The 72,089-nt window shown below is 48.2% G+C and overlaps 1 protein-coding gene across 2 annotated transcripts; it reads right to left on the bottom strand.

The window, feature by feature from the left end:
- Positions 1–14,664: 14,664 nt before the first annotated feature.
- LOC123069952 (uncharacterized) lies at positions 14,665–48,102 on the bottom strand. Of its 2 annotated transcripts, XM_044492938.1 has the most exons (9): positions 47,601–48,102; positions 47,427–47,489; positions 46,197–46,808; positions 45,331–45,465; positions 21,339–21,422; positions 20,694–20,750; positions 20,492–20,578; positions 19,563–19,627; positions 14,665–15,020 (listed from the first exon to the last, which is right to left on the bottom strand). In XM_044492938.1, exons 1-9 carry the CDS (start codon positions 47,994–47,996, stop codon positions 14,966–14,968), a joined length of 1,554 nt encoding a protein of 517 aa, XP_044348873.1. In that variant the 5' UTR covers positions 47,997–48,102; the 3' UTR covers positions 14,665–14,965. The 2 variants fall into 2 exon arrangements, with proteins under 2 accessions (XP_044348873.1, XP_044348874.1); XM_044492939.1 differs by lacking the exon at positions 19,563–19,627 and having other exon boundaries at positions 47,601–48,101.
- Positions 48,103–72,089: the final 23,987 nt, after the last annotated feature.

Raw genomic sequence — 72,089 nt, 5'->3', positions numbered from 1 at the left:
GACGACCGCGACCTCTCTTGGGAGGCGGAGCGGCAGGCCCCTCCTTGGAAGCCTTCCCCTTCTCGGCCGCTGAAAACCTCCTCAGTGACGCCATGGGAGCAAGATGGAGAAGAGGAGAAGCATGTGGGAGCAAGACGAAGGAGAGATGGGCGAGGGGTTCTGCCCCTCCCTCACATTTATAGCCAAGGGACGCCAACCGCCGGCATCCACGACCTCGCGCCATCATGATCTTCTGCATGTCGCATCGTCCCGTCAAGTCGAACAGTTGCCGAGGCCGCATGGGGAAGCGGAGTCGCCCACGTCCTATCAATCGCCATGCGTCATCAAGGCCGCAGGCGGTTAAGGCCCACGGCGCTCCGCACTTGCCCTTTGGCTTCTCCTGGAAGCCAAGTCCGAGTGTGCCTTGGGCCCGGGGGCTACTTTCGATATTCTGGATATTGGGGTATCCAGCCCTGCCTGCCCGCAGCCCACCGAATGGCTCCATCGATGGCCTGGTACGACCCAGCTTCAACATCAATAGCTCAAGACCCTCGCGAGGGGCCAAGCCTCGCGAGGCGGAGGACACCAAGACCCCCGATGGGGATCGGCCTCCTCAGGCTGGCTCCCAAGGGGCAGAGAGTTCTATGCAAGGTATACCTCCTGAGGCTCAGCTGACGTGAGCCATGACCACCAAGGCCAGACGGGCGTAGAGCGCAGGTTTCCTCTTCGGTGCAAAGGAGGCAAGCCACAGGCGCGGAGTCCCGAGGAATCAGCCAAAGGTTTCCATTCCGGTGCAACGAGACCAAGACCGCCAGGACGGTAGGACAGAGGTCATCGATGAGCCCACCGCAGCGTCACGACCAGAGGCTTTTCGCAGGCGAAGACTATTTTTGTCAGGATAAGTTGTACTACTTGTCCCCTTTCAAATCCGGCCGTTGTGGGATCCCTTCCCGCCAACATTTGGGAAGAGGACCAAGGCCACTATAAATAGGACTTAGCCACCACCATAGAGGGCAATTGAGTCGGATCTGGTTCACACCCCCTCAGCTTTATCGAGCTCAAGAACACCTCACATCATGAGGCTAGTTCATCCACTGTACTAGTTCATCCCCAGCCCTCCGAGGCAATCCACCAAAACGCTGGAGTAGGGTATTACACTGCAAGGTGGCCCGAACCAGGATAAACTTTTGTGTCTCTTTGTCTCTTCGAGCTTGACGCGCTAGGCTTAGGAGGATCACAACTAGGCAGGCTGGGTAGGTTGAGATCTCAGCACGCACCCTAGAGTTCGAAGCTCTCAAGGGTTTGCGAAAACCGTAATCCGACAGTCATCAATCACCAAAAGGGGGAGATTGTAAGTGCATCTAGTGCCACCCCTAGTTGGTTTTGGAGTATTGACGACAAACGTGGTTGAGGGACTAATGTGTTTGTGATAATTGCAGGATAACATAGGTAGTGTCCTGATACGTCTCCAACGTATCTATAATTTATGAAGTATTCATGCCATGTTTACAATAGTTTTATATGATTTTGGTATGATTTGATTAGAACTAACCCGGACTGACGTTGTTTTCAGCAGAACTACTGTTGTTGTTTTTGTGCAGAAATAGAAGTTCTCGGAATGTGCTGAAAATCAACAAAGATTTTTTTTGGAAAATATAAAAAATACTGGAACAAAAATCTACCAGAGGGGAGTCCCGTGGGCCCCACGAGGGTGGAGGCGCGCCCACCCCCCTAGGGTGCGCCCCTATTCCTCGTGGACTTCCCGTGGGGCCCCCTGACTTGTTCTTGATGCCAACCTCTCCTATAAATGCCCAAACCTCTAGAAAATAACCTAGATCGGGAGTTTCGCCGCCGCAAGCCTCTGCAGCCACGAGAAATCAATCTAGGCCCTCTCTGGCACCCTGTTGGAGGGGGCCATCATCACCGGAGGCCATGGGGAAGGATCTCGAAGGAGCCATCATCGCCATGAAGGCCAAGGACCAGAGGGGAAACCTCTCCCCAACCAGGGGGAAGGCCATGAAGTAAGAAGCACAAGGGGGAGAACCTCTCCTCCTCTCTCTCGGTGGCGCGGAAGTGCCATTGGGAGGGGAATCATCGCTGCGGTGATCGTCTTCATCAACATCACCATCATCATCACCATCCTCATCTCTTTTACGCGGTCCACTCTCCCGCACCCCGCTGTAATCCCTACTTGAACATGGTGCTTTATGCCACATATTATGATCCAATGATGTGTTGCCATCCTATGATGTTTTGAGTAGATATCCTTTGTCTTTGGGTTGATTGATGATATAGATTGGTATGAGTTGTATGTTTTATTTTGGTGCTGTCCTATTGTGCCCTCCGTGTCGCGCAAGCGTGAGGGATTCCTGTTGTAGGGTGTTGCAATATGTCCATGTTTACTTATTATCTGCGTTGCTTGAGTGACAGAAGCATAAACACGGATAAGTGGGTCATGGCGTATGGGAATAAAGGGGACTTGATACATTAATGCTATAGTTGGGTTTTACCTTAATGATCTTTAGTAGTTGTGGATGCTTGATAGAGTTCCAATCATAAGTGCATATGATCCAAGAAGAGAAAGTATGTAGCTTATGCCTCTCCCTCATATGAAATTGCAATAGTGATTACCGGTCTTGTTAACGATTGCCTAGGATAATTCCGCACACCGACCCATCATTATTCCACACTCGCTATTTATAATATTTAGTAATATATTCTAACTTTATGATAACAACACCTACTTTTATGTTTTAGCTCTCCGATATCATGCAAAGTTATCCTCTTCATACCCACAATGTAGTTTTATTTCTCGTTTCTAGTTTGAAGCAAACGTTCGGTGTACATAGAGTCGTATCAGTGGCAGATAGGACTTGAGAGAATATTGATCTTACCTTTAGCTCCTTGTGGGTCGACAGTCCATACTTATCACTTCCACCTTTGGGAATTGCTATGATGATTCCGTGCACTTGGGGATTATCAAGCTCTTTTCTGGCGTCGTTGCCGGGGAGCAATAGCGTGGGGTTGATATTCTCGTGTGTGCTTGTTTGCTTTCTTAACTAAGTAGATTTTTTTCCTTATTGTTCCTGTTTAGTTGTGGGCGAAACATACAAAAAAATAAAAGAATGAAAATACAAAAAAAAGTACTTGCCTCTCATGCCTAAAAAGTTTTTCAATAAGAGAAGTGATTGGAAGGTTATGCATTGAAGAAGTGAGGGTCGACCTTGAGCACTTGTGTTCATGCTCATGGAAACAATGTAAACATTTTCATGGAAGATTCTCTGAAAATAATTATCCCTTTGTGTATATCCATTGTATTATAAAAATAATGTGCCAAGCTTTGGTTTTAGGATGATTAGATCGCTTGTTTGCTATTTGCAGTACAAAAACAGAAACTTTGGCTCTAGCGCATGATTTTACTTTTTTTACTGGAAAGTAAAATGGGTCTGAAACTTTTTGCACATTACTTCTATACAAATTGTTTAAATTTTAATATGTTTTTTAGAATTTTTTGGAGTTACAGAAGTTTACTAAATTTCCAGATTACTACAGACTGTCCTGTTTTTGACAGATTCTGTTTTCTATGTGGTGATCCCTTATTTTGATGAATCTATGGGTAGTATCGGGGGGTATGAACCATGGTGAAGTTGGAATACGGTAGATAAAGTGCTAATATGAAATTGGAATGAGTTTGCAACAAAACCTAAAGGTAATGATTTTGTTTATTATACTAACGGATCTCACAAAGTTTTTGTTAAGTTTTTGTGTGGATGAAGCATTCGAAGAACGAGGAGTTACCGATGTGAGAAGAACAAAGAGAGGCAAGAGTTCAAGCTTGGGGATGCCAAGGCACCCCAAGTAAATATTTCAAGGATACTCAAGCATCTAAGCTTGGGGATGCCCCAGTTGGCATCCCATCTTTCTTCTTCAACAATTATCGGTATACCTCGGTTCTTGTTTTGTTCACATGATTTGTGTCCTTTTTGTTTTTCTTTTTCTTTAAGAACCATGCTAGTATGAGATATCACTTCATTGATTTATAGAATGATTCATGTGCTTCACTTATATCTTTTGAGTATGACCTTATATAGAATGCTCTTTGTGCTTCACTTAAATCTTTTGAGTATGGTTTTATAGAATGCTTTGTGTGCTTCACTTATATATTTTGAGCTTGGATATTGGTTAGACTATATTAATTGTAGAATGCTCCATGAACTTCACTTATATCTTTTGGAGTATGAATAATACTATCATCTAAAGTGGGTTTGGAAGAGTGTCAACTTTAGGAATTAGTGATCCCACTATTTTGGAGGGTGTTGAATCTTAGTGTGATATTTATGAAAGTGGATTTGGAAGAGTGTCAACTTTAGTTAGTAATGATTCCACTATTTTGGAAGAGGTTTCAATTGATTATGAGAACAAAGTTGCTATCTATGATGATTATTGTGGTGACATGTATGCTAATGTTAACCATGAAACTTGTCATCATGATTTTAATTCTCAATTGGATTATGCCTCACATGACAGTTATTTTGTTGAGTTTGCCCCCACTATTCTGAATGAGAAGAATTTTGCTTATGTGGAGAGTAGTAAAATTTCTATGCTTGTAGATCATGAAAAGAATGCTTTATGTGATGGTTATATTGTTAAACTCATTCATGATGCTACTGAAAATTATTATGAGAGAAGAATTCATGTTTGTAGGAGTTGCAATAATATCAAGTTTCCTCTCTATTTGCTTGAAGTTTTGAAGTTATACTTGTTTTACCTTCCTATGCTAGTTGATTCTTGTTCCCATAAATTGTGTGCTCACAAAATCCCTAGGCATAAGAAGTGAGTTAGATTTAAATGTGCTAGTCATATTCTTCATGATGCTCTCTTTATGTTTCAATTCTTATCTTTTATGTGAGCATCATTGAAATCATCATGCCTAGCTAAAAGGCATTAAAGAAAAGCGCTTGTTGGGAGACAACCCAATATTTACCCTTGCTGTTTTTGTGTGTTTACATGATTAAGCTACTGTATTAATCATGTTTTATAGCTTTTGTTTCAATAAAGTGCCAAGTAAGACCTTTGGAAGACTTGGGTGAAAGTTAATGTGATCTTGCTGTAAAAAACAGATACTTTACGCTCACGAGATTAGCTGTCATTTTTTACAGAAGAGTGATTTTGAGTCGATTCTTTTTGCAGAAGATTAATATAAACATTCCTCACGTCCACCCATTTATTTCATAATTTTTGGAGTAACAGAAGTATGGTTTCTGTTCAGATCATTACAGACTGTTCTGTTTCTGACAGATTCTGTTTTCATTGCATAGTTTGCTTGTTTTCTAATTTCTATGGCTTATGTTTCTCAATATAAATTGTAGAAATGATATGGTACAGTAGGCATTGTGTGAGAACAATTATGAACCTTGTATTTTACATTACCAAAGTGAATGGTTTACTCTTTATCATACTAACCTATCTCACGAAGTTCCGTTAAGTTTTGTGTGATTGAAGTTTTCAAGCTTTGGCTGAGATATCGATATAAGGAGACTAAGGAGTGGAAAGACCCTAAGCTTTGGGATTCCCAAGGCACCCCAAGGTAATATTCAAGGAAGAATCAAACGCCTAAGCTTGGGGATGCCCCGGAAGGCATCCCCTCTTTCGTCTTCAAAACTATCGGTATACCTTACTCGGAGCTATATTTTTATTCGTCACATGATATGTGTTTTGCTTGGAGCGTATTTTTAATTTTACTTGCTGTTTGAATAAAATCATTGGATCTAAAATTTTGAATGAAAAAGAATCCTCCCATGGCTAGTTAATTATTTGGCTGCTCAGTATTCTTCACTTATATCTTTTTGGAGTAGTTTGTCATTTACTCACGTGCTTCATGTTTATCCTATGAGTAAATGGTATATATATATATATATATATATATATATATATATATTTCATATGCTTATAACATGGGGAGTAATGACTTCACACATAATAAGTATAGGTAGTAAACTTATTGAAAGTTAGCAAACGCAGTATTGGTCACTTGAACAATTCATGAAAGAATATTGAAGGAAGAGAGATTTCACATATAAATATACTATATTGGACATCTTTTGTAATTGTGAGCACTCATTTAAATATGACATGCTAAAAGGTTGATGTTGGACAAGGAAGACAACTTAATGGGTTATGTTTTCCTATATCTGAAATGTTATATTGTCTTGGATCATCCAACATGTTGAGCTTGCCTTTCCCTCTCATGCTAGCCAAATTCTTTGCACCAAGTAGAGATACTACTTGTGCTTCCAAACATTCCTTAACCCAGTTTTGCCGAGAGTCCACCATACCTACCTATGGATTGAGTAAGATCTTTCAAGTAAGTTGTCATCGTGCATGCAATAAAAATTGCTCCTTAAATATGTATGATCTATTAGTGCGAAGAAAATAAGCTTTATACGAACTTGTGATAGGGAAGAAATAAAAGCAATAGACTGCATAATAAAGGTCTTTATCACAAGCGGCAATACAGAGTGACGTTTTTTTGCATTAAGACTTTGTGCATCCAACCATAAAAGCGCATGACATCTCAACTTCCCTCTGCGAAGGGCCTATCTTTTACTTTTATCTTCTACCCTTATACAAGAGTCATGGTGATCATCGCCTTTCCTTTTTACACTTTTTCCTTTGGCAAGCACTTTGTGTTGGAACGATCTGGATATATATATATATATATATATATATATATATATATATATATATATATATATATATACACTTGGATGTAGGTTTTCATAAATTATTATTGTTGACATTACCCTTGAGGTAAAAGGTTGGGAGGCGAAACTATAAGCCCCTATCTTTCTCTGTGTCCAATTAAAACTTTGAACCAATAAATATCACATGAGTGTTAGCAATTGTGAAAGATTAAATGATAGTTGAGTATGTGGAGTTTGCTGAATCAAAGCTCTTACATAGACCTTCCCGAAAATAAGATGAATTGCAATTGTTTGATGACTAAGAGCACGGTTTGTTAGTTTTCAAGAAAGTTTATGATCTATACTTTAACGTGAGAATAGTTTGTTACTTGATCATGAGAAGTTTTATCAGTTGAGCTACAAATATATAATGATGCTAGAAGAAGTGATTGGAACTATCATTGATCAAACTTAAGCACTTGCTAGCATTCACACTTCATAAATTATTTCTTTTATCATTTACCTACTCGAGGACGAGCAGGAATTAAGCTTGGGGATGCTGATACGTCTCCAATGTATCTATAATTTATGAAGTATTCATGCCATGTTTACAATAGTTTTATATGATTTTGGTATGATTTGATTAGAACTAACCCTGACTGACGATGTTTTCAGCAGAACTACCGTGGTGTTGTTTTTGTGCAGAAATAAAAGTTCTCAGAATGAGCTGAAAATCAAAGGAGATTTTTTTGGAAAATATAAAAAATACTGGAACAAAATTCTACCGGAGGGGAGTCTCGTGGGCCCCATGAGAGTGGGGGCGCGCCCACCCCCGTAGGGCGCGCCCCTGTGCCTCGTGGACTTCTCGTGGGGCCCCCTGACTTGTTCTTGACGCCAACCTCTCCTATGAATGCCCAAACCTCCAAAAAATAACCTAGATCGGGAGTCCCGCCGCCGCAAGCCTCTATAGCCACGAGAAATCAATCTAGGCCCTCTCTGGCACCCTGCCGGAGGGGGCCATCATCACCGGAGGCCATGGGGAAGGATCTCGGAGGGGCCACCATCGCCATGAAGGCCAAGGACCAGAGGGGGAAGCTCTCCCCAACCGGGGGGAAGGCCATGAGGGAAGAAGCACAAGGGGGAGAACCTCTCCTCCTCTCTCTCGGTGGCGCCGGAGTGCCATCGGGAGGGGAATCATCGCCACGGTGATCGTCTTCATCATCACCATCATCATCACCATCCTCATCTCTTTTACGCGGTCCACTCTCCCGCACCCCGTTGTAACCCCTACTTGAACATAGTGCTTTATGCCACATATTATGATCCAATGATGTGTTGCCATCCTATTATGTTTCGAGTAGATATCCTTTGTCTTTGGGTTGATTGATGATATAGATTGGTATGAGTTGTATGTTTTATTTTGGTGTTGTCCTATTGTGCCCTTCGTGTCGCGCAAGCGTGAGGGATTCCCGCTGTAGGGTGTTGCAATATGTCCATGGTTTACTTATTGTCTGCGTTGCTTGAGTGACAGAAGCATAAACACGGATAAGTGGGTCACGGCGTATGGGAATAAAGGGGACTTGATACGTTAATGCTATGGTTGGGTTTTACCTTAATGATCTTTAGTAGTTGCGGATGCTTGCTAGAGTTCCAATCATAAGTGCATATGATCCAAGAAGAGAAAGTATGTTAGCTTATGTCTCTCCCTCATATGAAAATGTAATAGTGATTACCGGTCTTGTTAATGATTGCCTAGGATAATTCCGCACACCGACCCATCATTATTCCACACTCGCTATTTATAATATTTAGTAATATATTCTAACTTTATGATAACAGCACCTACTTTTATGTTTTAGCTCTCCGATATCATGCAAAGTTATCCTCTTCATACCCACAACGTAGTTTTATTTCTCGTTTCTAGTTTGAAGCAAACGTTCGGTGTACGTAGAGTTGTATTAGTTGCAGATAGGACTTGAGAGAATATTGATCTTACCTTTAGCTCCTTGTGGGTTCGACACTCCATACTTATCACTCCACCTTTGGGAATTGCTACGATGATTCCCTGCACTTGGGGATTATCATGTCTCTCATTGATTCGGTTTACCTACCAGAGATGACCCCTAAAAATGTGTGAAGACATTGAAGACAATGGTGGTTCGTGAAGACATTCACGACGAAGATCATGACTCGTGAAGCTATTCACTTGAAGACTTTGGAGTACGAAGATATGGTTGTTTCGTAGTTTCCTTTCTTCTTTATTGAGTCATAGGAACCACCGTACTGTTAAGTGGGGTCCAAGTGAACAAAGTCAGAGTGATTGAAGTGATGCTCAACCAAATCCTATGTCTTTGAGCGAAGACAATGAGAGCAAATCTTATCTAGAGCTGATGAGTCAGCTTTGCTTGTAGCCCAAGACAAGCTGTCGCGTGTGTTTGAAATCTGACTGTTGGACACGTGTCAATTCCTTAGTGACCCAGGGTCATTTCAGACATATCAGGTCAGGTTGCCTCCTGGCTATAAATAGCACACCCCCTACACCATAAATTGGTGGCTGCTCAGAGTTAGTGCACGGCTTTTGTCGTTTGAGAGCAACCCACCTCTGAAGCATTTGAGAGAGAGAGAGAGAGATCCTTGGGAGGACAAAGCCCAAAACACCCAGAGCCAAAGAGTGTTAGGCATCACTGAAGTCTTTCTGTCCGCGTGATCTAAAGACTTGTTACACTTGAGGACTGTGAATCCTCCAGCCGGTTAGGCGTCGCGTTCTAAGCATCCAAGAGTCATTGTGGATTGCCAGTGAACGAAGTATGTGAAGGTTTGGAAGTCTACCTCAAAGACTTACCAGAGTGATTGGGCGAGGACTGGGTGTCCTTAGCTCAAGGGGAATAAGGTGAAGACACAGTCTTCTGAGTTCAATCTCAGCCTCCCTAACCAGACATATAGTTGTCACAGCAACTGGAACTGGTCTACCAAATCCTTGTCTTTGCCAAGCAACTGGTTCTATCCTTTACTCTACTTACTTTATAGTTTGTCTTCATGAACTCATTGCTTGCCTGCCTGATTCATTTGACTTCATCGTGTGAAGACTTATATCTGTTTAGCTTCGTACTATCTTCCATTTTGATCCTGTCTACCTAGTTGCAGTTAGTCTTCGTGCTTTCACTGTATTGTATGCTTGACTAATGCGTGCCTAGTGTAGTCTTCATTCCGTTGCTTACTATATAGGCTCAGTTTACCTATTTGCCTTCAAAGCCACTGTGTTTTGAAGACTTTCATAAAAATCGCCTATTCCCCCCCCCCTCTAGTCGATAACTAGCACTTTCAGCGGCCAACTTCAAGTGGGAGGTGACTGTCGTCTATGGACCGGTGAACCATCGACGATCATTGGCCTTTCTTGAGGAGCTACGTAGTAAGATTGGGTCCACCTCCCTCCCGGTCATCGTGCGTGGGGACTTCAACCTGCTTCGCTCGGCATCTTACAAAAATAATACCCGAGTTGACTTCTCGGGTATGCAACATTTTAATGATTGGATCGCAGATCTTGGCCTCCGCGAATTAGACCAGGTGGGGGCTAGATATACCTGGATAAATAGACAAGTGGCCCCCACCTAGAGTGTCCTTGGCCGGGTATTTATGTCCCCATAGTGGGAACTTCGTTTTCCCTTAGCCACGCTTCAGGCGATCAGTCGGATCAGCTCCGATCACGTCCCCCTCTTGCTGTCATGGCAAGATGAGCGTCCTCGCCCCCCACCTCACTTGAGGTTTGAAATCTTCTGTCCCCGCCAGTTGGGTTTCATCTCTGCGATTAAGGAGCATTGGGTGGCGGCCAGGGCCAAACCGCACAAAGCCATGTCTGTGTTGGATGAATGGCACCATCTCGCCAAACGCTCTAGACAATTCATGAAGGGCTGGGGTGCCAACGTGGAGCATGATCTTAGGGTCCAGAAGAGTATACTACTTGCTGAGATCCAGGCCCTAGACTTGTGTGCTGATGGCCTCGGCCTATCCTCGACGACTGGGCTCTACGATACAATCTTGAGGATACTCTGATGGACATTTACTCTAAGGATCAAGAATATTGGCGTCAACGGGGCTCCATGAACTGGACTCTATTTGGCCGCCATAGACGGTGCACCACCTCCCTTTTGTGGGATGGTGCACGGATGATCCAGGATCCGAACGAACTCAGGAGTCATGCGGACGGCTTTTGTAAGGCATTGTTCGTCGAACGTCCTAGGGGAGGCATCGCGCTAGCGGACTCTATTTGGGCGGAGGATCAGCATGTGTCTATCGATGAGAACAACGCCCTGCTCGCTCCCTTTGAGAAGGTGGAGGTGGAGACCTTCATTAAATCTATGAACCCGGACTCGGCTCCAGGCCCTGATGGGATACTAGTTCCCTTCTTCCAAGTGTTCTGGCACACCATCAAGGGAGATATCCTCGCCCTGTTCCTCGATTTTTCCCGAGGAACGTTAGATGTCTCACGCCTAAACTATGGGATCATTTCGCTTATCCCGAAGGTTCAGGGGGGCGCAGACATTAGACAGTTTCGTCCAATCGCGGTAATCAATGTGACCTTTCGGATTTTGGCCAAGGGGTACGCCACTAGGGCGGCCCTGATAGCCCCTCAGATACACCATCCTAATCAGACGGCATTCATCAAGGGGCGGTATATTCTAGATGGAATCCTCGTCCTCCATGAGGTGCTCCATGAAGTTAAAAGGAGACACCTCCAAGTGGTGCTCTTCGAAATCGACTTCCATAAGGCATGTGATACGGTCCACTGGTCCTTCCTTCGGGAAGTTATGTCGAAGCGAGGCTTCTACCCCCCCCCCATTGGATTGCTCATGTCATGCAGCTCGTATCGAGTGGACGCATGAGAATCAACATCAATGGGGAGGTAGGCCCATACTTTCCAATGGTACAAGGGGTTCGATAGGGAGACCCGCTCTCCCCCTTCCTCTCCAACCTCGTGGTCTATGCTCTAGCGGCGAGCTTGAACCTTGCCAAAAGGGCCGGTCATGTTAGGGGTATTTGTCCTCACCTCATTGCCAGGGGGTTAACCCATCTGCAATATGTCGACGACACGATCCTGATGGTAGAAGGCTCGGACTAGGACACCACACATCTAAAGTTCCTCCTCCTATGTTTTCAAGAGATGTCGGGACTGACCATAAACTTCGCAAAGAGTGAAGTAATGGTGTTGGGGTATTCTGTTGAGGAGTCTCACCGCATAGCTTATCGACTTAATTGTCGACTTGGGTCCTTCCCGACAACCTACCCCGGCATGCCAATTAGTGATCCCCGGATCCAGGTTCAGCATAGGGTTAAGCCATTGCAAGGACGGTGGCTTTCGAAGGCATCGAGGGTTGTACTTATCAACTCCTCCATGATTAGCCTACTGATGTACCTGATGGGATTATATAGTTTGCACGAATCCCTCCATCAGGATATTGCTAAGTACCAATCCCGGTTCTTCTGGGCGGGGAAGGGTAATAAGCAGAAGTACCACATGGTTAAGTCGTCTGAGATCTGCAAACCCAAAGACCAGGGGGAATCGGGGTCATTCGTCCAAACAAATGAACATCACCCTCCTGTCCAAGTGGCTTTGGCATATCGAGACCGGAGATGGGGGACTATGGCTCAAGATTATCTGCTCTAAATATTTGTGTGGTCAGCTACTCGCCTTTGCCCCTAGAGCGGGCAGTTCCCAGTTCTGGCAATCAATCCCCAGCTGTTGCCGGTTCTTCAGATAGGATCTTCAGTTAATGTTGGTTCGGGCACGAGCACCTTATTCTGGTTGGACCGATGGTCTGGCAATATGCCTTTTGCTGAACGATTCTACTCGCTCTATAGTATATGTACCCACCATCAACTCACGGTTAGGGCAGCCTGGCGGACCTTGGATGTGTCACGTTCATACGTACCTTCGGTCCTCAGGAGCAGGTCTGGTGGGAGGAGTTGTTGGAGTGTATCGCCCTGCACTCGCCCTCCCTAGAGCCTAATGTCATATCTTGGCATCTCGAGCCAAGTGGCTTGCTTTCCACTAAGTCTCTCTATAAGGCATTGTTGGCCACTCCAGGACCGCAGGAGCTTAATCTCTTGGGAGATTAAACTGCCAATGAAGATTCAGACCTTCCTTTGGCAATGGGTGTGCGGCCGTCAACCCTCGGGTATGGAGGTGCTTAAACGCAATGGCGCTAGTGATGGGCAATGCCCTCTTTGCGACATGCCAGAGGATACCAACCACATCTTCTTCCATTGTCCAGCCGCAATCTTCCTTTGAGTTGCTTCCGGGAAGTGGTAGGCGGGAATTGGTGCCGCGATAACCTCCCACATTTATTTCGTGAGGCCCTTAGTTCTCCTTGTGAGATCCGCCCATCCATGTGGGTTGCCATAGGCGCACTAGCATGGACATTATGGAATGTGCATAATAAACTTGTGATCAAGCATGTGATTCCGCAGCGTGCGACTGATGCTATATACAAATTGTGTGGCTTCCTGCAGCTCTGTCGACCGCTTAGCAAGCGGCGACATAGCGACTACATTGAGTGATCATTGTCGACCTTCATTCCTCCGTAGGATCCCTTGCACCTTCGACTCCTGCACCGCCGCATAAGCTGGATTAGCTAGTCATTTGTTTCTAAGGGTTTGTTGTGTTGTGCCCCTAGTCAGATTTGTTTTGTTTTTATGGCACTTGCTTCTTTTCTTTGTCCTTGAACTTAGACGTTCTTGGATGCTTGGTGCGGTTGCTTTATAATATAAAGCGGTGGAAACCCTTTTTCGTCATGAATATGTTGTTGGAAGAGTTTGACACATCAAAAGATGCGCCCTAGATTTTCCGAAACATCCTAGGCGTTGTTCGCACACGAACACGCCACCGTGTACCCTCGACGCCAGGGGTGATGCACTGCGGCTCACGTCGAATGAGACCCAGCCAGAAGCGCGGTACGCAAGCAATATGGTGGGTGCTTTTGTAGACCCGAAACCCCACACGCCCGGGAAGGACCCCGTCAGGGCGCGCGGCGGGTATGGGATGCCCTAGGTCGACCTGATTGCCCCTAGGCCCTCGAGGTTCGCCGCCCTGCAACAAGAAGAACGAACAAAGAACGAGTAAAAGAAGAACAAGGGAAAAGGTAAAAGTAAAGGTAAAAGATTAATAGATTGATATGTCGATTGTATGTTGTTGTTGGCCGTCACCTCTTATCTATATAACAGGCAGGTGGACTTCCCGTATAAAAAAAGAACTTGCCTTGCCTTCCAAATCAACAAAATCTAACCAAATTCGGACTTCTCACGACCTTCGGCCCGGATGTCCAGCTCTAGGCCCGGATGATCCGACCAAGCCCAGATTTCTGACAGCAACCCACTAATCGGGTTGTAACTTTTTCATACGAACTCAGATTAAGATGATTTTTATATCAAAATCAACCGTTTCGACGAGACGCACAACTTTGATGTTCAACACTTTCTGATTTGAAGTCATCTTGAGGGTGTTTCAGGCAGTTTTATGAAGTCTGCAGCAGAAAAAGTTGTCCAGACGTCCGATCTTTGTCCGAATCGTCCGGCCTCTACCCGGATCATCCGGGACTACACCCAGATCATCATCAGTCAGATGATCTGGACCCCTGTCCGGATAATCCGACCATGCAATGCTGCAGTGCACAATTTTGTTCTTTGGATCGTTCGTTCAGCCCTCGGTCGGATGATCTGGACCCGGCTCGGATGATCTGACCATGCCATGCTGCAGCACACAGTTTTGGCTGTAGAACTCATACGACCTCGGATTGGAACGATTTTTATATCAAAATCATCCGTTTCGAGGAGACGAAGAACTTTACAATTTTAACTTTTTCTATCGAAGGCCATCTTAATTAGATTTCATGCCATTCTTTAATCTGATGTCAATACGAGCATCCCTAAGATTGTCATAACTTTTGCATCCGAGCTCCGTTTTGGACCATCTCTATATCTATTTTGACCGGCTTGAAGAGTCATCCAATGGTGACATGAAATCATGAATTTGACCTTATCTTGCTACAACCTCAAGTAACTTTTTGCGATCATGCCATTTTCAAGCATCAACAGGCGCCTAACACTGATGTCATCCTACATATCTTTTTTTTTGTGAATGGTCATTCTACATATCACGACCCATGATTAGTTGCAGGCGCAGGGAGGGTTCATCCCGCTTCGCATGTTAGACTATGGTCTGCCTCTCCATGTAAGCCTCCGTGTTCTCATTGCGAGCATCAGTAGCAGGCTTCTTGTCTGGCTGATCGCCTGATCTCGCTAGCCATTTCTTAAGATGTCATCTCTGGACGCAAATGATGTGTATCCGCAGGAAATACATTCGACCTGAAATATTGGGCAAAGTCCGTGAGACAGCTACAGCAGAAATGTGACAATTTCAAGCTTTATCAAACCCCTAAGCCTAAAAGCTGCTGCACTTTTTAAAATGCTGTGAACTAAACCATCTGCAGGTCGGCTCTAAACTTTAGAATGTTCAAAGAAATCTTTCAAGTAAATATAATAAAAAAAGTTATTATAAAAGATATTTGATATTTTACTGAATCCCAATAGGTTAACCAAATTACTAGCCAGCCCATACACTTGCATGGGCTTTCAAAGAGAGAAAGTTCTGAAAAAACTGTAGTGTTACAAGGAAAATTTGTATGAATTAGATACATAGAAAATACTTGCAAATACGCTTTTTGATGACTATAACTACAAAGCACCTAGAAAGCAATTAGATTCTTTTGATTAATGACTGATTAAGGTATTGCAGGGTAGCTCAATGGTGGGCATACATGGTTGTTACATCTAGTACCTGAGTTCTAATTTCATCATCCACTTTAAGAATATGTTCCCTTTCCTGTTGGTCTATGTCTAATTACTGATTAGAAGGTTTACATGTATGTGCACTCTTCCAATTCTGTTAGATACTTGCGACTATATGTATTACAATTACGTGATAGCATGATGACCTGATAGTTGTAAGAATGGTTGCAGCAAAAACTTCAGGCTTTATCATATTGCTATCTGGGGTTAGTTCGGAGACCATATCCCAATTGTTATTGCTTAACTGGAATGCACTCTGTCCAGCATAAATTTACAGAAAAACTTAAATTAAACCTGCACACATGTATCTTATCTGCAGCCATTTTTTATGGAAGTTTGTCCCACACACAATGATAGATTTAATTGAAATTGATGCACACTGTTCAACATAACATGTATCTCTATATAGGACCTAATACATCCACAATCCTTCATATGAGATCCAAAACACACATAATGCGGATAGATAATTTTCTAGATACATCTTTTTTGATTAACACGCAAATTTGTAACTATTTTCTCATATAAGATATACTCCCTCCGTTCCTAAATATTTGTCTTTCTAGACATTTCAAATGGACTACCACATAAGGATGTATGTAGACATATTTTAGAGTGTAGATTCACTCATTTTGCTTCGTATGTAGTCACTGTTAAAATATCTAGAAAGACAAATATTTAGGAACGGAGGGAGTATAAGATAGTAGCTTTACGAGAGACCCAATTGTTAGATGGACAACACTAGTTAGCAGCACCACACGGTGGTCTTCCCATGCGGTGGTTTCCTCCCACTCTCTTACATGCAACTATGACACATAAGCATGAGATCAGCGAAAGATTCTTTATCCAAATTTTTAAAAAGTTTTATCTAACAAAACCGTTAACCCGGTTGATGATCCGCTTTCGTCATTAGCTTCCCCGCGGCGAGCTCTTCAAAATGGATCCCATGTCGGCATATTTCTGTAACTTTTTTTTCGTCTATACTTGTCAGATTACTATCACTTACTTGCATATTATTACCTACTTAGTTGTCAGATTGAATTAACTTTGTTGCCAGATTGTAGAACGCCGAAAAGATATCGACTAAAAGGTGCAGCACGAGGGTCCGGCGGCACAGATCTGCCACCGGGAGGTTGCGCGGTGAGGAGCTGCTGCTAGGGCGGCATGGTGGAGCGACTTCGCTGTGAGGATGCAGGAGCGCGCCGGAGGCCGCTCGATCTTCTCCGTTCTCCGGCGGGCGAGCGTGATGCTTGTGCGTGTGGGGGCTTGGTCACGCCTAGGAACCGAGGTGGTTCATGGCCTCGGGCGGCATTTCCCTAGTCCCTGTTGGCATGGTGCTTGACAAGGATTGGTGGTTCATGTTGCGTCCGCTGATCCAGCTTTCGCGGCGGTTGGCAGATCCAGCGGCAGGTGCTGGTCGGTGGCCTCCGCAAGGTGCGGTTGGCTACTTCAACGATGGGTTTCTTCGACTGCGAGCTGGCTCAATGGTGGTGCTAGGTGGGCACCGCCATGAGATGATGTGCGGATGAGGTGGTGTTGGGTGCTTGGGTGAAAACCCTGTCTCGGTCGTGGCCGTGACTAGCGGTGGGGGCGGTCGTGGCCGTCGCTTACATTCTTGTAGGCATCACTGTTTTGCTGCCATACCCCTCCCGTGTGGATCACTGCTCCGGGGACAACCGTTGATCTTGTTTGATCACGAGGATGTCGCCTTGGTGTTGTATTCCCCCATGGGGGCTTCGTCTTTGGAGCTGGGTACTGGCATGCAGGACCATTGGAAGACGGCAGTTTTGGTGTCGAGGCTTCTGTGGCAACGATGATGAGGGAGCAATGTTGGAGACATGGCTATGGTTGAGGTAGTCGGCTCTTTTCCGGCGTGTTCGCACGATTGCCTCCGCCGGTTTGTTGTTGCGAAGTCGAAGCTGCGGTAGCGGGTCCCGGTGGCCTACGATAACAGGCAGCGGGTGGTTCGTTCGATGATCTTCTACAACGCCAGTCATGCCTAGTTCTTCGTGGTTCTCCTTCAGAGTCGGAGCTGCGTTGTCTGGTCGCAGGTGGCCGAGTTCTGGCGCGGATCTTCATGCATCTTCACACAACTTCTACAATGTGGGTTGGGTCGAAGATCACCTAAGGCGAAGTTGGAGTCTTCTGCTCAGGGTTTATGGATGGCGATGACGCTTCTAGGGGAGGGATGATGACGATGACGCCTACATGCTGTCTCAGTGAGGCCCCGTTGGAGTGGTGTGCGTGGGGTATCTTATGCGTGTCGCTCAGCGGTGGTGATGGTTTTTGCCCGGTTCTCCATAATTAACTGGGCAATCTGGTTCACTCGGTTTTCCCGAATTAACCGAACAACTCTTTTCTTCCTAATGAATGCTGCCATTTCGAAAGAAAAAAAGAACCTACCCAAAGCTTTCGACCCCACCAGTGTGTAGTGACTTTGGGCCCATGGCCAATGTATCTTCCCTGCCCACTTACCCCTTCATGGGTGGACCTATATATACCTTTCCCCCTCCTCCAATTTAGGGCTAGCAAAGTAGAACTAGACATTAGAGCCTTGTGGGATTCCTCCATTGTGGAGATAACTCCTCTCATGGAGAAGAAGGCCTTCTCTTGAGGGGAAGACTCCATAGGAGTATCAAGACCTCCACTTGTGGAGAAGTCCGTTGAAGCGTCAAGTTCTCCTTGTCCTCGGACTTGGGCAAGCACCCTAGCTTGTTCCATCTCTCTCTATTGGATGATTTGAATCAAGTATTTATCCTAATGTATCTTGTGTTGCAACATGTGTGTTGATTTGTGCTTCTTTCCCTTGTGATTCCTCTCGTTTTCCCTTGTGTTCTTCGCATCCTTCCTCAAATCCACCTCCAATTCATGAAGATCGAGCAACCCTAAGGTCTGCCCTACATTATTTGGTATCATGAGCAAGGTTGCCACGATTTGGAGCAACCCCCCCCCCCCCCCGACACATACTATTCTAGCCTATTTTTGTTTCGTTCTTGCCTAATTAGAAAAATCCCACCCAAAAATAGCCATACCCAATTTCTTGTGATTTGCTTGGTTTTTATCCATGGATCTCTTGCAAAACTTGCTGATCGGCCTTCCATTGCATTCCTATGGCCCATTTTTTTTTCCTTTACCCTATCAATTTTGAACTGGAAATCGAGTTTTCCCGCCCCCGTGCTTCGATCTGGAATTTTCAGGTCAAACCCACACCTTCTCTGCGAAGACCGGAACTTCCGGACAATCTGGAACTTCCACCCCCTACCCCGAAACTTTTGGAATTTCCAGAGAGCACGCTAGAAATTTCAGCATCTTCACCGTTTTGGTCATAACTTTCACTACGGACTCCTATTTGAGTGTTCTTGGTCTTGTTTGGCCGAGAAAATTTTGGAGGAACTTCATCGACACCGTACACCTCCACCAACCATCATGATCGAGTCATCGCTTCATCACTCATGCATCACCAGAGTGACCATTTCGAACCATCTACATCAATAACCACCAAGTACATCATCGCCAACAACCAGTTCATCCTTTGACACCTTCAACCGGAAGCAAAGCTGGTCATCCCCGACTTCATGAAAGGTTAAAGCCCCGTTCAGTAGCTCTCTGGCTTCCCAAACTAGCCAGCTTCTTGGCCAGCAAGCCAGCCGCTAACCAGGTTCACACGGGAGCTGTGAAGCGTTCGGCAGCAGCACCACGCCGTCGGCATGGGCCAGAGAGGAAAGGCGCGGGCTGGTCTGACTATGGGGTCGCGCGGTCGCTGGTTCGCTCGAGAGGGCTTCTTCAGATCGAAATTGTACCCAGGCCACTCTGGAATGGCATTCTCCTGTAAATTCAACCAACTCCGGCTTCGTCATTTGGAGAAGCTACGCTTCCACGGCTCCACAAAATTGCCTGCAAGGAGGGATGGCATCGCGAAGGGACTTCTTGGAGCTGCGGCATTCAGGCCAGCTCCGCGCGTGGAGCCGGTGAAGTTGGGAGCCGGCAAGCTTCTGAATGGGGCCTAAGTGTGACGAAGGTATCCATTCCGTCACAAACTTTGCCTTCCCTTGACATTACCTTTGTGAGCAATACCCTTTGAAATATCCTTTGCAACAATTGAGCTTTAGGGAAGTCTCTAATTCCTAAATATAAGGAAACAAAATTATATGTTTGCAACAAAGAACATGAAACAATTCAATTAGCAACGACTATAACAACAAACAGGTGGGTGCAACTCAGCACATGCAAATGGAGAGATCAATCAAGCAAGCATTCAAAAGGAGGATAGACTCCTGATAGCTAGGAATCATAACCTCAAGCCTCAACTGGAGTGGTTGTGGCACGAGTTGCGCATCAGTTTGTCTATTCAGTGAAAATATGTTACACATGTACTCCCTCCGTTCGGAATTACTCGTCCAAGAAATGAATGTATCTAGATGTATTTTGGTTGTAGATACATCCATTCTTGTGACAAGTAATTCCGAACGGAGGGAGTATGAATCTTGGGGATTCTTTTGAGGTGCATAACAGCACATTATCTCTACTACTTAAAAAGAACGTAAGGTTCCCATTTCACCTTTCTTCCCACCACCCCTTCGTCCAACCTTCCATGTACATGATAATCAATCACCTTAATTTACTTACCTTCTGAACCAATTCCACTTTAATTTACTTACCAAACTTCTAATCAAAATATAAGGTAATTCACGGGCAGAATTTGATGAAGATTTATTTACACAATCGCATATTATTGACAGGTAAATCACAAGCTAATGTACTAGAATATTTATATCCCGTTGCAACGCACGGGCATTGTTCTAGTGATTTTTAAAACCCTTTGAACCCACCTTACAACAAGAACATTAATCTTCCCTAAAAGCAAATAGTATTTGATTTAAATTAAAACGACCAGATGGCACAAGTAATGTGGAAAGCACCACAGCATACAACCAGGAATAAAAAGAGAGTAAGCGCTTCATAAATGTGGAAAAAGAACACGGAAATACCTGATAGCGATCTCCACGGCTGGCATGAATGATATCAAGTATGCCTACTTTCTTTTCTGTGCATCTTCTACACCGGGCCTCAGTCATCTAGTTAAAACAAACAGAAACACAAATTAAACTTTGGCTGAAAACTCGGTTACTGTACTGGCTTCATTATCTGGCCCTGGCAGATTGTGAACTTGATGCATATGATGTATAATACCTGCAGCTGCCTTGATTCTTCTGATTCAGACGCTATCTCTGCTGGTGTCAACCCAGCCTGAAATGATTAGGAAGCAAGTAATTCTAGAATTTAGAGAAAATACGCACTCAAAAGGGAGTAATCAAACTGAATCAAGAGAAAGTTATAATAACAGAAAGAATTTATCGAAGTGGTCTCCTGGCTCAACAGGTGGTTTTAGAAAAGAGGGGACATATCTAGTCTGAAATCTGAAACACTCGCTAGGTGCAATTCTGGACAATTGTGCAAGTGCAACTGACTAGTATCCTTCAAAACTCAATTAGTAAGGGGAAACAAAGAAAATAAATTCCCAGAAATAGTAACGTCTGAAGCTCTTCAATTTTTCTAAACATTGCTCGAATAAATTTTAGACTAACTTCTGAAATATTAAGGACTTCTGATATTTACTAATGCAGGTGCTTGAACCAAATCAGTCCAGTACATGCCCCTGTTCAGATTTAATAGTTAAATGCTTTCAACAAACAGAACCATTTCGGTCTCAGCAACCATGTCATATCGACTAGATTATAAGAGTACTAACGCACCACAAAAACTAATCTAATCACTAATGTGAAGAGATGGAAAGTGGTCACTGTGAAGACCAAAATGAAAATAAGATGATTAGACCTTTAGTTCGTCAGGGGTCATCGTTAACAGAACCGGAGGATCAAGCGCCTTGTCCATTAGTCGCTTGCACAGTACAGAGCTTTTCTGCATATCCAGAGAATCAATGGTCTGTCAATTTCTAATAAGAATATACAAGTGTAGAACATGTGACATAAAAATGGCTAAGGACGCATCATAAACTGCTGAATAGTACATATGACATTGTCATTATGGAACGGCAGTACTGTAATTATAACAACAATATAATAACAATAAAAGGCGCCATAGAATTACATTATACAGTTTCAAACTACTAAAATCTACCAGGTTTGTAGCCTGAAGAACTACGGTTAGCACTAAAAACTTAGTTCGAGAAAAAAATGCCTAGTCTCACACAAATAAAAAAGGTAGTTATAGAAAAGCCTAATATTGATGTAAGATCATTATATCTTGGAAGGGTGAACAGGCAAAACAAAGACTCCTGCCATGAACTGTGCCTTGCCACACTTCCTTAGCATTGTTATAGTAGCAACTAGCAAGAGCACAGCTAATTCTGATTTCGGACTCCTGTTTCTGGGCTGTTATGGATGCAGCTGGCTAGGCTTCACCTCTTATTTATAGCTGAAAGAAACTAGGTCAGAAGCACCTCAGTAGCTTTCTTACATCCTAAGATATCTTGACTTGACCCACTGACATGTAGCCTAAGACACGGACTTGACTCACTAGCTTACGACTGACTGCTGCAAGTTCTTCCACTAACCCTTGCAAATCAGACATGAATTGATTTGGACAATCCCAATCCTAGCACGCAGCTCATGGAATTTCACCCGCCCTAATGCTTTCGTTTTGGCGTTGGCACTCCCATCCACCAAGCAATCCCGGATGAAATGGTACCGTATGTCGATATGTCTGCTGCATTAGTGGAAGGCTGAGTTCTTGGACAGCGTTAAGGCGGACGGCACGTCCACCATAGCTCGACTGCCTCAGCTTCTCCCCCATGGAGTTAACCAAGGAGCCGAGCCAACCAAAGTCCTTGTGTTGTGGCTGCTACCTCACAGGAGGACAGAGCCACTACTCGCTGCTTGAGCGACTCCAACTCACCAAACTACTACCAAGGAAGAACACCGTGCCACTCGTGCTCTTCCTGGTGCCAATATCACCGTCAAGGTCACTGTCTCTATAGCCAGTCTTCCACGTGTGGCGTAGACCGTAGTGGTTGGTGCCAGCAACACAGCGAAGGACGAGCTTCACTGCCATCATGTGCTCCTATGCAGGTTGCTCCATGAAGTGACTCACGAATGTGATGGCAAACGCCAGGTCCGGCCGTGTGTGGAGAAGGTAGCAGAGGCTGCTAACAAACCTCCTATATTCTGCGGCATCCACCTTTTCCGCCGTGCTCTCACACCTCAGTTTGAGTCACTCCTCCATCGGAGTGTGAGCTGGGTTGCAGCCTTCCATTCCTCCAAGCTGAAGTATGTGTGAGGCATAGTGTGCCTGACATACGCTGATGCCATCGCCATCTTGCTGGACTTCGATTCCGAGATAGAATGGCAACAGTCCAAAGTCACTCATCTGGAATTTTGCTTTCATCTCGTCATTAAAGCTCTCCACTGGCCCCCCTTGGATGAACCAGTCATGATCAAATCATCTAACTCCAATGAGCAGGATTTCGTCGCCAGTGATGCACCGGTAGATCACGTGCTCATGCTCGCTCTTTTTTTTGAGAAAACACAAAAGACTTGCGTTTCTTTGTATTGAAAAGATAGAGTTTGTTACAGCCTCCTAGGAGGAGCGATTACAGATAACGATCTAGATCAGTGTACGTCCCATGTTTGAGGCAGGATGGCACGCAGTCCACGGGCTCCCGCTCTTGCCCAGAGCGTAGCTTTGTCCTTGATCTGCGCGATCAGCAAGTTGGTCGAAGGGGTCGCGCCGTTGAACACGCAGTCGTTGCGATGCTTCCAGGTCATCCAAGGGATCAGCAGAGTAGCGGTGGTAAGGCCCTTTTTCATTGGTTTGGGCGTGTTCCGGCGCGCCGATCGCCACCAGTCGGACAGGGATTCCTCGTTGGAGGGCGCGTTGCATGGCAGGCGTAACCAGGACAGGCTCTCGTGCCACACTTGTCTGGAGAAGGAGCAGTTCAGGAGAAGATGCTGGATCGATTCGGGCTCCTGATCACAGAGCGGGCAGCGAGGGGGTGTGACAGCCCGCGGCGAGCCAGGCGATCAGCCGTCCAGCAACGCCCCAGGTGGGCGAGCCAATGAAAGAACTTGACACGCGGAGGCGCCCAGCCGTTCCAGTTCAGTTTCCATGCAGGGCAGGCTGCCGAGCCTTGGAAAGTGGCGATGTAGGCGGATTGCGCCGTGTAGATGCCTGCCGCATTCCACTTCCAATGTAAGCGATCCGGCTCGGCGTTGAGTGTTATGTGCTCGAGCGCGTTCCAGGTGGTCAGGTACTGGCCGATCTCTCTGATGCCGAGGGTGCCCTGGATGTCAGATGCCCATTGGTGCGCTTGCAGGCCATCCGCCACGGTCCTGTTCTTGCGGCGATTCCTTGGGATGAGGGCATGGAGTTGTGGCGCTAGTTCCGAGATGGAGCAGCCGTTAAGCCATCGGTCCTCCCAGAACAGCGCGCTCTGGCCGTTGCCGAGGATCATGGTGGTGGACGCGAAGAAGAAGGCACGCTCCGTGGCACTGAATTGGAGGTCAAGGCCAGACCATGCCCGGGTGTCGTCAGTGCGGGCGAACCAAAGCCATCTGGTGCGCAGGGCCAGGCCCGTGCGCTCCAGGTCGTGAACTCCAAGTCCACCAAGGCAAGTTGGGCGGCAGACGCGTTGCCAGTTGACGTGACAATGGCCACCGTGCGCCTCTGTGCGGCCCGCCCATAGGAATCCTCGTTGGATCTTCTCCAGGAGCTTGAGGATCTTCTTTGGCGGCGCGAGCACAAGGAGCTGATGGATGGGGATCGCACTTAGTACCGATTTGACGAAGGCCAGGCGTCCAGCTTTGTTCATGAGATGCGCCTTCCAGGTGGGGAGCTTTCCAGCAGTTTTGTCGACAAGGGGTTGGAGTTGTGCAGCGGTTGGGCGTCCAAGGGTGAGCGGGATTCCCAGGTAGGTGACAGGCATTGCCGCGGTTGGGCAGCCCAGGTTGGCGATGGCCGGGGCAGCCATGTCGCCGTCGCATCTGATCAGCGTGGCTGTGCTCTTCTGGAAGTTCACCCTTAGGCCGGACGCTCGGCCAAATAGCTGCAGGATATCCCGGACAGCGAGTGTGTCGCTCGTCGAGGGGTGGCAGAAGAGTATGACATCGTCCGCGTACAGCGAGAGGACGGGGAGCGCACGGCGGGGGTGCAGTTCTTGTAGCACGTTGAGCTCGGCAGCGCGGCGAAAAAGGCGTCCTAGTGTGTCGACAGCAAGCACGAAGAGCTGTGGCGATACTGGATCGCCTTGACGAAGCCCACAGCGGTGCCAGATCGCAGGTCCCGGCGCACCATTGAGAATGACCTTGGTGCTCGCCGACGATAGGAGAATGGCGATCCAGCCAAGGAAACGGGCACTGAAGCCATACCGACGCAAAACCTCAAAGAGGAATGGGCAGGATACGGAGTCAAATGCCCACGCGAGGTCGAGCTTCAGGAGAATGCGCGGGGCGCCCAGCTAGTGGAGAAGACGGGCCGATTGTCGGACGAGCACGAAATTGTCGTGTAGGCTTCGTCCCGGGATGAAAGCGTTCTGAATGGGGCTGACCAGCTCGTTCAGTTTGGGCGCAAGGCGGAGGGACAGCACCTTCGCGAAAATCTTGGCGAGGAGGTGGATTAGGCTGATGGGCCTATAGTCGCCCAGCCCGGCTGCATCGGAGCGCTTTGGGATCAGCGTGAGGAATGCTTGGTTCAGGCAACTGAAACCCCGCCCGGGGAGCGCGTAGAGCTACTGGAAAACATGGACGAAGTCCTGTTTGACGATCGGCCAGCATGAGCGCAGGAATTCTGCGGTGAAGCCGTCCGGGCCGGGCGCTTTGCGCGCCGGCAATAGCTTGACAGCCTGCCAAATCTCCTCTTCGCCAAAGGGGGCGTCCAGGTCATCCAGATTGGAGGGCGCGATGAGGTCGTCGAGGTTGAGGGCGCACTCGCGAGGGTGATCCGTTCCAAGCAGGGAGTCAAAGTGCGCAAACGCCGCGGCGGCCAAGTCGGCAGGATCGGTGAGAATGGCTCCCTCAACCGTGAGGGTGTGGATCCTATTCTTCTGCTTGCGGTACGTGCATTGACGATGGAAGAAGGAAGTGTTTGCATCTCCATCCTTGAGCGAAGTAATACGGGCGCGTTGGCGCGCGAGGGTGCGCTCGAGCGAGGCGAGGCCGAGGTAGGAGAGCTTGATCTGTCTTCGAAGCCAATCCTCGTGTGGCGTCAATTGGCGATTCTCTTGGGCCGTGTCAAACCGCAGCAGCAGCTCGCGTGAGATCGCGAGCTGGTCGCGGATATTGCCCACGGTGCACGCGCTCCAGCTCGTGAGCTTGCGAGCGGTGGCCTGCATGCGTCTCATGATGCGGCGAAACGGGTCCGCGTCGTCCACAGAGTGCCATGCGTCTGCGACCACGTCATGAAATCCCTCGACTCGTGTCCAGTAGTCCTCGAAGTGGAATCTCCGGCGTGCTGGGGGTAGGGGCGAGCAGTCTAGGAGGAGGGTCATGCTCGCTCTGTTTGAAGCAAATTTCATTGAGCGTGCAGTCCAGTTTTGCATTCCATGCTCGTGGTGCCTACCTAAGGCCATAGAGGGCCTTACGCAGCCGCGGACTTTTCCTTCTTCTCCGGCGATGATGAAACCAGGGGGCTGCCTCATGTAGACCACCTCCTTCAATTCTCCATTAAATATGGCGGACGGGCCATCCCTCATGGGCAGCCAAAGCAAGCAGCAGGCGAAATCAGTGCCAGCTTGCTGGACGTAACCTCGTGCGACCAGCCGTGCTTTTTGCTTGATCACCTTGCCAGCTTCAATTTTTCTTCAATTTGTAGACCCATTTGAGGCCTATTGGTCGATGCCCATGTGGTAGATCGGCGAGCTCCCGTGTCATGTTTTGCTCCATTGGGTCCATTTCCTCACGCATGGCTGGTTGCCATGCCTCGTCTCTCTTAGCTTCTGCAAACAAGCACGGCTACAAGTGTAGCTCAGCGTCGAGGTTGCGCGGCGCAAGTCCTGGCAGTAGTTCTCCTCCTCCATTCAGATTATTGACTGTGTGATAGCGAACTGGTGTGTCGCTGTGAGCAGCATCGAGTCGATCATCATCATTTGCTGGTGGTGTGACAAATTCTGGAGTTGCTGGAGCTGGTACGACAGGTGAAGTACTCCGTCCCATGTCCTGTTGACGCAGGCTCAGCTTCCCCTGCGCTGGACGCATAGTTGAGTGCCTTCACTCCGTGACGACAGATGTACTGGACTTCGAAGTCGCTGCCCGAGTGTGCACCATCATCGGCTGCCGAATCCTAGCCACGTTCTTCGTTGAAGATGACGAGCATGCAGATGCGCCACGTCACAGGGTCCAGCAGCTGGTACGCCTTCACACCTTCTTCATAGCCGATGAACACAGCAGGGGAGATGTGCTCGTCAAGCTTACACAGGTTCCCCTGCTCCTTGACATACGCTAAGCACCCAAAGGTGCGAAGGTAGTGGACAGCCGGATTGCGGCCGTGCCACGAGTCGTAAGGCGTCATTCCAGCAAGGGATTTGGTGGGAGCACGGTTGAGCAGGAAGACAGCAGTGCTCACAGCCTCCCCCCAAAATTCAGCCAGCATGCTCCTCTGTTTCAGAGGAGCACATGCCATTGCCACCACTGTCTGGTTCCGCCGCTCGACGACACCATTCTGTTGCGGCGCTTAAGGTGCGGAGAAGTGGCGTTGGCTGCCTTCATCGACAGAATAGGCAGCAAACTCCGTCGAGGTAAACTCGCCGCCATTGTCTGTGCGGAACACACATAGTTTACATCCGCTCTGAGCTTCTGCCGCTACCTGAATTCTTTTGATGGATCACGTGCACTATTCTTGGCAGCCAGGAGCATCACCCACATGCAACGAGTGGCATCGTCCACCAGCAGCAAGAAATAGGCCTGAAGTTCACATGTTGCAGATCTCTTTTGTAGAAAAAATTTGCGTCTTCATGGAGTGCCAAAGACGATTGTCTCCCACCGCGACGTCAAGTTCTTGAGCTATTTTTGGAAGACCCTATGCGCCAAGCTCAGACTCAAGCTCGTGCTCTCTTCGACCTATAATCCTCAAACAGATGGCCAAACCGAGGTGGTCAACCGAACACTATCTACACATCTTCGCGCGCTCATCAAGAAGAATATCAAGGGAGGAGTGCTTGCCCGTTGCCGAGTTCGCCTACAACCGCGCACGACACTCAACTACAAACAGTTCTCCATTTGAAATGGTGTACGGCTTCAACCCTTTGTCCTCATTGGACATTCCCCCACTTCCACTCCAAGAGTGCACGAACATGGATGCAAGTGCCTGTGCCACATACATCAAGAAGATGCACGAAGACACAAGACTACCATAGAGCGTCAAGTGAACTGGCACGCCTCCAAGATCAACACCAAGCAGAAGCCCATGGTATTCAACCCTAGAGATCTCATATGGCTTCACCTTTGAAAGGATTCGCTTCCCCACCGAACGCAAGTCCAAGCTCCTACCCCGAGCGGACAGTCCATTCAAGGTGTTACAATGCATCAACAACAATGCCTACAAGATCAACATACCACTCGACAAGCATTACGCGAGCGACACGTTCAACGTCGCCGACTTGGCCCCTTACCATGGTGATAAAGGTCACGATCCAAGAGCAGATCTTTCCCATGGGAGGGAGGGGGGAGATGGTGCGGAGCACTCTACGGTCCGCCTCGTGGACACTACACCAACTCCCCAAGTACCAAGTGGACCTATGACAAGAGCTCGCGCACGCGCCATTGAACATGAGGTGAACTCGCTCGTATGTGACTTCCCTTTCCTTTCTCGTGAGACATGGCTACTACCTCAAACGAAGACATTTCGCGTGCTTAGGTATCAAGCGAACATCCATGAAGAAGCTCAGAACGAAGGACAAGTCCTCACATAAGTGGAGCCGCGGCATTGCTACAGCGGCTAGACATTCGGCCAAGGCCTGGATATCTGGCGCCCCTAGACGAGGAAGATCCCGAAGGAATCGACGGCCAGCGACTCTACAACGCCCGGACATCCAGCCAAGTCCCGGACATATGTCACCCCATCCACGAGTCGGACATCCGACAAGGTCCTGGAAATCCAGCCAAGAGACACCAGAAGCCAAACCCAGTTTGGCCGGGCATCTGAAACCCCAATCTCGGGCCAGACATCCAGCCCTGAGCCGGACATCCAGAGCCTGTCTACGACAGCTCGGGCCAAGGGCCGTGTAACCCTTCTCTCACTCCCTTATCTAGTCCTAGACTATAAATAGACGACCCCTCTTCCTTCCTAGGGTTAGCAAAGTATATTGAACTAAATTGAGAGAGCTTTGCTCTTTATACCTCCTAGAGGATCAAGCCCTCCTAAGGGAGAAGAATCCTCAAGATTACCGAGCCCTCCTAAGGGAGAAGGATCCCCATCATAGGATCACCAAGACCTCCCATGGGAGAAGGATCTCTTGAGAACATCAAGCCCCCATCTCCATAGGCTTGGAGTACAATGGAAGGAAACATAGCCTAATAGGACTCCTAGACCTAATACTAATACTCCTTAACAGTAGACCGCGCCGAGGGCCTTGTGTTCACTGTTCTTGCCAGCAAAGATGATGGTGCCGATGACCCTAATTTTGACGACGGAACCATCGCCATTCGATTGTGTTAGTGACCGTTCGGTCAATTTCAACGAAGATGCCGCTGAGGCCCGTCATATAATTTGTGGCGCCGGTGTCGAGGTACCAGCCCTCTATTCGCTCATCGTCGCTTCTTGTACCGAGGTAGGCTTTCGCCTTCAGCTCATCGATATGAAGAGGAGGGTGCTCTGGAGCTGGAGTGGTGTTGTTCTGCACCACTATGACCTGGCTGTGGCTGAAACAATGTTGTCCTTACCACCATGGTTGGGGCTGGAGTGATGCTGTCTTGGACCTTCATGGCTGGGGCTAGAGTGATGTTGTCCTGCACCTCTGTTGCTGGGGCTGGAGTGGCGCAGACCTGCACCATGAGTGAAGGCTCCTCATCGTCTTCCTCTGTTTGGGCCAGGAGAGCCGTGTTTCTCGTAGGCTGCCTTTGCCCCTTGGCCCAATGGCCATGACGCCCACAATTGTGGCATGTGTTATCGCGCGGGCCATCCCTGGGTGCCGCGCGATCATCACCACTTTCTCCACCCCTCTTCCGTTGTGGTCGTCTTCGTCGCTGTCCACTGCCGTGCGCAGGCCAGGAGGAGCTGCTCCCTTGGCGCACCTTCATCTTCTCCAGCCACTGATAGTCGGTGAGAAGTCTGCCATGCTCACGGGGAGGCTCCTGCGACTCGAGACAGTCTACTGCCGCCTTCAGCCAACCAGTGAGCTCTTCCAACACGACAAGCTCAACGACAATCTCATGCCTTCCAGCATCGCGGTGGCACGGTCGTCTTGGTGGCGGTGAAGGGGAATGGCACCGCGGTTGGGGTGTTGGGACTGCGGACAGCGCCCTGACCTGAAGTTGACATCTCTCAGTATACTCACCTTAACCAGCTCTGATGCCAATTGTTAGTAGCAACTAGCAAGAGCACAGGTAACTCTGATTTGGGACTTGTTTCTGGGCTACGATGGATGTAGCTGGCTAGGCTTCACCCCTTATTTATAGCTGAAAGCAACTAGTACAGAACCACCTCAGTGGCTTTCTTACATCCTAAGAAATCTTGACTTGACCCACTGACTTTTATCCTAAGACACAGACTTAACTCACTAGCTTACAACCTAAGGAAAAGACTTTTACTCATTGACTGACTGCAGCAAGGATTACTCTAACAAGCATCATGGCCCATGTGCCATACACACATTTTTAAGCTATGCTAGCCACATTTGAGGCTCCATTTTAATTGGCCACAAGTTAGTCGTGTTAGCCAAAAAGTTTGGCGTGCTTAGGCACTCAGACTGGTGGCAATTTATGTGGTGAACACATCTCACTTGAAATCGCCCCTGTTTAACGCTTCCGCAATCGCGCGTGACCAAAGTAATCCAGGAGTGGATCACTGGACAGCGGTCAAGAATATCCTGAAATACCTGAAAAGGACTAGGGATATGTTTCTCGTTTATGGAGGTGACAAAGAGCTAGTCGTAAATGGTTACGTCGATGCAAGCTTTGACACTGATCCGGACGATTCTAAATCGCAAACCGGATACGTGTTTATATTGAACGGTGGAGCTGTCAGTTGGTGCAGTTCTAAACAAAGCGTCGTGGCGGGATCTACATGCGAAGCGGAGTACATAGCTGCTTTGGAAGCAGCAAATGAAGGAGTCTGGATGAAGGAGTTCATTTCCGATCTAGGTGTCATACCTAGTGCATCGGGACCAATGAAGATCTTCTGTGACAATACTGGTGCAATTGCCTTGGCAAAGGAATCCAGATTTCACAAGAGGAACAAACACATCAAGAGACGCTTCAATTCCATCCGGGACCAAGTCCAGGTGGGAGACAGAGATTTCCAAAATACATACGGATCTGAATGTTGCAGACCCGTTGACTAAGCCTCTTCCACGAGCAAAACATGATCAGCACCAAGACTCCATGGGTGTTAGAATCATTACTATGTAATCTAGATTATTGACTCTAGTGCAAGTGGGAGACTGAAGGAAATATGCCCTAGAGGCAATAATAAAGTTATTATTTATTTCCTCATATCATGATAAATGTTTATTATTCATGCTAAAATTGTATTAACCGGAAACATGATACATGTGTGAATACATAGACAAACTTAATGTCACTAGTATGCCTCTACTTGACTAGCTCATTAATCAAAGATGGTTATGTTTCCTAACCATAGACATGTGTTGTCATTTGATTAACGAGATCACGTCATTGGGAGAATGATGTGATTGACTTGACCCATTCCGTTAGCTTAGCACTTGATCGTTTATTATGTTGTTATTGCTTTCTTCATGACTTATACAAGTTCCTACAACTATGAGATTATGCAACTCCCGTTTACCGGAGGAACACTTTGTGTGCTACCAAACGTCACAACGTAACTAGGTGATTATAAAGGAGCTCTACAGGTGTCTCCAAACGTACATGTTGAGTTGGCGTATTTCGAGATTAGGTTTTGTCACTCCGATTGTCGGAGAGGTATCTCTGCACCCTCTCGGTAATGCACATCACTATAAGTCTTGCAAGCAATGTAGCTAATGAGTTAGTTACGGAATGATGCATTACGTAACGAGTAAAGAGACTTGCCGGTAACGAGATTGAACTAGGTATTGAAGTACCGACGATCGAATCTCGGGCAAGTAACATACCGATGACAAAGGGAACAATGTATGTTGTTATGCGGTTTGACCGATAAAGATCTTCGTAGAATATGTAGGAGTCAATATGAGCATCCAGGTTCCGCTATTGGTTATTGACCGGAAAAAGTTCTAGGTCATGTCTACATAGTTCTCGAACCCGTAGGGTCCGCACGCTTAAGGTTTCGTTGATAGTTTTATTACGAGTTTATGAGTTTTGATGTACCAAAGTTTGTTCGGAGTCCCGGATGTGATCACGGACACGACGAGGAGTCTCGAAATGGTCGAGACATAAAGATCGATATATTGGACGACTATATTTGGACACCGGAAAGGTTCCGGATGAGATTGGGACAATACAGGATCTCCGGAAGATTATCGGAACCCCACGGGAGGTATATGGGCCTTATTGGGCCTTAGTGGAAAGGAGGGAGAAGAAGCAAAGGAGGGCCCCCCCCCACACAAGCCCAATCCGAATTGGGAGGGGGGCCGGCCCCCCCTTTCCTTCTTCCCTCCCCCCTCTTCCTTCCCTCTCCACTCCTAATAGGAAAGGGGGGAGTCCTACTCCCAGTAGGGGTTGGACTCCCCCCTAGGGCACGCCGCCCCCTTGGCCGGCCCCCTCCTCCACTCCTTTATATACGGGGGAGGGGGGCACCCCATAGACACAACAATTGATCTCTTGATCTCTTAGCCGTGTGCAGTGCCCCCCTCCATCATAGTCGATAATATTGTAGTGGTGCTTAGACGAAGCCCTGCGACGGTAGAACATCAAGATCGTCACCACGCCGTCGTGCTGACGGAACTCATCCCCGACATTCTGCTGGATCGGAGTACGGGGATCGTCATCGAGCTGAACGTGTGCTAGAACTCAGAGGTGTCGTAGTTTCGGTGCTTGATCGATCGGGCCGTGAAGACGTACGACTACATCAACCGCGTTGTTCTAACGCTTCCGTTTTCGGTCTACGAGGGTACGTGGACAACACTCTCCCCTCTCGTTGCTATGCATCACCATGATCTTGCGTGTGCGTAGGAAAATTTTTGAAATTACTACGTTCCCCAACAGGCCCGACCCCCAATGATGCGGAGCATCCCAGGGTCATCCCCATGGACACTATCCCAACTACCCAAGCTCCTACTGGACCTATGACAAGAGCTCGAGAACGTGCTATTCAATCCGAGGTGACATCTCTCCTACTTGGGCTCCCCTTACATTCGAGTGAGACATGGCTGTTGCCTAAGTCAAAAACACTATGTGTAATCAGGTACAACGCACAAGCCATGGAGCCGAGAGCTGAGGGAAAAGGAACAAGCGCCGACTCATTGTTCAGCCCGGAACTTTCGGCCAGAGCCTGGAACCTCCGGCCGCCCGAAACTTCCGGCCTCCGACGGCCCAGACGAGCCCGGGCGTGCCAACTCTCTGGTTAGCCTAGAACCTGGCCCAGAACCTCCGTCCTGTCCGGACCTTCCAGCCCCCGGACGCCATGCCCAGCTCCCGCCGTACCAACTCTCTAGTTAGGCCGGACCCTCCCCGGACCTTGGCCAGGAACCTCCAGCGCCCGGAACTTCCGACCCTGCCTGCGCGCAGTGACTCGAGCCGAGGCCCATGTACCCTTTCGCCCCCTAGACTATAAATACTCTTCTTCTACCTACGTTTTAGGGTTAGCAATGTGATAGCTCATTTGAGAGATAGAGCTTTGCTCATCCACTTAGATACCTTCTCCTTCAGAGCTCGCGGCCTCTATGGAGAAGATCCCTCAAGTGGATTCAAGACCCCTCACGGGAAGACCTTCAAGACCTCCTCACGCAGAAGAACTTGCTACTTGTATCATCCTTTCTTGCGTTTGGATCTTGTATCACTCTTTATGTTCATGGATCTAGCACATGTGTGATCGTTCCCGTTGATTTGAGTGTTTCCCCTCGTGTTCTTCATGTTCTTCGTGGGATGCCCTCCAAATCATGAAAGATCGGCCCCTAGGGTTTCCACCCTACATCATCTTGGTATCATGAGCCAGCCAGGTTGATCACATTTTGGAGTCCCTACCCCCGTTTTCTAGCCTAATTTTGTTGTGATTTGTCCCAATTTCAAAAATCCCCACAAAAGCAACCCTTCCAAAAATTTTATGATTTGTTGGTTTGATTAAGTCTTGTTGGATTTGATCCGTGGATTTCGCGTGTGGCACGTAGATCTAGCTTTCCACCATTCCATCCGCCGAAAATTTTTCTTTTCCCCCTCTGATTTGGGTTTTTCCTGAAGTTTTTCCGCCCAAATCCACTATCCCCAAGTTCCCTGCTCTTGGGAGAATCGCAACCCCTGAAACTTCCGGCCCCGCCCGAACCTTCCGACCACCCCGGAACTTCCGGCTCCCGAACCTTCCGTTTTCCCTGGAACGTCCGGACTAGACAGAAAGCCTGCGCATCTTCAACTGCTTCCGCTACTAAGCCAACTCCGACTACAATGCAGCGGCATTCTTCGCCAACATACTGAAGACCGTGCACTTCGACATCAACAACGATCACATTCACCTTTGACACTATCAACCGTAAGCAAGGACGATAACTTCGACGACATCTTTGTCTACTCCTTGTCATTGCATTGATAACCCCATAGCCCATTTTGCGTTACTTTCCCATCGAGACTAGCCTTTGAGTATTGCCGGCAACGTTACTTGTGCACACTAGTGATTATCGTCTCATTGCATATATCACATCATCTTGGTATACTTGTCTTGGTATCATCTCTTGTGTCACAAGGTTGTCATCGCATATACACAATTGCTATCTTCGTTCGTGAAGTTTTGCATAACCGGCCAACAAAAGAGCTCAAAAGAGAAAGAGCCAACAAGCTTTTAAGCAAAAGGAAAAGACAAGCAAAGAGCTTTTAAGCAAGAACCATAGCATCATACTACATTAAGATTGTCATACTCGATCATCTTGGATCATATCACCCGAACACCATACATATAGCAATACTTGGGATAGAAGTCGTTGCATTTTTGCATTGTGTGCACAAGCCTCATATCCGCCTATTGTGCAATCGTGCTAGTGTCTCTCTAGCGTTGTGCAACAAGAGCATTTTCCATGGATTCCACATTTTGCGCTCATTTTTGGTTGCACAACCCCATTTATCTTTCCGTGTGTGTGTTTCCGTGTACCTCCTTTTGCTATTGGTCTACTTGTTGCATTTGCAAATTTGCGAATGTTTTCCAACATTATTGAGTCTTGCTAACAATTGCATAAATTTTGTGCCACATCCTAACCAAGCTCCATCAAAGGCTTATTTGTGTAGGTGTGAGAAATTGACGGGAACCGGTACCAATTGTGCTATTTCCTTGCTACATCATTGAGTGATCTTTAATCCATTCTCAACGTCGGTCAAGGTACATTTGGTATAGTTCTTTTTCTCCCACTCACACGTTTACTTGGAATGATGGATATGCCAAGTATTTCTACCAACCCACTCTTCATCGAGCAAGATGAGGACCCGAACAACTACGTCACCAAGAACCACCTCTTCGGCGCACAAAGAGCTTTACATCAAGAGAATGAAGCATTACGCGAACGCATCGACCTACTCGCTACCGACTTGCGACAATCCGAGCAACGTACAAGGGACTACTGCGACACATCAATGGCGTCTCTCAAGGAGGACATACGAGCCATGATGGTCAACCGCTCTTCTACATCGTCGTCCTATTCAAGACGGAGCCGCTCGAGTCGACATTCTGACGACACCATCTCCGGCTCAAGTACACCGACATCGAACACTCTTCGACGAGCCGCGTGCCAAGAGCGTCAGGCAAACCGCAATCCTCTCCACGGCAAGAGCAACTTGACGAGCAAGAACATCGACATCATCAAAATCAAGCTACCCTTGCGCAAGCCCAAGAAAGGCAACACCAACGCCAACGAGAAGAAGAGCAAGCACACCATCACCAAGACGAGCAAGACGCCGAAGCTCTACGTCAACAACAACAATGGCGTGAAGCACAAACACTTGAGGCGCAACGTGCCCTCCTCGACACCAATCGTGTCATCGCCGACCGTAACCGACGCGTTCGAGAAGGAGAAGAAGCACTTCGCGAGGAAGGACAAGAACGAATACATCAAGCACGCTTGCACCGACAAGTTCCACAAGTTCCTTCACAAGCTCGACAAGAACCACAAGTTCGCCAAGAGCAAGAAGACAATGGGAATCCTCCACGCCAAGAGCAACTTGAGGTTGACAACCCTCCACGTCAAGGGCGTCATCATCCTCGACCCCAACACAATGAAGAGCAACACCACGGCAAGCTCAAGTTCACCATGCCCAAATTCACCGGAAGCAATGATCCCGAAGAGTATCTTTCATGGGCATTGAAGGTTGACAAGATCTTTCGTTTGCACAACTATGAGGAAGAAAAGAAGATCGCCATGGCATCTCTTGAGTTCCAAGATTATGTCCTCATTTGATGGGAGCTAGTCCTTGAGCGACGAGCCGACGAGAAGCAAGAGGTGAACCACCCATCACAACTTGGGATCAAATGAAGGATGTCATGAGAGCGCGTTTTGTCCCAACCTACTACAACCGCGACCTCTTCAAGAAACTCCAACTCCTCAAGCAAGGAACAAAGAGCATTGAAAAGTACTACAAAAAAATGGAGATTGCCATGATATGAGCCAATTCACGGAAGATGATGAGCAAACTATGGCATGTTTCTTGAATGGACTCAACCACCCTATCAAGAAGATCGCCGACTTCCAACCTCATCGAGCTAGTGCACCAAGCTACCAAGGCGGAGCGACAAGTGCAAGATGACTACAAGTATGCCAAGTTTACTTCCAAGACCTACGGCTCCCCCTACAACCAAGTTTCAACGGTTTCGACACCTCCTACAACAAAAGCTTCAACAAGCAACGGCGACAAGTCAAGTTCCAAGAAAACTTCGACAACTTCAAGTCGTCCCCCGACTACAAGCAACTTCAAGCCGAGAGCTTCATCATCTACAACTCCACCGGATGAGACCATCAAGACAAGTTCCATCAAGTGCTTCACATGCGGCGGCCGAGGCCACAAGTCCTTCAAGTGTACCAACAAGCGCACCATGATCCTCAACAACGACGACACCTATGACTCGATGAGTGAAGAGGAAATGGAGGCCCTTGAGCAAGTGGCCATGCACCGACGCGTGAATGAGGATGAAGCTGATCAAGTCTTTTGTGACGAAGATTCAAGCCCCGCTCTCGTTGTCTCCAAAGTCTTGACACTTCAACATCAACAAGATGAAAACCAAAGATGCCATATCTTCCACACCAAGGCGGGCATCAATGAAAGGTCCACGAAGATCATCATCGAGGGAGGAAGTTGCCACAACTTGACAAGTGAAGAACTATGCAACAAGCTCCAATTGGTCAAGATGAAGCATCCTCGTCCCTACAAGGTCCAATGGCTAAGCGACTCCGGCACTATCCAAGTGGAGCCAAGTGGAGCACATCATGCAAGTTTCCTTCAACGTCGAAGCATATGAAGACACTTTGGAGTGTGACGGGGTTCCCATGTCCGTTTGCCATCTCCTACTTGGACGACCATGGCAATTCGACCGCGGGGTCATCCACAACGGATGAACCAATCACTATAGCTTCAAGATGAAGGGAAAGGAGTACGTCTACGACCTATGTCACCGAGTCAAGTCATAGCCGACAAGCAAGCAACCAGCCATCATGGAGGGAATGGTGAGAGAGCGAACCACCAAAAAGAGAGTGAGTGCCACAAGCCCAAATTGAGTGCCTCCACGATGAGCGACAAGAAAAACTTAGTGCTATTTGCCACCAAAAGTGAGATGAGAGAAGTGTGTGACAACCCATCAAGTGTTATGCACTATGTCCTTTTGTGCAAGGATGAAGTGTCAAAGACTAACACCTCTCACAATCTACCTTTAGTGTTGTCTTCTCTATTACAGGACTTCCAAGATGTATTCATCGACGAGCTACCTCCGGGTCTACCTCCACTACAAGGTATCGAACACCGAATCGACCTCATCCCCGGAGCACGGCTTCCTAAGAAGGCACCTTACCGCGTTAACCCCGAGGAAACCAAAGAGATCAAATGGCAAGTTCAACAACTCATCAGCAATGGCCATGTAAGAGAAAGCTTGAGCCCATGTGCCGTACCGGTAATCCTTGTTCCCAAGTGTAAGGGCATATTTATCCCTCAGTAGTTTTGGTGATTGATGACAATCCTTTTGCGGACTAATCGTGTGCATTGAGCATTTTAGATATATCATGTCTAAATACAAGATGATTTGGTGCCCCTCGAAGACTATTGAAGACGACGCTTCTCTACGTTTCTTTTCGGTGGATTTGAGTCGTAGGAAAGCCGTACTATTAAAAGGGGGTCCGCATTGAAAAGGTTTGGGTGGAATCACACGTACACGTCTATTCCTTTTGCACCACCTTTCCTTTGGCTCTTTGGAGCATCCTCCGTCTCTCCATGTCTCTGTAAAATGAAGGACTCCTAATGTTGCTGAACTGAGGCAGGCGGTAGTACTGCTCTCCAGAGCGGTACTACCGCAGGCTCTTGCGGTAGTACCGGGCACCAGCACGGTAGTACCGTAGGTGCTCACGGTAGTACCGCTCCTTGGGAGCGGTAGTACCGTGGCCTCAGGCCAGGCACAGCTGCTCGAGCGGTAGTAGGGGCGAATGTAATTTTTACATCCGCGCCCTACACGGTAGTACCGCGCCTCGGGCGCGGTAGTACCATGAGCTCTGGCCAAGCACAGCAGCATGAGGGAAGTAGGGGCGGATGTAATTTTTTACATCCACGCACTACACGGTAGTACCGCTCCGGGCTTGCGGTAGTACCGTGTCGGATTTTTGCATAGATCAAAACTCAGCGGAAGTACTCACGGATGTAATGTTTTATATCCGTGCCTTCTCAGCCTAGACTATTCCTGCCTTGCGGTAGTACCGCAAGGGGGAACGGTAGTACCGTGCCAGCGGTTCTACCGCTCCCTGTCTTAGCACATCAGGACTAGTCTTGGCCCCTATCGTGCCAGCGGTAGTACCGTGGTACGACGCGGTAGTACCGCAGGCCCGTGCGGTAGTACCGCATGTGTGATGCGGTAGTACCGTGTGCCGTAGGCTGAGTTGGTGGATAACGGTTCGATTTGTCCCTTGACTATAAAAGGGGTGTCTTCTTCCGTGACGCCCGGGTATTTAAGCTACAGTGAACCTCTGCTAATGATGCCACGTCACCTCGTTTACTGTTGCTAATCTCGCGTCCGTTCGAAACTTTTCAAATTAAAAATTTAAATATTGTCAAACATCAAAAGTTTTCAAACATCAAAACAAAATGTTCGGTCTGTGCCAAAAATGGCATAGGTAATTATAGTGCAGTAAACGCATTTTTAGAAAATGCATAAATATTTTAAATTGAGTAAAACAGAAAAGAAAATAAATAAAAAGAAACAAAACAAAACAAAACAAAAATAACAGACCCCCCCCCCCCGCTGGGCCAAGTGGCCCAGCTGGCCTCCGCCGCCCGAACGGGCCGGCCCAACCGCCCCGCTAACTCCCCTCCATAACCCCCACCAGGGAGGAAACCCAAACCCTAACTTACCCCCACCCCACCACTCGCACCACTCCTCCCCCCCCCCTGCTAGATCTGGATCGGGAAATCCCGATCCCCTCGCCCTTCTCCCTCGCGCGCCCGTCGCCGCCTAGACGCGCCGGCGACCGGAGCTCCCTCGCCGGCCTGCTTCCCCTTCCCCACCGGACTGCTCCTCTCCGCCGCTCGTCCCCGTCGACCTCCCCGACCTCCACCGAGCACGTTGCCCCGTCCCTACTCCGCCCCGTGAGCTTCCCCCTCTCCTCCCCTGTCTTCGACGCGCACGCGCGCACGCCTCGCGTCCTCGTCCTGCACTCGCCGCGCCGTTCCGCACGCGCACGCTGCCGCGCACCGCGACTCCCGCCCGCTGCCATCGACCGTTGCGCTCGCCGCATCGTGGATGCGCCCGACCCCACCCCGGAGCCGCCCGCGGCCACCTGCCTCCGCACGGGACCACCGTCGAGCTCCCGCACGCCCTGGACCACGCTTGGCCGCGCCCGACCGTGGCCTACAGCGCGCGCTCGCGCCCACGCCCCTCTGACCAAGCCCGGCCATGGACGGTCCCCGCTCCCCCTTGCTGCTGCACGCCCGCCGCCGCCGAACCTCGTCATCGGCCTTGTTTTCGGCCACCTCCAGCACCAACCACTAGCCCAACTCGATGCGCGCCAACGCGCTCGTCCTTCTGATGCTCGTGGGTGACCAAGTGGTCACCGGAACGCAACTCCGGCGAGCCGCTGCCGTGGTTCCCCTCCCCGCACGCCCACACGCCCTCCCCTGGACGCATCGTGGGCACGACCCCGCTGGCGCCCTCCGTCGCCTCCATGCGGGTGCGCGGCGCCCGCACCCGATAACGCCCGTGCGCCCATTCGGGCTGGCGCCCGACGCCCGCGCCGACTCCATCCGCTAGCGCCCCGCCCGCTAGGCCTCTGTGCCACAGACAAACGGGCCCCGCCCCAAAACGTTTTTCTTAAAAGAGAATTAAAAATAAAAATAATAAATAAAAATAAAAATGATTTAATAAAATTAATTGTTAATTAATTAATTATCTAATGAATTAATTAAGTTAATTAACCCGGTTTAAAGTAATTTAATTAACTAGTTAGGTTAATTAAATAGTAATTAAATTAGCTAATCTGTAATTAAACTAAACAGAGAATGACAGGTGGGTCCCACTGGACCCACATGTCAGGTTGACCAAGTCAACTCTGTTGACTGCTGACGTCAGCATGACATCATGCTGATGTCATAAATCCATTTTTGAATTAAATTAAATAATTAATTAAATTTCAGAAATTAATAAAATCTTTAGAAAATCATATCTTTTAATCCGTAACTCGGATTAAAATATTTTCAACATGAAAGTTGCTCAGAACGACGAGACGAATCCGGATACGCAGTTCGTTCGTCCGCCACACACCCCTAACCTATCGAACTCGCAACTTTCCCCCTCCAGCTCCGCTGCCCGAACACACGAAACCTCGGGGATATTTTCCCGGATGTTTCCCCCCTTAACCGGCATCACCTCATACCACATTAGGGCACGACTAGCATCGTTACTTGTCATGTCATGCATCGATATACATCTGTTTACATGGTATTCATTGTTTCTTCCCCCTCTTCTCTCCGGTAGACTACGAGACCGACACTGCTGCTGCCCAGTTCGACTACGGAGTTGACAACCCCTCTCTCTTGCCAGAGCAACCAGGCAAGCCCCCCCCCTTGATCACCAGATATCGCCCATTCTACTCTATACTGCTTGCATTAGAGTAGTGTAGCATGTTACTGCTTTCCGTTATACCTATCCTGATGCATAGCCTGTCCTTGTTACTACTGTTGATATCTTTACCTTCAATCCTATATGCTTAGTATAGGATGCTAGTATTTTTCATCTGTGGCCCTACATTCTTGTCCGTCTGCTGTGTTATACTATTGGGCCGAGATCACTCGAGAGGTGATCTCGGGTATATACTATATACTTATACATGATACATGTGGAAACTAAAGTCGGGTCGGCTGGTGGAGCACCCGCGAGTGGATCTTTGTGGCGGAGCGTCAGGGCAGGTTGTGACCGCCTAGGAGAGAGGTGGGCCTGGCCCTGTTCGGCGTTCGCGAATACTTAACACGCTTAACGAGATCTTGATATTTGATCTGAGTTGGCTACGAGCCTATACGCACTAACCATCTACGCGGGAGTAGTTATGGGTATCCCGACGTCGTGGTATCAGCCGAAGAACTTCGTGACGCCAGCGACTGAGTGGCGCGCGCCGGATTGGAACGTAAGCCTGCTCTTGTATTAAGGGGGCTAGTTCTGCTTTCGGCCGTGTACGCAACGTGCAGGTGTGCTATGGGCGATGGGCCCAGACCCCTGTGCGCTTAGGTTTAGACCGGCGTGCTGGCCTCTCTGTTGAGCCTAGGTGGGGCTGCGACGTGTTGATCTTCCGCGGCCGGGCATGACCCAGGAAAGTGTGTCCGGCCAAATGGGATCAAGCGTGCTGGGTAAGTTGGTGCACCCCTGCAGGGAAGTTAATCTATTCGAATAGCCGTGATCTTCAGTAACAGGACGACTTGGAGTTGTACCTTGACCTTATGACAACTAGGACCGGATACTTAATAAAACACACCCTTCCAAGTCCCACAGACAACCCGGTGATCGCTTTTCTACAGGGCGACGAGGAGAGGATCGCCGGGTAGGATTATGCTATGCGATGCTACTGGAGATGCTACTTGGAGATGATACTTGGAGATGCTACTTGGAGATGCTACTTAGAGGACTTCAGTCTACTCTCTTCTACATGCTGCAAGACGGAGGCTGCCAGAAGCGTAGTCTTCGATAGGATTAGCTATCCCCCTCTTATTCTGGCATTCTGCAGTTCAGTCCACTGATATGGCCTCCTTACACATATACCCATGCATATGTAGTGTAGTTCCTTGCTTGCGAGTACTTTGGATGAGTACTCACGGTTGCTTTCTCCCCCCTTTTCCTCCTTTTCCTTTCTTTCTGGTTGTCGCAACCAGATGCTGGAGTCCAGGAGCCAGACGCCACCGTCGACGACGACCCCTACTACTCTGGAGGTGCCTACTACTACGTGCAGCCCGCTGTCGACGACCAGGAGTAGTTAGGAGGATCCCAGGCAGGAGGCCTGCGCCTCTTTCGATCTGTATCCCAGTTTGTGCTACCATCTTATCGCAACTTGTTTAACTTATGTCTGTACTCAGATATTTGTTGCTTCCGCTGACTTGTCTATGATCGAGCACTTGCATTCGAGCCCTCGAGGCCCCTGGCTTGTATTATGATGCTTGTATGACTTATTTATGTTTTAGAGTTGTGTTGTGATATCTTCCCGTGAGTCCCTGATCTTGATCGTACACATTTGCGTGCATGATTAGTATACGATTGAATCGGGGGCGTCACATCTTCCCCAAGTTGACTACCTCTTCCACCCCTAAGCTCCATTGATGCTCTAAGCTCCATTTTCACCCGATCTCTCTCCCTAGCCAATCAAACTTGTTGATTCTCTAGGGATTGGTTGAGAAGGCCTCGATCTACACTTCCACCAAGAGAAATTTGATTCCCCCACTAATCCCTTGCGGATCTTGTTACTCTTGGGTGTTTGAGCACCCTAGACGGCTGAGGTCACCGCGGAGTCATAGTCAATTGTGGTAAAGCTTCGTGGTGTCGTTGGGAGCCTCCAATTAAGTTGTGGAGATTGCCCCAACCTTGTTTGTAAAGATTCGGTCGCCGCCTCCAAGGGCACCAATAGTGGAATCACGGCATCTCGCATTGTGTGAGGGCATGAGGAGAATACGGTGGCCCTAGTGGCTTCTTGGGGAGCATTGTGCCTCCACACCGCTCCAACGGAGACGTACTTCCCCTCAAAGGGAAGGAACTTCGGTAACACATCCTCGTCTCCATCGGTTCCACTCTTGGTTATCTCTTACCTTTACTTGTGCAAGCTATATTGTGTTATATTCTTTGCTTACTTGTGTGCTTATTGTTGTTGCATCATATAGGTTGCTCACCTAGTTGCATATCTAGACAACCTACTTTGATGCAAAGTTTAATTTGGTAAAGATCGTTCTTTGTATCGTCCTTGTGTGATGCAACTCACTAGGTTGCTCACCTTGTGCTACTTGTATCGTCCTTTGTTGCGTTTGGATCTTGTATCAGTCGTTATGTTCATGGATATAGCACATGTGTTGTTGCGTTTGGATCTTGTATCACTCTTTATGTTCATGGATATAGCACATGTGTGATCGTTCCCGTTGATTTGAGTGTTTCCCCTCGTGTTTCCCCTCTGTTCTTCGTGTTTTTCGTGGGATCCCCTCCAAATCGTGAAAGATCGGCCGCTAGGGTTTCCACCCTACATCACCCAATCTTCCCCGGCGGCGATGCCGACTAGAGAAGAGAAGGGAGAGGAGCACGGAGGAGCTCTGTACATATTAGGTCTAGGTTGAGTCTTGCCCTTATGGCATCTGGCGCTATGCCGAGGTGGAGCGTCCCGCTGCCGCGTTCGAGCAGTGGCTGGTGGTTAGCGGTGGCTGCAGTCCTAGCTGCACTGGTATGCCAGTTGCTGGCGAGGAGTGGGTTGCCGGCGACTCCACGAATAAGCTCGTTCGGTCCTCTGATCGAGAGGAGGTCCTTTGTTTCCTCTGCTTCCAAGGTTGCCATGGTGGTGAAGGAGGAAGAAAGGGAAGATGGAGATTCGGTTTGGGTTCAAGCTCATCACCAACGGAGACCATGGATGGCCTATGGCTCCCGCTGTTGCGGTTGATGCCGGCCATCGCCGTCAAATCCTCTAACCGAATGGCGGTCTTTCTTCTTCCTCCCGGCCAAGAGCCAGATGGGAGGCACTGCAGCTTCATCCTGGAGTTCATGGTGTGGTGCCATGGAGGGCTCGCCACACCAAGTGGTGCCGTCCCCGATGAAGACGAGTCAAGTTTCGGGCTGGAGATGCGAGGGACCCGATTGCTTTCTTCATCAATTTTCTGCGGTCCTCTTTGTAATAGTCAGGGGCCAGTTAGTGTTCTGCCTTTTCGTTCAGGGTCCTGTTGTAAAATCGTTGTGTACTACTTCTTTCTAGTCAATGCAGCTTCGGGGTCCTTCTAGACCCCTAGTTTGTTCAAAAAAAATGGAACTTTGTAGTACAGGAAATGCAAATGTTATGGATGTGGTGAACGCAAGTGGTGGATGGAACGACCATGGCTTGATAACCTAGGGGCTAAGGTCAACAAAAAGTTAGCTCTACACAGTCTACGGTTGCTAGAACCATAGCAAGGTATGACAGTAAAAAAGAGAACAGAAAAGCATATAGATTTGAGACATGTAACGAACTAATAAAAACATAGGCGTCGTTACTTGTGAATTAATATAATACTACCATGTATCATAATATAAGACGTTTTTTGGTACCGTGATTAAAAAATGTCTTATATTATGATAAGGAGGGAATAGATTTCAAAAAGAAAAAAAGGGCAGCCCGGTGCATGTAGCTCCCGCTTGCGCGACCACTTCGGGTCTATTGTACGCAGCCTTTCCCTACATTTCTGTAAGAGGCTGTTTCCAGGACTTGAACCCGTGACCTCATGGTCACAAGGCAGCAGCTTTACCACTGCACCAAGGAATCAGAGGACAGTTCAAAATAAACAATAATGTTCAGTGGGACAAGATTCCAACTTGAATAACCTGAAATTTATTTATATATTTTGTTTTCCAATATATAACCATCTTGGCTCTTGGTGATATCAATATATGTTGAAGCATGCTTAGTGCCATGCTTGAGCACATATAAGATGCTCGTGCACATTGATATGCATATCGATACCAGCAAACTATCAATGCTCATGGGCTGATCACAACTATTACTCGAGTTCCATTATGCAGTATAACCTAATGAGTTAACATTACAATTATCCAAAGGCATATGATTTAGATGTTCCCAAGAACATAAGCCCAAAAGTGGCTATGGATAAAACCATACCTTGATATTGAACAATAATGTTCTCATTTTCTGGTTATACTTATGGTAGTCTGCATGAAGAGCTTCAAACGTTGATCTTTCTAAGGAGGCTACTATTGGAACAACCTCATTAGGGGCATAAGAATTTTCATTATCCTGGAAATAGAAGATCGTCACAAGGCAAATCATCTAAGTAAGGAGGCAAGAGAACAGAACAAATCAAAGAACCTAGAAGGCTTCGGAAACATATATATCTTTTCATAAGGCAATATATATACAAATATGCACTACTTCCTCAACAATGAAGTGTAGACTAAAGCATGCACGTATGTTTAGCATGCCAAAATGAATCAAAGCAAGACGTGTGGAACTAACAGTTCATATTTTAACACAGATTACTTTGTTTTATGCCTAGCGCATCAGGTGTCTCAATCTAGTTAACCCAAGTTTCTAATCCATGACCATGTAATTTGTGAACGCCACTGCTAAAAGGGACTAAAGGGCCTATGATCCAACAATAACCATTTAAAGTAGAGGCTTGACGAGTACCAACACGAAGGGTACTGAGGAGTGAGGACGTACCCGCCCCTTCGGTTTTAGTTGTATAGCTTAGCTGGACATGCTAGGTATTTATATGCAGTTACTAATATGCATAGTAAAAGAAGGAAGTCATACTGCGCAGTTATTGACCAATGAAGATATAACAGAGTATAACATGACAGACCATTTACACTGCATGCTTCAGAGTTCAAGGCCTCAAACCTTGTTCAAACATGTACAATTTGTTCATCAGAGTAATTATCATGGGGGTGTAACAGGGAGAATTGAGCAAAAAAGTACCCAAAGAAAGGAATTACGTTTGGGGACAGATGGCAAGTACAACTTACATTTCTTGAATGAGGGAGTGCCAGAATAGTGTCTACAAATTTATCAAGCCACCAATCACGATACTGGTTACCAGTAATCACTTCATGTCTGACAAGGATGGCAAAATACTTCAGATTATCATTCACGGGTGTATCTTCTCTTCTGAATTGCTCAGATATGCCTGTAGAAGCATCTCTTGGAACATCTTTAGGCTTCAGAGGTCTCTTCCGCAAGCCTCGTCTTGATAATTTATCAGTGTTGTCACCAGGTATATCTTCAGGATCACGATCTGGAAGCCTCCCAATACGGTCTATTGTTTTCATAATAAGGAGATCAATCTGATGCTGCTTGTCATCCTCATAGTCCTTATCCGTTATTTTATACATCTTCTCCTCTCTGTGGTCATACACCTGTTGGACAATGAATCCAGGGTGTTCCTTTTTACTTGGCACCTGCTTGTGCTCAGGAATGAAATGGACCACACACATGTGCATAACTGACTCTGCTGGCACTTCATCAATATGAAAACTATAAAATAACTCCCTTGGGTCACCACCCTCTTTCTCGGCTTCTTCTGGTCTATAAAACCACTGAGCACTTACGGATAAGCTCCCATCAACTTCAATTATACCCTGTCGCAAGACAATAATATACTTTGCTATTGAGAAATAAATACTATAGCAAGTAGGCCAAGATAATGGAATTAAGTGAAATAAATAAGGAACATTAGAACAGAAACACATTCATGCAGCTCAAAATAGATGGGAACTTTAGCTCAGCATGTACACAAAATAGACAATGGCTCCAGCCATAGAACGTAAGATAGGCTTCACAAGAAGCTGCTTGATAAAAATCATGGCATACACTGTTGAACTATGGGAACAACTTTACAAGTAAATAGTGCAGCCAGCCAGCGAGCCAACATGATGTCTAGAAGGCTAGAGGCCAAGAACCAAGGGCCTAGAGCAAAACTGAGCCTAGAAGGATGGAATCAAGGTTAACCTATCACTCTATCAGCAAGGAACGATTGCTCAACTATAATTAAGAAAAATAGTTCAGCAATCTATGCAAAACTGAACAATTTTATCACACACAATTTTCTGTATTTCGTTATGCGGAAAACATCGTACATAATTTGTGTGTGTAAACTAAGCTGTGACCAGAAATATTTTATAAGACACATGCCAAAGTACTAATATCCTCAAGGGTCACAACTCACAAGTCGTAACATTGGGTCCGTAATCACATACCTTGATGATGCCGACATAGGGCTTGTCGTTCTCCAGATCAGGCGAGAACATCGCCGAATCCTCCTGCACAAGCCACCACAATCACCCACCGGAAAGCATAAAAGTTGAGTGCCTCCAAAACCCTAAAACCCCTAAAGCTCAAAGGACGAGAAAAGTAGCACGGTGGCAGCTTACGAGCTTGTAGATGTTGCCCTCGTATTCGAAGGAAGAGTAGTGCTTCCCCTCGCCAGGAACCTCCACGGGGTTGCCCAAGGGCACCGCATCCGAACCATTTCCGTCGTCCCCCTCCTCATCCGCTTTCGCCTTGTGGCCCAGCTCCCCGTCGCTGTTCTCAGCAGGGCGCGCGGGCTTGCGGGCCTGCGTCTCCTCCTCCTCGTTGCTCTTCATCTCTTGCTCTTCCTCCTCCGCGAGCTCCAGGTCCGCCTCGTCGTCATCGCCGTCGCGGTAGCGGCGCTGCTGCTTCTTGTGGCGCGAGGAGTCGGGGACTGTGGTTTTGGGCGCCTCGGGTGCAGCATTGTCGTCGTCGTCGTCGCTGGTGTACTGCAGAGCGAACCGGCGGCGCCTTCCCATTTCTTCGTGGCGACCGATTCGGGAGGTTCTGGCGGAGCAGGGTGGCAGAGATCTTAGATCGAGTCAGGAAGCAAGGAAAATAATCGCCCTTCACGATTTTACTGTACTTTGTGTACTACTCCCTCCGTTCGGATTTAGATGTCGCAATGTTTTTTTTTTGCGAAAACCCCCTCCATCTATTTCCGACCGAACCCGCGGTCCTCGACCTCACTCTCTTCTTCGGCTGGCCGCCGCGGTCCGTTCGGTGCTCTTCTCCGGCTCGCCGCCACGCTGTCGCCGCGCTCTCCCCCTCCCCCTCCCCCTCCCCTCCCCACTTTCTATCGCGTCGCCGCGCTCTCCTCCCCCACATTCGGTGGCCTCGCCACGCTCCTCTCCTCCTTCCCGCGGCGACGGATTGGGTTCAAGCTTCGACCTTTGAGTTCAAGTCGGCGACGGATTCCGTCGATGCGAGGCCTTCACCGCCGCCAAGCTCCTGGCGCCGGTGGCCGCGAGCTTCAGGGGAGACCCCATCCTCTCTCCCTCCCAGATCCACCACGCACAGCTCGCTCGCGCCTGCTCCGCTCCGTGCCCCCGACGCTATGTAGAGACACCCCTGCTCTGCTCCGCATGGAGGATGCTGCTCCACCCCACCATGGAGGATGCTGCTCCACCCCTGCTCCGCTCTGTGCCCCCGACGCTATGGAGGACGCCGCTCCACCCCTGCTCCAGCCTCAAGGTACTTCACCCCTGCTCAAGCCTGAAGGAACAACCATGGAGCTGCTTGTGAATGTTGCGCTGTTGTTCATCTCTGAATGTTGGGCTCCATATCTGAATATTGAGTGCTCCTGCATATTCTGAATTACTAGTACATCCAGGAATCATTTAAGTTATGAACCATTGCACATTCTGAATTTGTTCTACTCGTTGTGGTAGTGCTGCTGCTAGATGATGATGCCATGCTCTATGTTGTACTCGATGTTTTAGACTGCATAAAAGTTCTGCATTGCCACTGAACTGGAGCATTTTCTGGTCGCCGCCTTGCTTGCGGGTTGTGCCGGCATAGGGAGGCCACGAGGACCATGTTGGCAAGGTCGATCGGTTGGTCACCCTACATCTCAAGTAAGCAAGGAGGGAGCTTGCTGCCATCAAGATCCAGACCGCCTTCCGAGGTCACCTGGTACTCCTCCCAATCCTGAATCCAATCTTATTGCCTTACCTACAGTAGCAATCTCAAAACTACTTAGTCCTGAATTTTGGCTACTCATCATCTGAAACAATACATACATTCTGTTTTCTTTCTTGACATTACATAACATCCCTTCCTTTAATACCAAGGCCATCAAATACCAACTGAACAGTCACTGCCCAGTTTTTGATGATCAAAAACCAGTCCTCAACCTGCAAGTTTGTTTCATAAACTGGGCAATGGCTGATGCATTTGGAAGTTTTGACCTATAAATAGACCCCATTGTCATTTGGAACCAGCATTCTTCATAGACATAGGATTCTTGTTACATGAAGACCATCAAATGCCAAATGAACTGTCAATTTTATATCATCGATGATTAATTAAAAACTAGTCCTGAACCTGCAAGTTTGTTTTTTAATTCCCTAAATAATCTCTTCCAACTTGCAAGTTTTGACACATACAGTACTCCAAATTTAGGAGTACATCTCAAGTAAGCAAGGAGGGAGCATCTCAAGATTCAGTGTAACAAAGATTAGATTCTACAGTACATCAATGTAACAAAGATTAGATTAACTATAATTAGTCAGATATAATTAGTCAAGCTCTCTATAGAGAATACACAATATAACCAACAGTAGAGAATAGATGAATTGATTGTCAGTTGATTGTAGCACTAGCTGACCCCAAGTAAAGAAGAGCTGCTCTTTTCCTGCTGCTTGGAGGCTGCTGGTGCTCTTTTATTGCTACTTGAAGGCTCCTGGTTCTCTTTTCCTGTTGCTTGGAGGCTACTGGTACTCGAAGGGTGTTTCTGCCGCTTGAAGCAGGTGCCTGCTCTTTTCCTGCTGTTCAGAGGCTGCTCGTGCTCTTTTCCTGCTGCTTGAAGGTTGTTGCTGCTCTTTTCCTGCTTCTTGGAGACTGCTGGTACTCGAAGGGTGTTTCTGCTGCTTGAAGGCTCCTGGTTCTCTTTTCCTGCTGCTTGGAGGCTGCTGGTACTCGAATGGTGTTTCTGCTTCTTCAAGGCTGCTGCGGCTCTTTTCTTGCTGCTATTTTCCTGCTGCTTCTGTTCTTTTTCTGCTACTAAGATTGCTTCTGCCTCTTCTATAAAGGCTATGGTCTGTTCAACTAGCTCACGGTCGATAGATAGAGCTATAGGAAGTCGTCCTTCTGCCTGCCGGCGTTCCTTGTTCATATGAGGGATCGAGTAGTTTATCGCTCCCTTGTTTCTCATTACTTCTCGGATGCATGACTGCAGCGTCACAAAGCTTCTAGCTAGCTTATCAACCGGGTAGTTTCGATATTCCTCCTCCACACCTTCTATCAGTTCCCTGATGCTTTGAGGTGCTCTGCTATCGGTGTGGGACTGGATAGACCTGAATATGCAGAGATCAAGAATGTTCATGTCGGGACTGTTTGGAGGCTTTTGAAGCAACTTAATATCCAAATCAGTCTGTTCTATGACTTGTCGGAAAACCGGGTCATCGGAAGAATATGTGGCGTGGCATTATCTTGTTGGATATAGATTGTCCGTCCTTCATCTTCGTCCGGCCAGCGCTCTTGGATCACAGGAATAAGTTTCTCACACATGTAATACCTCATTACATCTCGTGTGACTTTCAATGATTTGAGCTCGAGCGTCCCTTTATCTCTGTTTTCACTGGTTCTTTGAGCAGGAGACTTTGTGACAAAAGCCCAAATGTCGAGCTTTCCATCAAAAGTGACCTCACCACCTTTGCCGTATGTTGGTTTAGCCACGGCTGCGAGAAACATCACCTTGGTGATGCTATCCTTATGATGCAAGGTGCGCAAGGGGTCGGGTTCTTCGGGAAGCAAATAGTAGTTGTTCACCTCCCCAGTCATGTTGAACCACTTTTCATCCATGTAGGCTATGTTGTCTAATTCCCGTGTCGCAGACCAATAATCTTCACACATAGCCAAGCACCATTTCAATCTCTTTACAATGTTGGATAGGTTTAAGTGGGGCCTCAACTTATTACTGTGACGCCTCAAATGACCCCACTCGAACCTTGAGTGTAAGGTCGTGCAGCTTACACCCAATGCCTTTGACAGACCTCGCAATGTTCTCCTTCTGTTCAATGGGATTGTCACCACCCTCGACAGATCCAAATCTTTCCGCTTGCGGCCAACTCTACCTGGCTTTTGATTTGAGACATCAACTTTCTCCCCTTTTTCAATCTGTTTAAGAGCTCTTTCCCATATTCTCTCAACAGTTCTTACGGTTGTATCGAGTAGGCTAGCAATGACCTCCTTGTCTTTTTTCAGAACTTGTCGGGTCTTGATCACCATGAGTGCAAAATAAATACCATATCTCTCCTCATTTGTGAGTTCCCCATGGATTGGTTTCTGTACAGCACTTGCTTCCTCTACACCACTTGCTTCTTCATGAATTGGTTCCTCTACACCACTTGCTTCTTCCCCTGTCAAATAAGGAGCAAAAGATAAGTCATGTAGCTATTGCAAATAATAGGAGTAGATCATGGAAATGAAAATGAAAATGCAAAAGTTTTGGAGGTAGTACCTGTTGCTTCATTATTGACTGGTTCTTCATGGTTGTATCGTTGTTGACTGTTGTGTTCTTCCTGTTGATCTGCAAGTTCTGAGGCATTATCTTGTTGAGGACTCATGTTGAGATCAATCCCAAACATCATTGCGGCGGTGGAGCACTTGCTCAGGTAACTGTTCATGACCCAATAAGAAAGAACATGAAAGTTTATATGAAAAATGAGTACTCCTTCAAGTTGCCCACTCAGCACATGAAAGCAAGCTGAAAAATGGAATGCTAGCACAAAAATGAACTACTAAAAACTGATGGTACCTTTATTCTTTTCCCTGTAAAAATGATAATTTCTTGTTCTTCCCTGAAGAAGTGTTAGTAACTTGTTCTTTCCTGAAAAAAGTAAAAAGCAAATCAACACTGATAAGGTATTTTACAAAGTGATATCCTGCAGAAAAGCAAATTCCATATTTACAAAAACACAGACTAGATGTAATTTGCTCTTTATGTATTGGCGTGCAACTAATGCAAGGCAGCTAAATGGAATAAGCATCTCGCAGCTGGTCTCTAGAAAAGCATTGTCATGTTAGCCGTGTGTTCTTTGGTCACACAAATTAGCCATGCATTTACTTTATTTATTTATTTTTTACTTTTACTGTGAATGCTAACAAAACTCTGCACTGGTACTTTTTTGTTTTTTTGAACATCTCTGCACTGGTACTTGGTGCCTGGCAAAATGCCCTTTCAGAAATGTAGCTTCTCGGCAGGTCTGTCATGTTTTTCACCTTCAGAAGCAAAGCAAATGAGATGCAGAGGAAGACGACTTCAATCAAGAGCAACAAAGGGCTATGTGGTATATAGAGCCCAATCTTGCAGCTTAACATCAACAGGTACACTCCAAAATCCTCATCTACATAAACACTTGTAGCATTACAAACATTATGAGGATTCACAAGTGCTAAAGGAAGTTCAGTTCACAAATAAAAGGTGCAAAAGGAAAGGGCTATGTAGAACCAATGAGCCTCCCAAAATCACTTCATCATGAGGATTTCCATGATGAAGTGATTACTCCAGTTCTTATAGTGTTTGGAGTACATTGCCTGGTGTTATACTGCTTGCAAGATTAGCATAGGTTCAGAAATGGGGATTTGCTTGATTGATTCATGCCGCAGTAGGCTAGAACCTGAACCAGATCTGAATCCAAGAGCACACTAATTGCAACCGCGAAAGATTTTTGTATCTATCTAAGGAATCTGAAACCAAAATCTCTCTGACAGCGACACTCCAGTCCAATTCAAGCACAATGCTGCTCTTCTTACTGTGGGGCAACATGGTCAGAACATGGAGTATATGATTTATTCCAATGCTTTCAGTGGGGAATGTTTTTTCAGAGCAAGGAGCAGCAGCAATTTCAGATTCTTTGAGAAAATTTCAGAGCAAGGAGCAGCAGCAACAACCTGTAACTTCTTCACAGAAGAACTCGAATGCAGGGAAGCAGTAGCAGCTCGAGCTCCACCGGCTGCAGGGGAGAAGCAGAAGCACGAGCTCGACCGACTGTAGAAGCAGAAGCAGAAGCACAAGCGCCGCCGTTTTGTGTTCACCAGAGGAGCCGTGATGAGCTTTAGCAGTGACAAGCAGCGACCGGATTGGGAGGGGACAACAGCGATTCAGTTGATTCGTTGCTTTCCGACAAGCGTGGCTCGAGGCGGGCGTAGCGCGGCGGAGCTCGGACTGGCTCGGGGAGGACTGAGGTCGCCCGTCGGCGTCGAGCTCGTGGGGGCAGCGGCGGTCGTGGTGGGAGGAGATGGCCTCGATTCCGTTGATCCACGGCCGGAGGCAGCGGAGGAGCTTCAGGAGATTTTTGGCAGGGGATAAGGATCAGGATCAGGCCGGCGGCCGGAGCTCCACTGGCCTATAGCCTCGCCGGCGGCCGATTCTTCACGCGCGAGCCGCGCACGCCTGTCGTCGTCTATTTTTGTACAATTTGAAGATGCACAGGGTGTTTCTTGTAAATGTTTCATAGTTCAAATTTTAGAAGCCCCACGACATCTAAATCCGAACGGAGGGAGTACTTATTACTATATTAGAGTATCTTCAAATTCAAATTGGTGCCCAAAATAGTTTTAGGGCAGGGGAGAGAGTTTTTGGGCACATGAAAAATTTCTGTCGTCATACATGTTTTAAAAATGATTCTTGGAAAATTCAGCAGTACGACATCTCTCTGCCTCAGATCACCTCCAACCCCCATCTCTCCTTCGCTAATCTCTCTCTCCCTCACCAATATCTCTCTCTCACTGGACCGAGTCATGCTTCCCTTTGCGCAGCGACCTCGACCCAGCGGCGATAGCAGGCAGGAGAGGATCGAGCAAACCACAACATCGATGGCATGCACCAGTAGCGGACCGAGTGCGGCGACCTCAACTCAGAGGCGCGCGACACCTGTCGGGTTGAGCACCACAGCCACGAATCACCGCCCAATTGCTTCCCTATGCGCGGTTGGATCCAGCACGAACAACGGCGGGATCAACTCCTTATGCAGAGTACCCCATGGACATCACCATGGATTCTACACCAACACGTACCCCTCCAAGTGGAGCTTTGTCAAGAGCTCGCGCATGTGCCATTCAATCTGAGATGAACTCGCTCCTCTTTGAAATACCATCCAATGAGACATGATTTCTACCTCGAGACGAAATGCTAAATGTGGTTAAGTGTGATGGAATCGAGCATGAGCAGCAAGGAATGAAGGCCAGACTATCATGGAGAGGGAAGGAAATGAGAAGGAGAGGCGAGAAGCAATGACGGAGGCAATTCCGGTTAAATCTGCCAAGTGAGACAATGGGTCGTACTGTCCGGCCCATCCTCCAACCTACCCCCTGACCTGGTGATGTGAAGCATCCCATGGTTATCCCATGGAGCCACCTTCATCACCCTAAGCACTAAGTGGACTGATGACAAGAGCATGTGCAAGGGCTATCGAGACCGAGGTGACATCTGTCCTTAATGAGCTTCCACATGAACCACATGAGACATGGCTACTACCTCAAGCAGGAATGGATGTATGCTTAGGTACGAAGAAAGCAACCTCGAAGACACTCAGGACGAAGGCCAAGCCACCATGAATGCGGATGAAGGACCACGACGAGAGGAGTCGCCGAAGCGCTACAGCGGTCGGACATCCGACTCCAGCCCGGATATCTGGCGCCCCCAAGATGGAGACAATCGCGCCTGGACAACACCTGAAGGAGCTACAACGGTCAGACATTCGGTCGTACTCCGGACATCCGGCACCTACCCCAGAGATCGGCCCAGGGGCATCAGTACCGGGCCACCTCCCGGCCTTCGCTAGGCCAGACATCCGGCCTAAAGGCCGGACATCCCACACTTGCGTGCGTGCACCACCGGTCCAAAGTCCCATGTATCCCCCTCCCTATCTCTTATTCCGCCCAAGACCATAAATAGACATCCTCGTCCTCCCTCTAGCTAGGGTTAGCAAAGGTTTAGCTCATTTGAGATTGAGTTTTGCTCATCCACTATCCCTCTCCCAGAGAGATCAAGGCCTCCATGTGAAAAGATCTCTTAGTGGATTCAAGATCCCTTCTAGGGAAGATCCTCTTGGATATCAAGCCCTCATTTTCTCTATGGATTGGGATGAACTAGTTCCTCTTTGCCTAATTTGTTGGATTTGGACCCCGTGTATCCCTATTATGTGTATGCGGATTTAGCACATGTGTAATTGGATCTTGTCAATTGAGTGTTCATCTTGTGTTTCTTATCTTGATTTGCTCCTTTCCCCGCCTCCAAGTGTGAAAAGATCATGAACTAGGGTTCCACCCTCATCTTGGATTAGAGTAAGATTGATTCACATCTTGGAGCCGTAATCCCCCCCCCCATTTGCTAGTCAATTTTGCTTGTTTTTGCCCAAATTTGAAAATCCCCTCAAAATAGACATAGCAAAAAAATTGTGATTTGTTGATTTTGATGGTATTTTGTTGATTTTAATCCATGGTGAAGTGTTGCAGGTGGATCTAGGTTCCCCACACCTTCCTCACCATTTTCATCCACGAAATCCCCCCAATTTCGCCACAATTTTTCTTTCCCATCTTTAAACACCCGAGATCCCCATCTCTAGCTGCTAGAAATCTGGCTCGACCCCCCAGACATCTGGACCAGCCCAGACATACGGCCCGACGTAGCCAACATCTCCATTTTCGTCCAATTTTCACCATTTTGACCACTTTTGCCCACACTACTTCCGCATACCACCACCAAACTTCCACCATACTGCCAACCTTCCGCAACCACCACACGCTTTTGCCCTATTTGCCATTTGAGAATTTGAGTTTGCAGTTTTATGTTTCCTAAGGTGTTTTGGCTAATTAGGAATGGTTCAACATTGACATCACCGCTGCTCAACTTTGCCACAGACTCGACATCGACAACGGCCACTTCATCATTTGACAGCCCGACCATAAGCAAGGACAGTAACTTCGATGACATCTTAGCATACTCCCTTGCCATTGCATCGTTACCCCTGAGACTTTTGTGTCACTTGCCTACCGAGAGTAGTCGTTTGAGTATTGTCGGGCAACACTACTTGTGCACTTTAGTGATACATATTCCGCGTAGCTTTCATTGTGTGCATATATCATCGTATCATCTCTTCTGTCATCAATTGTTCCAGCATATACATAATTGCTATCTTGGTTTGAGCATATCGCATAGTGGCCAAAGAAAACATCCAAAAAGAGGAAAAATCTTTTAAGCAAAGAGAAAAAGAAAATAAAGAGCTTGTAAGCAATAGCAATAGCAATAGCACCACATTGAATAGCATATTGACATCATCAATCATCTTGGATCAATGTGTGCGAGTTCATCATGAACCATACATACATAACATACTTGGGATAGAACGTCGATATGTTTTTGTTGGGAAACGTAGTAGAAAACAAAATTATCATGTCTACGCACACCCATGATCAATATCAAGATGCATAACGGATTGTTACCGTCACGGAGTTGCAGCAAAAGAAGAACGTATCGGTGTAGATCGTAATTGGAGTCCCTCAAATCGTCGATGAACGATACCGCAAACCGCCTACGAATAGTCCCTCGAACCAAAGACCGAAAGCATGGCTTCTCTACTTGGTTGCAAGTGTACAACCTTCACGATCCAGCAGCGCTTCGCCATCTAGAGCTAATCATCGCCGGAGAATTAGAGGGAGGAGATTAGAACCACACAACGCTTCTGTTGTAGGGTAGAACCCTAGGAGGGATCTTTTCACACTTGGAGGTGGGGAAAGTGATGAACACATAAGAACTCAAGGGAGAAACATTCAAACAAAACTCAATCACACATCTACTAGAGTAGCATACATGAGATCCACAAGACTACAAGCACAATCAAAGGAAACAAGCACTAGGTAGAGTTCTTCCCACTCCTTAGAGATGATGGTAGTCTTCTCCAAGATGGAGGCCTTGGAATCCACAAGTGGATCCTCTCCTAAGAGGCCTTGATCTCCAATGGAGTGGTAGAAGGAGCAAAGCTCACAAATATCTCACATAATACTTTGCTAACTCTAAATGTAACCCTAGGTACGAACTATATAGGCTTGGGTTGGTAGGGGATGAAGTGGATGCGGAGTGGAGGCCCAATAGCCCTCTCAGCCAGCCAGCCTGGAGGGCCCGTGTGCATGGGGTAAGTTGGGCCCGTGCGCACGGGGGTCCCGTGTGCATGATACACATCCGTGCGCACGGGGTGCTACAGCGCCAATTCCCTGGATAGTCCGTGGACACGGGGTCTCGGGCCCGTGCGCACGGGGTCGCCTGGACTTCCTGTCCAGCTGCTGTTTGACTCGTTCTTCTTCCTTGGTGATTTGGGTTGCTTCTCCTTGGACTTGGTGGTGCTCCTCAGTTGTTTGGAAGGGTCCCTCTTCGTACCTAATGAGCCATAGAGTATTTTGGTGAAGTAGCAACCAAGTTCCACTTGTATCCTGAAGGAAATATGCCCTAGAGGCAATAATAAAGTTGTTATTTTATATTTCCTTATTCATGATAAATGTTTATTATTCATGCTAGAATTGTATTAACTGGAAATTTGATACATGTGTGAATACATAGACAAAACACCGTGTCCCTAGTATGCCTCTACTAGACTAGCTCGTTGATCAAAGATGGTTAAGTTCCCTAGCCATGGACATGTGTTTTCATTTGATAAACGAGATCACATCATTAGGAGAATGATGTGATGGACAAGACCCATCTGTTAGCTTAGCATAATGATCGTTCAGTTTTATTGCTACTGCTTTCTTCATGCCAAATACATATTCCTCCGACTATGAGATTATGCAACTCCCGAACACCGGAGGAATACCTTGTGTGCTATCAAATGTCACAACGTAATTGGGTGATTATAAAGATGCTCTACAGGTATCTCTGAAGGTGTTTGTTGGGTTGGCATAGATCGTGATTAGGATCTGTCACTCCGAGTATCGGAGAGGTATCTCTGGGCCCTCTTGGTAATGCACATCATAGAAGCCTTACAAGCAATGTGACTAATGAGTTAGTTGTGGGATGATGCATTACGGAATGAGTAAAGAGACTTGCCGGTAATGAGATTGAACTAGGTATGTAGATACCGACGATCGAATCTCGGGCAAGTAACATATCGATGACAAAGGGAATAATGTATGTTGTCATAACGGTTCGACCGATAAAGATCTTTGTAGAATATGTGGGAGCCAATATGAGCATCTAGGTTCCGCTATTGGTTATTAACCGGAGAGGTGTCTCGGTCATGTCTACATAGTTCTCGAACCCATAGGGTCCGCACGCTTAACGTTCGATGAAGATTTGTATTATATGAGTTATGTGATTTGGTGACCGAATGTTGTTCGGAGCCCTGGATGAGATTTCGGACATGACGAGGAGTCTCGAAATGGTCGAGAGGTAAAGATTGATATATTGGAAGGTAGTATTCGGACACTGGAAGTGTTCCGGAATGTATCGGATACATATCGGAGTACCGGAGGGGTTACCAGAACCCCCCAGGGGAAGATATGGGCCATATGGGCCATAGGAGGGAGGCACACCAACCCACAAAGGGGTGGCACACCCCCCACAGGGGAGGAGGCCGAAGGACTAGGGGAGGGGGCAGCACCGCCCTTTCCTTCTTCCTCTCTCTCTCCTTCCCCCTTTCCTCCTCCGGTAAAAGGAAAGGGGGGCCAAATCCAACTAGGAGCCCAAGTAGGATTCCTCCTACTTGGGTGCGCCTAGGGCCAGCCTCCTTCCCCTCCCTCCTTTATATACGTGGGGGGCGCCTACAGCACACATCAATTGTTCCAACCCGTGTGCGGTGCCCCCTCCACAGTTTATGCTTCCGGTCATATTCTCGCGGTGCTTAGGCGAAGCCCTGCTGTCAGTGTCAAAATCGGCGGATCTCGGGTAGGGGGTCCCGAACTGTGCGTCTAAGGTGGATGGTAACAGGAGGCGGGGGACACGATGTTTACCCAGGTTCGGGCCCTCTCTATGGAAGTAATACCCTACTCCCTGCTTGATTAATCTTGATGAATATGAGTATTACAAGAGTTGATCTACCACGAGATCGTAATGGCTAAAACCCTATAAGTCCGGCATGTATGATTATGATTGACTCTGCAGATTAAGCCCTCCAGTTTACATAGACACCGGAGGGTACTAGGGTTATACAAAGTCGGTTACAGAGAAAGGAATCTTCATATCCGGGCGCCAAGCTTGCCTTCCACGCCAAGGAGAGTCCCATCCGGACACGGGAGAGAGTCTTCTGTCTTGTATCTTCATAGCCCAATAGTCCGGCACACGTCACATAGGCCGGACGGCCGAGGACCCCTTAATCTAGGACTCCCTCAGTAGCCCCTGAACCAGGCTTCAATGACGAGGTGTCCGGCGCGCAGATTGTCTTCGGCATTGCAAGGCGGGTTCCTTCTCTGAATACTCCAAAATAGTCTTTGAACACAAGAATCGTGTCCGGCTCTGCAAAGCACATTCCACACAAAACCGCAGAGAGTATAATATGTCACGAGTCCAATCCACTGACAATTTTTGGTAAAGTGACATCGCGTCGCCACCCGGCCATTATTTTGAACCGTTTTTAGCCTGCCGCTCCATATTTCGAGATGCAGTTTCATTGGCACGTTTTGTCAAAGCAGAGATCGTGTCCCCTTATCGCGGGATTCTCATCAATACGGGTGTGGGTAACCCAACCGTTCTGTTGGCATGATTCCTTGGGAATAGGCAGGTTTTAAGGCCTAGGAGGGGGCGTTTGATATTCATTGCCTTTATAAAGGGGCTAACACCCATATTTTCTCCTTTACGCCAACCCTTTCCTCAACCTCTCCCACCTCGAGCTCCAGCGCCCAAGGTTCAATTTAATCGCTTTGCGCTTCTCGGTCATGTCCGGACCCAGCCCTCAAGGCTGGTGGGTGGCTTCCTTTGTCATGGAGAAGGATATTGCGAAGCTCCGGGCGGCAAGATACCTGACCGCGGAAATCCCCCACAGGCTTTCTACTCAAGGGCAGGTTATTTCTACTCCCAGATCCGGCGAGAGGGTCATGTTCATCTCTGACTTCCTCCGAGGGCTAGGGTTTGCTCTCCATCCCTTTGTTCGAGGGCTCATGTTTTATTACGGGCTAGATTTTCATGATCTAGCTCCGGACTCTTTTATTCACGTCTCGGTGTTCATCATCACGTGCGAGGCCTTCCTCCGTATTACCCCACACTTCGGCTTGTGGCTCAAGACCTTTAATGTGAAGACAAAGGTAGTCAACGGGAAACAAGCGGAGTGCGGTGGTGCCACAATGAGCAAACTCACCAATACTCCTTGGCCAAAGGGCTCCTTCACAGAAACTTTCGACCTATGGCAGCGGGAGTGGTTTTGCATCACTGAACCTCGTGGTACCAAGTGGGCAGCTACACCTGTGTTCTGATCTGGCCCTCCGTTACAGCTTGCAGAATGGATTAATAAGGGCCTGGACTGGGGATCTATTGATGAAGTGCAGACGCTACAAAGCCGCATTCGGAGCCTCATTGAAAAGGACACCGGTCTCATCAACGTAATCCAAGTAATGCTAGTCCGTCGGGTCCTACCGTGCCAGCAACAGCCTCTTCGCATGTGGGAGTTCAATCTGGAAGGACCATGAACCCTTCAGCACTTCTCCGGCACGACGCTTAGAGGAATGTGGAAATTATTCTTCGGGACACGAAAACAATGGTTAGATACTACTGAAGACATCGGCCTTGACTGCAACCATCCGGATACCTCGGTAAGCACTCGACTCCTGAACACAGCTTAGTTAAATTTCTCCTAACAATATACTGAGAAAACCATACTCGATGAGGGCTGGATAAAGAAGGCGGAGAGAATTAGGTGTTCGGCCCCTCTTCCCGAAGACTCAGTTGATCTGTTGTTAACAAGGATGCTGGCTCCGTCACCATATCAAGTGCCGGCGGAGGAAGACGAGGAGGAGAGCAAGAAGGCCCAGGGTGGCCCCCATACTAGAGGTACACCAGACACCTTGTCCGGGGAGATTGGAACTCCCTCTTCCAAAGATGAAAGGGAAAAAGAAACTGACATCTCTTCTCCCCATGGGAAGAAGAGGACCGCCTCCAAAGACTTGAAGATAAAGGCTTCTAAGGGAGGGAAGATATCCCTATCAGGGGGTTCTGGATCGGGAGGCGACGTTGTCATGCAGTCCCTCCATAAGGATAGGCCCTTAGCCGAATCGTAAGTGAACAAGGGTGTTTTAAACATACCCCGTCCTTTCGTGGTTGCAAGGGTAATATTTAAAATATATGTTTGCAGTCCAACACGCAGCCTCCCTCAACACTCCTCAGGGGATCTTCTTCCGGAGATGATCGAGAGTGAGACGCCTCCACCGATCTCCCTGTCCAATAGGGCAGACGACCCCGAGGTGTCGTCCTGGAGGATCTCTCCCGATCAACAAGCGATGCGAGGGACAATGAAGACCATGCCCGAAGGTGACACTTCGACCGTCCAGGGTCCGGGGTGTGCGGCCCCTACAGGGACCAACAATAAAGGCCCCGGACTATCCGATTTACAGCCAGAGACGACTCTAAGGTCGAGTAAACATATTCCTTTGAAGGGAGTCCATACCCCTTCAGCTACTTCCAGGGATCCGAAGGTGCTGGATACATTGACAGACACATTGCGACATGCGCCCATCTCAGAGGAACATCGTACCTTGATGGGTATGGTAGTTGAGAGGGTTCTGTTCGCGAAAAGCAGATTGAATGAAGCCTTTACGGGCCTGCTAAGAGGCTTCGAGGTACGTAATGTAATATTTTCAATTGTGCTATAAACGCAAAATGTGCCTGTCTATAGATAGTAGCCCCTGAGACTCTGGTTGGCGTCCAAAGGGAGGCGATCAGAGGATTGAGAAAGATATGCCCAGGAAATAATCTGACTAATTGAAACACAGGCTGTTACATCCCTGGCGACTGCCCAAGCTACAGAGGTTGCAGATCTGAAGCAGAAACTTGGCGTGGCGGATGAGGACATCACGCTTATTAACAGGCGGCTCGACGAGGCAGAAGGTATGTTTTTGGGGCAGTCAGTATATGCAAGTACTATAATATGAGCATGACGCTGAGAGTTGTATACTGAGATATGCATAACTGCAGATAGCGCCGCCGCAGTTGAGACCCTTCGGGCTGAGCTTGCCCGGGCCAAGGAGCAAGCCAGGATGAGTAATACGGCTGCCGAAAAGGCAGCTACTGAATTAAAGGCCGAACAGGTTGCTCGACGCCAGTGTGAGGAGAGAATATCCACGACGGCGCTTGAGCTAAAGGATGCCACTAGCCGATGCAAATTTCTTGAGAAAGATAACAAGACCAGAGCGGCCGATCTTGACAAGGCCTTACAAGAGGCGAGGGAAGCACGATCCAAGTCTAGAGCGGCTCGGGAGGAGATCCGACAAGCTGGGGAGATCGCGGCTGGTAAGCCCTTCTTATTACAAACTAAATTCGGCGATCCGAAGTATGCCCCGCTTAATCAAATGTGGAGTTCTCCAGACGCATTTTTGGACTTGCCGAAGAGTGTCTCCAATGCGACGCAGTTTTACCAAGCACAAGAAGGACATGCGACGGAAAAGCTTTTCTAGTTGCAATTCAGCATGCCAAAACGTCCACTGTTGTTGAACGAACAAATGGCCCAGTGGGCCGAGCTCCACAAGATATCCGGATCTGCCATGAAGGACGTCATGGTCCGGCTGTGGCCAACTGAGCCAATTCCGAATAGTTATTTCGGTTTGGTGCAGCGGCTTGTTGATGCGGCGCCGCGTATCGACACTGTTAAGCGGTCAACATGCATAGAAGGTGCACGGATGGCCCTCGCCTGCGTCAAGACGTACTGGGCGAAGATGAAGGCCATTGATATTGCAGCGAAAAGTCCACCCAAGGGAAAGGACCATCACGCACCAGAGCATTATTTCGAGGATGTCCTAGAGGGTTCCCGCTTGATAGAGGGTCAGTGCTCGAAAGATATTATGTTCGAGTGAAGTGTACTAAAATTGTAAAAACAATATTATGGTATATTAGGGCTATGTTTTATACTTTTGCCTAAAATGTTTTTGGTGCCTCATGTGCGGCCGTTTTTGTATAATCTGAAAGTTTACCAGTCGTCGGCTTCGGGCCCCTCGCGTATAACGCGGGGGTCTTCGGAAAAACACTTGATCACTCTTGACCCAACGTCTTGGTCCATTAAAGAGGTGTCAATGCGGCAAACCAGGCAATCGGACTATAGGGCTTTAACACTTTCACTTAGCCATAGGAGTTTGACGATGGGTCTACGATATAGCCCCTGGTATGTACGCGGTTATCCGAATACGATGCGTTTACATACGTGACCAGAAGAACGATCCTTCGTGTAATACGAAAGGAATTGCGAAGATTCCGGTGAGTCATCGAGTGGTTGACTAGCTCTCACCGCATCATGACAGTCAGTTTTCAGCTTTCTCTACTGAGGTGCTCATCCGGACAAACCAGGACACAATCGCAGTAGTTCTCCTTTTACTACCCTAGCCGATAGAGCGGAACGTAAGGTAGTAAGCACAGGAGCCGGGCAAACCAAATATTGACCAAAGACATGATTCAGAGCTGATGCATATAAGGCCAAACTCGTGACGCCAAAGTGTGCTATAAAGCTGTTCGGACTTGTCGGCAACTCATATGTTGCCATATCGAGCCCCTGGCAATATATATGCCGAGGTGCGTTTGTGAAATAACCACAAAAGCAAATTTTAGTTCTTTGACAAAAGCAAATACTGAATATGGGTTATGTTGACTAGCATCTGAATGATACGTCAAGCGCGATTTTTACAGATTATAACGCTACTACCAAGGCTATTTAACATGCCACAGGCCAAAAGCTGAGAAAAAGGGCACTTTACAGGTTTGAAAAGAGTGCGGTCTACAAAAAACATTTGGACCTCCTGTCGCACGTCTGCGTTGCCTTGCCTTGGTTAAAGGACTTCTCAGCAAATACAGTCACCTGTGGTAAAAGATAAAAAATGGTTAGAAAAAGAAAAAATACTATGAGGGTGCGAATAGTGTTATAGGTTTCTCCGCATTGTGCCTCCGCCGGTGACCAGGGTATTTTAAGTGTATAATTATGTGCGCAGGACAGACTTCGCGGCTATATGGGGCGGACGGCGGAGGCCGAACTGTAAATTCAGCTCTGAGATTGATTGGTCCTGTCTAATAGGGATCGGAGGCTTGATGGCCGACGAAATGTGCGGCTTGATAGGGCCGCTTTGTACTTCGGCCGCAGTAGCCATAGTGTGTTCCTCTGTACAAAGGGAGCATTACGTATTTCCGTTTATCGTGATGCCCTGTGGACCGGGCATCTTAAGTTGGAGATAGGTGTAATGTGGGACCACATTAAAGCGAGCAAAAGAGGTACGCCGAGTAGTGCATGGCAGCTACTGCAGAGCGGGACAATATCGAAGGTCAAGCCTTCACTTCGAAAGTTGTTCGGCGAGCCGAAAACGACTTCCAATGTAATCGAGCCCGTGCAGTGAGCTTCTACGCCGGATACTGTTCCCTTGAAGGTAGTTGTTGTGGGCCTGATTCTTGAAGGATCAATGCCCATTTTGCAGACAGTGTCTTGGTAGAGTAGATTAAGGCTACTGTCGTTGTCCATAAAGACTTTCGTGAGATGGAACCCATCGACAATTGGATCGAGGATGAGAGCTACCGGACCTTCGTGAAGGATACTGGCTGGGTGGTCCTTGCGATAAAAAGTGACCGGGCGGGCCGTCCATTGGCTTAATTTTGGGGCGGCTGGCTCTATGACGTCGGCGTCCTATAGCGCGCGCTTGCAACCCCTACAGGGGTGCGCGTCACATATACCATGTTTACTATTTAACTTCGGGGGGAATTGCTTCTGACCCCCGGTGTTCGGTTGGCGAGTCTCGTCGTCATTGCTGTCACTGGGCGGCCCCTTCGCCTTGTGTTCGGCATTAAGCTTGTCGACTTGTTTAAAAACCCAACAACTCCTGTTGGTGTGATTAGCTGGTTTAACGAGGGTGCCATGAATCTGGCAGGGCTGATCCAGTATCTTGTCTAAATTGGATGGTCCGTCTCTGTTTGCCTTGAATGGCGTCTTCCGTTGACCAGGTTTGGAACCACTGAATCCGGCGTTGACCACCGTGTCTTGCGTTCCTTCAGTGTTATTGTGATGTTTGTGTTTATTGTGTCGTGGCTTGCCGTTGCCATCTCAAACTTCGGAAGTACCCGGATCATCGGTGTTGTTGCTTCTACGAGCGAGCCAGTTGTCTTCTCCCATGCAAAAATGGGTCATCATAGTGGTAAGGGCAGTCATGGATCTTGGTTTTTCTTGACCAAGGTGGCGGGCGAGCCACTCATCTCAGATGCTATGTTTAAAGGCCACGAGGGCTTCGGCGTCCGGACAGTCAACAATTTGGTTCTTTTTGATCAAGAACCTAGTCCAGAGCTTCCTAGCAGACTCCCCGGGCTGCTGGATAATGTGACTTAGGTCATTGGCATCCAGAAGCTGAATATATGTACATTGGAAGTTATTGCGGAAGGCATCTTCCAAGTCTTCCCAACTGCCTATGGAGTTCTCAGGGAGGCTGTTCAGCCAGTGCCGCGCTGGCCCCTTTAGTTTTAGTGGGAGGTATTTGACGGCGTGGATGTCAACACCGCGGGACAAGTGGATATGGAGGAGGAAATCTTCAATCCATACTGCAGGGTCTGTTGTTCCATCGTATGATTCGATATTCATGGGTTTAAACCCTTCCAGGAATTCGTGTTCCATTACTTCATCAATGAAGCAAAGGGGGTGTGTGGTGCCTCTATGTCGGGCCACGTCACAACGTAGCCCGTATGGAGTCCGTCTGCGGTGCTCGGCCCGGGCATTATTGTGTTTATCATGTCCGGCTAGGTGGCCGTCGTTGCGCGTCCGGGCACGTCCCCGTGATCTGTAGATTGATCTGGTCTGACCTGCTCTGTTGTCTAGGTCCTGCCGCAGGTCATATGTATGATCCCGAGCTGTTGTGTCTATGTTTTTACGGCGCGGTAGTGCGGGCTGGTGTTCGGTTTGAGTTGTCGTTTTGTCCCAGCCATGTGGTGGCCGGTCAACCGCATCACGCGCTGGTAGGACGGGTTCCAGCGCCTCATCATCTAATTGGGGTAACAATTTGCATTTCGGGTAACTTTTGGTTAGGCGCTTGAGGCCGTATTCTTTGGTAGATAGGACAGTTTTTCATCTATCATTGAGTAGGTCTTGATCAGCTTGAAGCTGTTGCTGCTTCTTTTTCAGGGTCCTTGTAGTGGCTATTAGCTGGCGCTTAAAGCGCTCCTGCTCGAGAGGTTCCTCAGGCACAATAAAATCCTCGTTGCCGAGGCTCACCTCGTCCTCGGAGAGCGGATGGTAGTCACTGTCCTCCGAGTCTTCGTCAACAGCCTATTCATTAGGGCTGACTCGCCCATCCTCCCGTTCATCCTGTTCGGAAGTTGGCTCAACGGGGTCTTCATTGTCTTAGGCATTGTCTGGAGTATTATTTTCTCCTATGCCGGTATTGCTGTTTTTTCCATGCCGTGGTTTAGAGCGGCGCCGCTGACGTCGGTGCTTTGGCTGTATCTCAGGAGCCTTATCCTCGACTGGATCCTTTTTTTTGAATGTCACCGGGGGGGGGGGAGAAGAAATCCTCCCTACCTGGATTGTATTCATTTGTTGCCTATAGGCTTTGCAACCTAATACAAGATAGGGCCTGTCGGTGTCAAAACCGGCGGACCTCGGGTAGGGGGTCCCGAACTGTGCGTCTAGGCGGATGGTAACAGGAGACAAGGGACACGATGTTTTACCTAGGTTCGGGCCCTCTTGATGGAGGTAAAACCCTACGTCCTGCTTGATTGATATTGATGATGTGGGTATTACAAGAGTAGATCTACCTCGAGATCAAGGAGGCTAAACCCTAGAAGCTAGCCTATGGTATGATTGTTGTTCGTCCTACGGACTAAAGCCATCCGGTTTATATAGACACCGGAGAGGGCTAGGGTAACATAGAGTCGGTTACAATAGTAGGAGATCTACATATTCGTGTCGCCAAGCTTGCCTTCCACGCCAAGGAAAGTCCCATCAGGACACGGGATGAAGTCTTCAATCTTGTATCTTCATAGTCTTGGAGTCCGGCCGATGATGATAGTTCGGCTATCCGGACACCCCCTAGTCCAGGACTCCCTCAGTAGCCCCCGAACCAGGCTTCAATGACGACGAGTCCGGCGCGTATTGTCTTTGGCGTTTGCAAGGCGGGTTCTCCTCCATGTTCCATGTGTTAGCCGAATAGTGTCCGGTTTCTTCATAAATGTTGCGCTCCTTGGCTTTCACGTCCAATAATGACCCTCTTCCACGTGTTACATGAATGCGAAAAGCCAGGGTATTTTTACGTTTTACCCCCCTAGCTGTGCGAATAAGCCGCCTATAAGAGAGGCGTGGATCCAGATCCGAATCACACCATCCTCCTTCCGCAAGTACTCATCAAAGCGCATCTGACAAGAATCCATTCCAACATGGATAGTCGACGCGGCTCCTCTTCTCGCGCTCCCAGTCCTCAGCCAGGAGATTGGAGGAGATGCTCAGTCCCGCATAGCGAGTTAGTGACGCTCCAAGCAGAGGGATACCTTCCCCCAACCTTTATGGTTCCGGTTCGAGCCGGACTAGCCACCTACAAGGGTGGGAAGTAGGCGGAGAGCGTCCCCAATCCCTCCAAAGGAGAGCGGGTATGCTTCATCCCTTACTTAATAAGGGGACTCGGATTTCCCATACATCCGTTTCTCCAGGGGCTCCTGAAGTTCTACGGACTCCAACTTCACCACCTCACACCTGCCTCCATTTTGCACATCGCGGGCTTTGTAGCTGTTTGCGAGCTGTTCTTGGGCATCGAGCCCCATTTTGCGCTGTGGAAGAGACTGTTTTGCCTCGTACCCCGTTCTCACGAGGGGTTGATATATCAAGTGGGCGGAGCCGAAATATGGCGCATCACCGGGACCGGATATCTATCCGGAACCCCAAAGAAGGCGTCCGAAGACTGGCCTTCAGAGTGGTTCTATATGGAAGACGCCCCGCTGCCAGATCCAGTTCGGATCGGCCTCCCAGATTTTAGCAACGCTCCTTTGAAGAAACGCCTGAGTTGGCGCCCGCGGAGCCCTCAACTGGAAGATGATAGGAGCATCCATTATTTGATGGGCCGGATATGGTTACTGGCCCATTCCGGATTAACCATGATTGGAGTCATGGCCACATGCATTATGCGAGGGGTGCAGCCGCTCCAATATAGGGGCTACCCCATGTGGGATTTCAACAGGGAGGATGACGCCACCCGTCATGGCCGCAAGGGGCCGGGATCGGCCACCGATCTGGTGAAGATCCTGTCCGGCTTGTACAAGGGGGAGAAGGAGGACTTCCTCCGCACGAGTCCATTGAATGGATTCTCCATGAATAACCCTCGGAGCTGGGTAAGCGGATGTTTATATATCTGATCCGTGCTTTCAAAGATAAGTGTCTTACTTTATGATTTCGACGCAGGAACTGTGCCGGGATGTGGAGGGCATAGAAAGCCCAACTCCACAACCTGAGGATCCGGGAAGATCCCTTGGTCCGGCCGCCGAAGACGATCCGGACATAACGGTGGAACTGATTGACGGGGTGTTCCACCAGCTCAGCATAGACAATGCTCTAGTCGCCATTATGGCTGACTACCCCGGTTTATCCCCGGCTTCCCAAGTGAGTACGACCGAAGTCCTGACACCGTTACCTTTTTAATGCTTATTTCTGACCATCGTGTACCGACGGTGCCTCGCAGGAGGTGCCTTTTTGGCGGGAAGCCGAGCCCGCGGCGACCGACCAACCAAGGTCAGTGCGGCCCAGCAGGCGGAAGAGGAGTGTGGCGCGAATCGAAACATCGCTGCAAAGGTATGGTGCACCATTGCCCTTTAAGAGAAAGACTCCTGGGAGGTATATTAATGCTCGTGATTCTTCTAGGAGAAAGAGCGCTCACCGGACTGAGTCCGGAGAGGTTGCCAACCAAGCCTCCGCCAGCCAAGCTCCAACGCCTGGTCCGGAGAGGGAGGCGAGCGCAAGGCGCGAGCCGGATGCTCCTCCAACGGAGGATGCCGACAGGTTGTCCGCCACCAAGTCTGAGGTGGAGAGTGCCATGAATCATAGGCACCGTCGGACAGTTCTTCGTGACGCGTGTTTCTCCCCAGAGGCGCTGAATGCCTTTAATGCGGGAGACGCGCACCTCCGTGCTGCTCAAGATGGTTTAACCAGGGCCACGGAGCAGTATGTAAAAGACATACGGGTGAGGAATTTTAATAGTTATATATGCCAGTAGCCCCCGAGACTTAAAATAGTTAAACTAACTGATTTAAGGATCATTTGTTATGCAGGATCTAACAGAGAAGAATACCCACCTGTCCCAGGAGCTTCAAGAATGCAAGGCCCAACTTGAGGCCGCACTAGCCGCTGCCGGGGGAGCCACAGAGACCCCCTCTGGTAATTCATATTTCGAAAAGAGAAATAGTTTATGAAGTGCGGCGTGTGTATAGTCTGACAATAATATTGCAGAGGGTGCCGGACTAGATCCGGACAAGCAACATCTGCTGCGCCAGCTGAAGGCCGGCGAGAAGGTGCTTATGAGGGTGCAGCAGGAGAGGAACAAACTCCAAGATGCCAACACCCAGCTGGGCGAAGAACTAAAAGATGTTCGGGTCCAGCTGTCTAACTCCGTAAAGGAGAATCGGCGACTTCGTCGCGGCATTTATAGTAAGTGCTTGAGCAAACTCTTTTGAAAAGAAGAGTTCGGCGAGGAAGTCGATTGTCAGAAATGTGTCTGTAGGTGTGCTCACGGGTCGTCCGGCGGAGGAGATGCCTGGTTCCATGGGAGACCCTCTTCCCGAGCTGCTGCAGCTGCACGAACGTGTTCGGCATGCGATGAGCGGCGTTGTTCAGGCCTTATGGCCTTCCGTCTCCCTACCCGAGGGTCTTGGAGGGCTTGCTGAGAAGCTTCTGGGAGTACGACGGCGTCTCCGTCTGTGGAAGATATCAGCCTGCCGTCAAGGCGCCAGGGAGGCCTGGGCCATGGTGAAGACGCGCTACTCGAAGTCTGATCCAAACCACATGGCCGAGGTCGGACCTGCGGGGCCCGATGGGAAGGAGATCCGTGTGAGCCTGATGTACGGCCAAGTAGAGTTGGCCGCGAAATATTCCCAACAGGACTGTAAATTAGACAGCCTGTTAGATGGGATTGAAGAGGAGTACAATCAGTCAGTTTGACGATGTAATTTAAAATGACATGTAAAATGCCTTCTAGCCGGATTGTAGATCGTTTGTCTTTGCGGACCTTTTCGCTTCAACCTCGGGACCCAACAGTCCGGAGTGTGTCAGAATACCCTTACGGTTATAAAAAAACCCGGGGCATGCATGGAGACAAGGCGTAGGGGTCATAAGTGCTTTATCAGACAAGTGCCCAACTAGCTATGTTATATTACATGGTTAGTAAGAAACATCTTCCAGGGAGAATAGTTCCGTTAGGGGTTCCTTTCCCTGGGAGGCATGCCCTAAAGTGCATGACCGGACTGCGAAAAGAGCAGAAAAAGCATCTGGGGGCAGATAAATAAATAAGTAATAAATCATCTTTCAGGTCACCGACCGAATATTCCCTTAAGAACGCTAGCCTTCGGCTTCACCCAGTCTGAGGTACACATCCGGCTGACCCGGCAGTAACAATCACAGAGGTGCTCCCTTTACCTCCTAGCCGAACAAATGGGAACGTAGGGGTAAGCACAGGAGCCAGGCAACCCGGCTTGGCCAAAACTTAAGTCATATCGACGCATATAATAGTGAGTAAAAGGTACATGCGGAAGTATGACACATGTGTTGGGCATGAAGCCCATATAGATAAGCTTCTGTTAAAGAAGCCCCCAGGTATAACGAGTGCGAGTAGCACATCGAGTGAGTGCGAATAAAGCGCAGATCAGCCCTCAAGAGGCTTGTACTAAAAGAGGGAGGAAAAAGGAGGGAAAACAAAGACATCGAAAAAATATGAAAGGTGGACGGAGGAAGGAGACGAACTCTGAGTCCGGCGCTAGGCGTAGAATCTTCGGAGACGAGCTGCGTTCCATGGGTTTGGCTCGAGTCGGTTGTTAGATGCGTTGCGTAGACGGTATGCACCGCCGGTAAGGACTTGGTCGATGATGAAGGGACCTTCCCACTTGGGCTTAAGTTTGTCCTTTTTCTTGTCCGGCAGGCGTAGAACTAGCTTGCCAACGTTGTAAGTTTTGGCCCGTACTTCTCTGCTTTGATATCTTCGAGCCTGCTGCTGATAGAGTGCGGAACGGGATTTTGCCACATCGCGCTCCTCCTCTAAGGCGTCCAAACTGTCCTACCGATCCAACTCGGCTTCTCTTTCTTCGTACATGCGCATGCGAGGTGAGTCATGAATTATATCGCAGGGCAAAACTGCCTCGGCGCCGTATACCATAAAAATGGTGTGAATCCGGTAGTGCGGTTTGGCGTGGTCCGCAGCCCCCAGAGTACGGAGTTGAGCTCCTCTACCCAGTGCGTGTTAGATTCTGTGAGGGACCGCACTAATCTGGGTTTAATGCCGCTCATGATTAGACCATTTGCTCGTTCCACTTGACCGTTAGTTTGAGGGTGGTAGACTGAAGCGTAGTCGAGCTTGATGCCCATGTTTTTGCACCAGAGTTTAACCTCGTCGGCCATGAAATTCGTGCCGTTATCAGTGATGATACTATGGGGAACGCCAAAATGGTGTACTACCCCGGATATGAAGTCTATCACAGGTCCGGATTCTGCCGTTTTAACCGGCTTGGCCTC

Source organism: Triticum aestivum, chromosome 3B (assembly GCF_018294505.1).
Source record: "Triticum aestivum cultivar Chinese Spring chromosome 3B, IWGSC CS RefSeq v2.1, whole genome shotgun sequence".
Lineage (NCBI taxonomy): Eukaryota > Viridiplantae > Streptophyta > Magnoliopsida > Poales > Poaceae > Triticum > Triticum aestivum.
This window is presented reverse-complemented; position numbering and strand designations above follow the sequence as displayed.

Excerpts from the sequence above, each read along its gene's own strand:
- LOC123069952 (XM_044492938.1), bottom strand. The coding sequence starts at position 47,996 with ATGGGAAGGCGCCGCCGGTTCGCTCTGCAGTACACCAGCGACGACGAC. Across the intron at positions 47,490-47,600 it reads AGGGCAACATCTACAAGCTC|GAGGATTCGGCGATGTTCTC; the intron begins GTAAGCTGCCAC and ends TGGCTTGTGCAG. Across the intron at positions 46,809-47,426 it reads CCTATGTCGGCATCATCAAG|GGTATAATTGAAGTTGATGG; the intron begins GTATGTGATTAC and ends GTCTTGCGACAG.